The sequence below is a fragment of the Salmo salar genome, chromosome 10 (assembly GCF_965601325.2).
Source record: "Salmo salar chromosome 10, fSalSal1, whole genome shotgun sequence".
Classification (NCBI taxonomy): Eukaryota; Metazoa; Chordata; class Actinopteri; order Salmoniformes; family Salmonidae; genus Salmo; species Salmo salar.
This window is the reverse complement of record NC_138300.1, coordinates 79,637,783-79,709,871: the sequence shown is the minus strand read 5'-3', so window position 1 is coordinate 79,709,871 and position 72,089 is coordinate 79,637,783. Positions and strand designations below refer to the sequence as shown.

The 72,089-nt window shown below is 43.2% G+C and overlaps 2 protein-coding genes across 2 annotated transcripts; both read left to right on the top strand.

Annotated features, from left to right (window-relative positions):
* The first annotated feature begins 33,700 nt into the window (after positions 1 to 33,700).
* Positions 33,701 to 40,007, top strand: LOC106561029 (hyaluronidase-4-like). The gene is made up of 3 exons (XM_014124586.3): positions 33,701 to 34,847; positions 35,342 to 35,431; positions 39,148 to 40,007. Exons 1-3 carry the CDS (start codon positions 33,858 to 33,860, stop codon positions 39,604 to 39,606), a joined length of 1,539 nt encoding a protein of 512 aa, XP_013980061.1. The 5' UTR covers positions 33,701 to 33,857; the 3' UTR covers positions 39,607 to 40,007.
* A 408-nt stretch (positions 40,008 to 40,415) lies between these two features.
* LOC106561030 (hyaluronidase-5) lies at positions 40,416 to 54,336 on the top strand. Its single transcript, XM_014124587.3, has 4 exons — positions 40,416 to 40,514; positions 46,518 to 47,466; positions 47,697 to 47,786; positions 53,330 to 54,336. Exons 2-4 carry the CDS (start codon positions 46,528 to 46,530, stop codon positions 53,657 to 53,659), a joined length of 1,359 nt encoding a protein of 452 aa, XP_013980062.1. The 5' UTR covers positions 40,416 to 40,514; positions 46,518 to 46,527; the 3' UTR covers positions 53,660 to 54,336.
* Positions 54,337 to 72,089: the final 17,753 nt, after the last annotated feature.

Genomic DNA, 72,089 nt, shown 5'->3' with positions numbered 1-72,089 from the left:
CTAAAGGATAAAAAAAATAAAAAAGTAACCCAATAAAATAACTATAACGAGGCTATATACAGGGGGTACCAGTACCGAGTTAATTTGCGGGGGTACAGGTTAGTCGAGGTAATTTGTACATGAGATGTAAGAGCCTCCTCATGTTATCAGTTGAGGTGCTGTTCTCAATAAATCCTACTTGGTCACGATGTATGATATTAGGTAGTGCCTACTCGAAGCTTATCGCAAGGGTCTTAGTAAGAATCTTACAATTCACATTAAGGAAGCTGATAGCTATAGTATTCCCAGGTTCTGTAGTATCTCTATCCTTTTTAGGAATGATTGATATCAAAGCCTCATTAAAGATGTCCAGAAAGGAGCCATTTTTAAATGCCTCCTGGTAAACCACTGTTAATACAGGAAGGCCACCCAGACCAGGTGATTTCCTTGCTTTCATAGATACAATGGCTGCTCTAACCTCCTCTTCTGTAATAGTACAGTCCAGGTCCTCTACCTGGCTATCTGATAATCTAGGTAATTCTATACCACACAAAAAAGTATCCATATCTATGGGGCTCGCTGAACAGGAGGATGTATATAAATCTTCATAAAAACATTGAAACACACTTCATCTCTTTGGATGAGGTCACCATCTTATTGCCCTTCTTAATTGCTGGAATTACGTTAGAAGTGTTCTCCATTTTTAGTTGCCTTGCTAGTAGCCTGCCTGTCTTCTCACCTCCCTCATAAAAACTGGTTCTGAGTCTAAACAGTGCTTATTCTGCATTTTTGTTATACATTTCGTGCAACTGAAATTTCAATTTGCATGCAGTTTGAAATGTGCTGTCTGTGAAATGTCTCGCCAAATCCCTTTCCAAGACATATATCTGTTTCTACTTTTTGGACGCATGTGTTATTATTTTCCATCAAATATATGCTTTTGAGGTTTCCCAATCTGTGGAAATCTTTTCAGTTGAACCCCATTTGATCTAAAAAAGGATCTGAGATCATCTGCTGGTGATTGGCTAAATATCTCATCTTGTAATAGCATGGTGTTGAGCCTAAATCTACCCTTCCTCACATTATCAGAGTTTCTATCTACATATAACTCTACTATAGCATGATCTATGAGGGCAATGGGCCCAAACCTGCAATCAATCACATTATTCTCCCACTCTCTTATGACAGTGGGAGAAAAAAGTATATTCTCTATCATTAGGATGGATTAATCTCCATATGGCTGTTAGGCTCATACTGTATCTTCTGCTAGCATATGTATTGGAAGTATATCCTTTGGCATGGAGTTAACTGTAAATTGACTACTATCAATTATATTGTCCATCACTTGGTTAAAGTCTCCAGGAAGGACGATAATCCCCTCCATATTTCTCAGTGTAACGTGGAACTCATGAAAAAAATCAGGGTCCTCCTTGTTGGGAGCATATATGTTGCATAACACTACCTTAATCCCATTTATAAAAGCCTCAATGCAGATAATCCTGCCAAACTCATCAGAGTGTTGCTTCAACATTACAAAATGAAGTATTTTCCTTATCAGAATAATCACCCCATTTTGTTTGGAATTAATAAACTATGATAAACTTCTGCAACCCTGCCTCCTCTAAATTACACAATATCCGCCTGTTTTGATTTTAAATATGTCCAAATCTTTTTCCTCTTCACTTGGTTACCACAGCCATTTATGTTCCAATAGATTATTTTTACATAACCATTAGCCATATTTGCGCGGAGTAGTTATACCCTATGAGCGTGAAGTGTCCCATTTAACACACGTGACAACTCTAATGAACATCATTATATAACATTTCACAATATATGCTCCAGCTCTACAATAAAACAGTGTAATTAAACATAGAAAACCAATCCTAAAACAAAACAAAGCAACTAGGAACATAACGTTGCTTCTCAATGAGTCAATCATCACAGAACTGTCTTTGATGCTGCAGAAGACAACCTGCAGTCTCAACTCAAAATTCCTAATGGTCTGTGAGGCGCTTGGAAGGCTAAATTAGCAACACTCCCCAGAGTCCCGCAAACACATAGGCTACCTTCATTTGTATAGTAAACGGCATACAATTCAACTTGTATTTTACCTTGTCTCGTCTTCTTTAACTACCTTGTTCTAGCAAGAATCTCTCTACCTCCAGGTCCTTGAAAATAATTTACTTTCCCTTCCAAGTAAAGAGCAGGGTTGCTGGGAATGCCAGGGGCTGCCTGAAGTTCTTCTTGTGTAGTTGTTTTTCGCCATTGTAAACTTCTTCCTCTTCATTGCCAGTTCCTTGGACAGGTCCAGGAAAAAAGACAGCTGGCTCCCACTGAACGCCACCCTTTTCCAAGTACCTTGTCCCGGGCTGTAGAGCTTAGGAAGCAGCTGAGAACCATTCTCCGGGGCCCATTCTCGTCAGGCATGGTTAAACTGCGATGGGTTCGTTCAATTCCGAATTCGTGCCTGTCGTCAAATCCAAATCCTTCTGCGATGATTTTCTGCACACACAAGATTAGTCCACTGCCAGCCTCACTCCCTTCGTTCAGATTAACCAATCTCACCATATCTTTCCTACTTCTGTTCTCAAGTTCTTCGACACGATTCCACAATATATCCAGCTTTTCTCATGATTCACATTACCCTTCTCCAGACGGGAGATGGCATCTTCCAATGTCGAAATCCGTCCCTCTGCCCCATCCATCCTGTCTTGTATTGCATCAACTTTTTCCTTTAGCTCGGTAGATGTTGTTTTTATCGTGGAGACATCGGATGCAACATCCAACAAAATCGTGTTAATCTTTCCCATTTAGATTCTTCAGATTTACCGATTTCTCTGGGTTAATGTGTTTGTTTGCTAGTCGATGTGGCCTTCTGTGAATACCGCGTGTTAGGCTTGAAGAAGGTTTTATTGTCTATCAACATTCCAATAATGCCACTTTAGAGGGATGTTTCAAAATTTTAATTATTATTAAACTGTACTTCAAATGAAGATATTAAGACAAAAATGAAAGTGTATGCTGTTGAATTTCAGTATTTACATGCGGGTATTATGTGTTGCCATCTTTTTCGGTGGTCCCACGTGACTCCTGATTTTAACCTCTCTTGGGGAGGTGGGATGCTAGTCCCACCCACGGTTCACACTATTCAACAGCCAGTGAAAAATCAGAGCGCCAAATTCAAAACCACAATGTCATAATTCAAGTTCTCAAACATACGACTATTTTCCACCATTTTAAAGATACACGTCTCCTTAATGTAACCACATTGTCCGATTTCAAAAAGGCTTTACGGCGAAAGCATAAAGTTAGATTATGTTAGGACAGTTCCAACACAAGAAAAACCACACAGCCATTTTCCTAGCAAGGACAGGTGTCACAAAAACCAGAAAACCAGCTAAAATTATGCACTAACCTTAGACGATCTTCATCAGACGACACTCCTAGGACATCATGTTACACAATACATGCATTTTTTGTTCGATCAAGTTGATATTTATATCCAAAAACAGCATTTTACATTGGCGCGTGATGTTCAGAAAATATTTTGCCTCCAATACTGCCGGTGAATCAGCACAACAATTTACAAAAATACTCATCATAAACGTTGATAAAATATTAAACTGTTATTCAAAGAATTATAGATGAACATCTCCTTTATGCAACCGCTGTGACAGATTTCAAAAAAGCTTCACGGGGAAAGCACACTTTGCAATAATCTGAGTACTGCGCTCAGAAAAAGACATCAAGCAATACAGATACCCGCCATTTTGGAGTCATCCAAAATCATAAATAGCATTAGAAATATTCACTTACCTTTGATGATCTTCATCAGAAGGCACTTCCAGGAATCCCACGTCCACAATAAATTTTGTTTTGTTCGATAAAGTCCATAATTTATGTCCAAATACCTCCTTGTTGTTTGCGCGTTCAGTAAGCTACTCCAAGTGTAGGAAGCACGGCCAAAATGTCATGACGAAAAGTCAAAAAAAGTTATATTTACAACGTTCGTTCAAACATGTCAAACGTTGTATAGCATCAATCTTTAGGGCCTTTTTAACCTCTTACATCTAGATGTTCCGCTAGCGGAACACCTGCTCCAATATCCAATGATTGGCGTGGCGCGAAATACAAATTCCTCTAAAATCTGAAAACTTCAATTTTTCAAACATATGACTATTTTACAGCATTTTAAAGACAAGACTCTCGTTAATCTAACCACACTGTCCGATTTCAAAAAGGCTTTACAACGAAAGCAAAACATTAGATTATGTCAGCAGAGTACCAAGCCAGAAATAATCAGACACCCATTTTTCAAGCTAGCATATAATGTCACAAAAACCCAGAAGACAGCTAAATGCAGCACTAACCTTTGATGATCTTCATCAGATGACAACCATAGGACATTATGTTATACAATACATGCATGTTTTGTTCAATCAAGTTCATATTTATATCAAAAAACAGCTTTTTACATTAGCATGTGATGTTCAGAACTAGCATACCCCCCGCAATCTTCCGGCAAATTCACTAACAATTTACTAAATTACTCACAATAAACGTTCACAGAAAGCATAACAATTGTTTTAAGAATTATAGATACAGAACTCCTCTATGCACTCGATATCTCCGATTTTAAAATAGCTTTTTGGTGAAAGCACATTTTGCAATATTCTAAGTACATAGCCCAGGCATCACGGGCTAGCTATTTAGACACCCGGCAAGTTTAGCACTCACCAATATCAGGTTTACTATTATAAAAGTTTGATTACCTTTTGTTGTCTTCGTCAGAATGCACTCCCAGGACTGCTACTTCAATAACAAATGTTGGTTTGGTCCAAAATAATCCATCGTTATATCCGAATAGCGGCGTTTTGTTCGTGCGTCCCAGACACTATCTGAAATGGTAAATCAGGGTCGTGCGCATGGCGCAATTCGTGACAAAAAAAATCTAAATATTCCATTACCGTACTTCGAAGCATGTCAACCGCTGTTTAAAATCCATTTTTATGCCATTTTTCTCGTAAAAAAGCGATAATATTCCGACCGGGAATCTCCTTTTAGCTAAACAGAGGAAAGTAAACAAAGCTTTTGGTCGACGCGGGCACGAGCCTGAGTCTCACAGTACTGTAACCAGCCACTACCCAAACGCGCTACTTTTTTTCAGCCAGAGCCTGCAAAGCCACGATTCAGCTTTTTACCGCCTTCTGAGACCCTATGGCAGCCGTAGGAAGTGTCACGGGACAGCTAAGATCCTCACTCTTCAATAAACAGAGACAAGAAGAACGACACCTTGTCAGACAGGCCACTTCCTGCCTGAAACCTTGTCAGGTTTTTGCCTGCCAAATGAGTTCTGTTATACTCACAGACACCATTCAAACAGTTTTAGAAACTTTAGGGTGTTTTCTATCCATATGTAATAAGTATATGCATATTCTAGTTACTGGGTAGGAGTGGTAACCAGATTAAATCGGGTACGTTTTTTATCCAGCCGTGAAAATACTGCCCCCTAGCCATAACAGGTTAAGTATTGGACCAGTCATACGTGGTGTGATCATGGTTCATGACTTCTAATAATTTTACTCCTGAATGGAGGGTCCTATTTATTAGTGACATGTGTGTTAACCATTGGAAGAGTGCACTGGAGATTCCCCTCCACGTGTTGCACTCTGAGTGACTCCTATGTCGCTGTTGTCAATGGTAATTTGATTGGTTAAGTCTCTAACCTTCTTTCTGATTGTAGCTGGACTGACTGTTGATAGTATTGGTACTGGTACTCAAGGGGACCAGTTATCCTACCGATTATTCTGAAATATTATCTACTGGAACACATGATTGGAGCATTTTACTATTGATGCCATTAGTTTTGGAGGTGGACAAGTCCACTGGACTTCCTTTACGACCAGTGTGGTACACCTCAGTACTATCTTAGATGTCTTCTAAGATAATCCCCGTCTAGGGGCCTGTCTGCTCCTCACTGTTCTCATAGGAGAGTTTACAACTAGATTTGATTTATGCTCTGGCGGCCTCGTACGGTGTTGTCCGTAGTCTTGACCCCCCCACCGGCCTCGATGAGGCTCATCATGGGTCTGGGCTACTATTCCCCCCCTTTGTGCCTCGGGACCCCCCCACCAGCGGGTGGTGTTGGTGTCCGATGCGCAAATGAAAAGGTCAGACCCTATGTACGACTTGTCAGCGGCCGCGTTTTTATGAGAGTGGCTGTAACCTTTCAACCAAATCTCCTGGTGTTTGTGCTTCAAAACGCTCAGTGGCTGTCGAGGCATGTCAGTCACCACCGCGTCCGCGTGTGGCAACCTCTTCATTACCTGTGAACTGAGACGAGGATATCGGTCTGTGATATCGCAAAGTGTTTCACAAGTGGGAGTCATCGGGTCAGTTGCTGGACTGACGCCATTAGTGTCATTGTAAGGGGTGACAGTCCCCAACAAAGCGGAAGGTGTATCATCGGAAGCAGAGTATACTCTGCGCATCAATGTTTTTTTTGCTGGGACGGCCGCAGTGCTTGCGGAAGTGTCCAAAGGGAAAGAAAAGTTCATCTCAACTACCGTATTACATGACTGCAAGGAGGAGGGAAGTTGCTTATTCACAGAGACAGCTGGCTCGAAATCATGAAAAGAATGGTCAATCAGGTTGGCTGATGGAATGTGTCGAGATATCATACTATCTCCGTGGATCGGATTTTGTACCAAGAGGTTTCTAAACGTCTTTTTCTCAAGGGGTGCTTTCGACAGATACCCCTCGTGAAGGACTGCGTTGCAGCTAGCGTTAGGGGGAGACGATGTGGTCAGTGGAGAAGGCACTGTGGCCTGTGACCATACCTGGTTGGTTTTCCAATCCATCAATGGGAGTAACCGATCCATCAAGTCTGCTCCAAGTAGCAGGGTTACAGTTTCGAGGCTGGTAACATACACAGGGTGAACGAGCGATACGTCCTGGAAGTGTAGTTTCAGCATGACTCTCAATGTGAGAGGCGAGGTAGTCTGAGTGACCCCTCGAAGTTTAGTGTCGCATCGTTCCACTTTTAACCAACGTTTAGTTGGTTTCAAAGCCCTTTTGAGATCATCAAACAATGTTTGAGAGATGAGTGATATTGTCGCACCCGAATCAATTAGCGCATGACAAGCTAAGCAGTCCTCCAGGACTGTTTCCAGGTATGGCCGTTTAGATTCATGGTTAGTGGACATATTCCCCACAAAGTGGAGTGGTCGTTCGCAACGACGTGATGTGCCATGTCTGTTCAAGATGGAAGCAGATTGACTTTTCCGATTTTGAGTGGGCTTGGCTTTAACGAAGCGTTTGACCTTTTTCTTCGCAACTTTTGTATCAGAGTCTATGGACAGAGCCCGGGGGCTTGTTTCTTGATCAAGCGGGCCCTGGATAGGGTCTTGAATGAGAGCGGGAGACATTTGAACTTTAACGTCCATGCTATGGGTGTTAATTCCTGCGGACCTGGTGTCCGGTAATTCCCCGTCTAGTCCTTGTGACTTATCTTTTACCCTTTTCTCAAATTGTTCTCGCTTAAGTTCTTACCGTAGTGGGACTTCTGGAGAACATTGGTCTACGTTTTGATCGTCCTTCAACCCTTTGTTACCCTTGTGCTCTGACACTTTTTGTGGGTTGGTTGCAGGAACGTAGCGAACGGGTCGATTGTAGCGGTAGTCATGTTGATGGCTACTTACTTTACAGTTATTTCGACCGCGGAGGTTATTGGAATCATGGTTTCGTGGTAGAAACTGTTGTTGTGCGTCATCTCTCGACGCTCCAATACCTGATAATGCACCCTCTAACTGGAGTGAGTGCTCCTGGTTAAACTTCAAAACTGAGTGGTCAGGGCTCTTAGCGTTGTGAACTTTTGATGCCTCAAAAGCTGTGCTTGCAAGCTCTCTGAGTTGTAAGATAGGCAAGCCAATGTGGGCTGCAGGGCCCAAGTAGGTAATGAAGGTGGGATACATGTTCGACAGAAACATTTGTTTGAATGGTAACAGCTCTTCCATTCCTGTTTCTGTGAGTAGGCCAAAGTAAGCTGAACGAAGCCTATGATAGAAAGCTTGTGGGTGTTCGTTCCGAGCTTGTTTGACGGTGTTAGCCAGTGAGCTATCGTGTTTGCGAGTCGCAGAACCACTGAATTCTAATTTCAAAGCTGTGGCAAGTTTAGCATAGTCATTTAGCACGTGTTGCTGTTGTAGACGAATGAACCTCGTCACGTGTCTATTCGACGTTCGCTTCAACAGGTAAACCCTATCAGAACCCGTAGCGTTCGGGTAGCCACCCAACGCGTCCTCTATGTCAGCTAGGAACGTCTCAGTATCGTTTGGCTGACCTGGAACGGGATCAAAGGTGGGGAAATTCTTGACGAGTTTGTCAAGGTATTCCGCGCCAAGCGGGCGGAGAGGGTTGGCTTCATCCTGTGGAGAGATTGGGGCCGAAAGGCCAAGAGAAGAAGCCAAGCCTTGTTGTTGTTGGCCAAGAGGCGCCATATTACTCAGTGCCGAAGGGCCAAGAGGAGAAGACTGAGGGACACATGAGGGAGGCAAGGTCTGAAACCTATTGTCTTCACTCCTGTGAGTACAGGGCTCCGGTTGCTTGGATGGGAAGTCGCGCTGTAGAGCGTGACCATTCTGGATTTCCTCCAGATGGTACCTAAGGGTGGAATTCTGCTGCATTGCAGAGTCCACTTGAGCGCTTAGAGTACTGATTTTGGACACGTGAGTGTCACACCTGCTCCTTTCGGTCTCAAACTTATCTGTCATGGTTTGCAGATAGAGGTCTTGAGTACAGAGCGAGAGATTCAGTGATGAGATTTCCTCTGCTTGCTTAGAAATCAATATTTCCAACCTCATCACCTGAGTTCTCTCGTCATTCATTTGGTCAGCGACTTCAATAAGTTCTGCTGATTTATCATCCAACATTGTCATTGTGTTCATTAACTGATCGTCTTTGGTTTGCAGCGCTTTGAGGAGCACCGTGTTATTTTGAGTAACATTCAACAAAACAGCATGCATGTTGTCAAGTTGAGCGCTCCTGTTTGTAGATAACTCTTCAGATTTATCTAGTTTGGCGTGGACATCATCATATTTAGTTTTGGCTAAATCAAGTTGTTCCTGTAGCATATGATTTTGTTCCTGTAGAAAACGATTTTGTTGAAGAGCTTGTGCTTGTTCATCGTTGTACGTTTTTGCAATTACATTTAATTGTTCAGTTTTCGAACACAGTTCCATAGCTAGCAGAATTTTTCCCTTTTCTGCATTTGTCATTGGTTTCCCGGTTCTCTCCACCTGTCCCTGTATGTCTACCGTTACCTGCTCGTGCTTCAGCTGTGCACTGCGGTATTGGACAGCTGGCAATCTCGGATGGCAAGACATCAGAGCTAGACTGGAGAGAACCTTTACGAGGCCTGCGCCCGATGGTTGATTTTGGAAAACATTGTTGTCTGCTTTTCCACTAATGGCATAATTAGGGTTGTTATCGCTGCTGAGGTCAGAGATCAATCCATTTACGGGTGGAGGTTCACTAATTAGCGGGCGAGTGGGGACCACCCCCTCTGATAGCCTGCACATTATTAGAACATTTGAAAGGAAAAAAATGTTTTTCCTAATTTTCCAAAATTTTGGAATGTGGGGAGCTGCAAAGACGATTTTAATCTATTTATAGACGTTAATGAACCATCAGTACTGTACAGTACTGTGGAAGTTGGACGTGAATGAATTTACAAAAGCAAATTGAATTAATCAATGCCAATGATTAGTCCTACCTGGGTAGGCTATCTGGGTATTAAACTTGAATTACCTGAGAGGTTGCTTCATCCCGGTTAATATGCAAAGTTTAAGTTGTCTCATTTAATTGGAAGAACCTAGAAAGGTATGTTCGACAATTTAACTAAATAAATTGAATGAGACGATAATCCATACAATCTCCATTGATTGGATATCATAAGTGTAAACCGTAGTTCAAATGTTGGGACCCTTCACCACTAGGGTACGCTCCTCCCTGGGGCTGAAGCCACATGGGATTCACCCCCGTCAGTAGTGGGTTTGGTGAATGTGCTTTGCTAAAGCAGATTTTACTGAATAATCTATTTATGATATATCAAACCTGTATAGGCTATCTGGGAATTAACTTTGAATTACCTGAGAGGTTGCTTCATCAAGGTTAATATGCAAAGTTTAAGTTGTCTCATTTAATTGGAAGAACCTAGAAAGGTATGTTCGACAATTTAACTAAATAAATTGAATGAGACGATAATCCATACAATCTCCATTGATTGGATATCATAAGTGTAAACCGTAGTTCAAATGTTGGGACCCTTCACCACTAGGGTACGCTCCTCCCTGGGGCTGAGCGTCCGTAAAGGGGCTTTACTGACTGTGCCTTGCTAAAGCAGATTTGACTGATTAATCTATTTATGATATATCAAACCTGTGTAGGCTATCTGGGAATTAACTTTCAATTAACCTGAGAGCATTGCTTCATCTAAGTTAAGTTTGGAAAAAGTTAATCATGTCTCATTGTAGACGCCCAATCAATTTTGGATATTATTTGAAAGATCCACTTGAAAAGGTAAATCTGGCAATTTCACTTGTTAGTTAAATTGAATGAGATGCCATATCCAGTCAATTGCATACGGTCTGCCCACACTGTTTTAGTGCGGTAGGCAAATTATTCGGCTCGGTTTACCGGACAGTAAACTTCGAATTTCTAACCTTACTCTAGAAGTTAATATTGACCGACAGAAATAGTACCGTTTGGCCTAACGGACTAAATCTGGAATTTATTCCTCACTGCTATCGACATAAGACCGGAGCTACTCTAAATAGCTTCTCTCAATGGAAAATGCACAATCACTTTGTTTACATAGCAGGCTGTTTGTACAATTCTGTTTGCACAATTGATATATAGAATTTCACAGCAAAGTCCAATTCTATCTTAGATTCCTCGCACGGGGGCTCCATATGTCGTGTCTTTGGGTTACCATTAAACTGAAGATATGTTTATCAATTAGCTCCCTGTAATTATTATCACGCGATTAAACTGATTAATCGTTTAATTGTAATTAACTAGGAGATCGGGGCACCAAGGAGAATATTCTGATTACAAAGCTATAATTTTCCTAATATAACTTTCCTGTACTATAATATTATATTCTATTATAGTATAGGTCGATTATCTTCTAGTTTAAATGGTGTATTTACCTCTAGTCCAGCCTCATTCCAAAACGTCGTAAATTGTTGTATCTGCACGAACCCAGTCTTTACTAAAATCATCCATACATCAATTGTCTTAAAATCATTTATTTACTACACTAAGTAATTAACCTGTTGGGTCTAGGGGGCAGCATTTGCACGTCTGGATAAAAAAAATGTACCCGATTTAATCTGGTTACTAATCCTACCCAGTAACTAGAATATGCATATACTTATTATATATGGATAGAAAACACTCTAAAGTTTCCAAAACTGTTTGAATGGTGTCTGTGAGTATAACAGAACTCATTTGGCAGGCAAAACCCTGAGACATTTTCTGACAGGAAGTGGATACCTGATGTGTTGTATTGACTTTAAACCTATCCCATTGAAAAACACAGGGGTTTAGGAATATTTTGGCACTTCCTATTGCTTCCACTAGATGTCACCAGCCTTTACAAAGTGTTTTGAGTCTTCTGGAGGGAGATCTGACCGAACAAGAGCCATGGAACGGTGATGTCCCATTAGACACCTGGCGCGCTAGTTCATGTTGGGTACCCTCGTTCCAATACGTTATAAAAGAGTATGCATTCGTCCACCTTGAATATTATTCATGTTCTGGTTAAAAAAGGCCCTAATGATTTATGCTATACAACGTTTGACATGTTTGAACGAACGGAAATATATTTTTTCCCCTCGTTCATGACGAGAAGTCCGGCTGGCTTACATCATGTGCTAACGAGACGGAGATTTTTGGACATAAATGATGAGCTTTTTTGAACAAAACTACATTCGTTATGGACCTGTGATACCTGGAAGTGACATCTGATGAAGAGAATCAAAGGTAATGGATTATTTACATAGTATTTTCGATTTTAGATCTCCCCAACATGACGTCTAGTCTGTATCGCAACGCGTATTTTTCTGGGCGCAGTGCTCAGATTATTGCAAAGTGTGATTTCCCAGTAAGGTTATTTTTAAATCTGGCAAGTTGATTGCGTTCAAGAGATGTAAATCTATAATTCTTTAAATGACAATATAATATTTTACCAATGTTTTCTAATTTTAATTATTTAATTTCTGACGCTGACTTGACTGCCGGTTATTGGAGGGAAACGATTTCCTCAACATCAATGCCATAGTAAAACGCTGTTTTTGGATATAAATATGAACTTGATAGAACTAAAAATGCATGCATTGTCTAACATAATGTCCTAGGAGTGTCATCTGATGGAGATTGTAAAAGGTTAGTGCATCATTTTAGCTGGTTTTATGGTTTTGGTGACCCTGTCTTTGACTTGACAAAACATTACACACAACTCTTGTAAATGTACTGTCCTAACATACTCTAAATTTATGCTTTCGCCGTAAAACCTTTTTGAAATCGTAAAACGTGGTTAGATTAAGGAGATGTTTATCTTTCAAATGGTGTAACATAGTTGTATTTCTGAAAAATTTGAATTTTGACATTTATTTGGATTCAAATTTGCCGCTCTTGAAATGCACCTGCTGTTGATGGAGTGCACCACGGGTGGCACGCTAGCGTCCCACCTAGCCCCAAGAGGTTTTAACAGAAAAACATACAAACAGTAATTATCGTCACAAAGGATTGGTATCGGAATGTGCCCTACTGGCTAAACAGGCAGGTCGGCCTGTTGAACAATGGATCATAAAAGGTCGGCTGAGAAGTTACACAGGGTTCATTAATATTAACAATTGGCAATTGAAGGCTCACTCATTCGGGAACAATTGCAATCAATATATATTTACGCTCAGTGTGTCGTTCTGATTCTTGTTGGAGAGTAGTTCTGTTGGGGAGTTTTGTCCGCGTTCTCTCTCTCTCTCTCTCGGTTAGAATGGATCTTTCAGAGCGACATTCATTAATGTCGTCATAGAATGGTTGTTTCGTTGGTCTTCGCTTTCGATGATATAATTTACTTAGCTGCAGACTAATAATTAATATCAAAGACTTGTTCTTATTCTGTCGGTATCAATAGTCTAAAAGTTAACCACGTGGTATGGTTCACTTTCAGTAGAGGAATTAGATGGTAGAACCTATGTGGCCACGGAGTGTAGGCCTGGTCTGTAGAAATGTAAATCCGCGGGTGTTTTATAGTGCCCATAGAACAGCTTGTCAAATGACGCCTGGTCCTGTATGGGTCCCTGGGGGCGTGCCTATGACTGAGTTAGATTTGGTTACAGAAATACAATTCTATCACATTACATCAGTACATAGCATCTCAATGTCTTACAAAAGCTTTATCCTTATTAATACATTCCATACACCCATATGATGCAAGTCTTAAACTGAGTCTATTATATAAACAGTTTTATGGTAATATGGCTATATTGTCTCTTCTGAGTATCACAAAATGGTACCAAGCGGATCAGTTCGTAGCTGGATTCTTCACCAATCTTCCATACCTTCTCCAGAACACAAAATGTCGCTTGGCTCTCCAATTCTATGAGTTGGAAGAATTTCCTGTGTCTCTCTATGGGCCATGTGGCCAGAGACTCTCCTGGAATTTTAGAGTTTTTACGACCCTTTACACACAGGGTGGATTGTGTGCAAAAGGGAGGGGTCAACTGTCCTCCCTGTACCAAAAGAGGCCAACGTCATGACACCAGAGAGGTTAAGAATTATAGATACAGAACTCCTCTATGCACTCGATATGTCCGATTTTAAAATAGCTTTTTGGTGAAAGCACATTTTGCAATATTCTAAGTACATAGCCCAGCCATCACGGGCTAGCTATTTAGACACCCGGCAAGTTTAGCCTTCACCAAAATCAGATTTACTTTAAGAAAAATGGTATTACCTTTCCTGTTCTTCGTCAGAATGCACTCCTAGGACTTCTACTTCAATAACAAATGTTGGTTTGGTCCCAAATAATCCATTGTTATATCCAAATAGCGGCGTTTTGTTCGTGCGTTCTAGACACTATCCGAAATGGTAAATCAGGGTCGTGCGCATGGCGCATTTCGTGACAAAAAAATTGTAAATATTCCATTACCGTACTTCGAAGCATGTCAACCGCTGTTTAAAATCAATTTTTATGCAATTTATCTCGTAAAAAAGCGATAATATTCCGACCGGGAATCTGCTTTTCGGTAAATAGAGGGAAAAACAGAAAGACGGGGGCGGCCAGTGCACGCGCCTAAGCCCTTTGTCCTCTGATAGACCACTTAGCAAAAGCGCTCGTGTGTTTCAGCCAGGACTTTGAATTACGTCATTCATCTTTTTCCCGGGCTCTGAGCGCCCATGGAAGCCGTAGGAAGTGTCACGTAACAGCAGAGATCCTTTGTAATGGATAGAGATAATCAAGAAGGGGAAGAAATGGTCAGACAGGGTACTTCCTGTACAGAATCTTCTCAGGTTTTGGCCTGCCAAATGAGTTCTGTTATACTCACAGACACCATTCAAACAGTTTTAGAAACTTTAGAGTGTTTTCTATCTAAAGCTAATAATTATATGCATATTCTAGTTTCTGGGCAGGAGTAATAATCAGATTAAATCGGGTACGTTTTTTATCCAGCCGTGAAAATACTGCCCCCTAGCCATAACAGGTTAACTTAGAACTTCAATAATATTCTAACCGTACGATTTCAATGTCTTGAAAAATGTTTTGGAACACAGCTACCCCTCATGTGAATGCGCGCCAATGAACTCATGTGCTTTCCTGAGTCAACAACTTCCAACTTCCTTTGTTGGCTCTTTGTTCACCATAGACGCCTCAAACAACTTTCTAAAGACTGTTGACATCTAGTGGAAGCCTTAGGAAGTGCAAAATGAACCCCAAGTCACTGTGTGTTGGATAGGCAATCACTTGAAAAAACTACAGCCTCAGATCCTCCACTTCCTGGTTGGATTTTTTCTCAGGTTTTTGCCTGCCATATGAGTTCTGTTATACTCACAGACATCATTCAAACAGTTTTAGAAACTTCAGATGGTTTTCTATCCAAATCTACTAATAATATGCATATTCTAGTTCCTGGGCCCGAGTAGTAGGCTGTTTAATTTGGGTACGTTTTTCCGGCCGTGAAAATACTGCCCCCTACCCAAGAGAGAATTTAATCAATTTTAGAATAAGGCTGTAACGTAACAAAATGTGGAATACTTTCTGAATGCATTGTATTTTCCTTTATGTGCAATCAGTGAAAGCATTGCCATGTTTCTCTCTCAATACCACAAGTGAAGTTTAGTCTAGAGCTGTAGGTTGGTTATCTTTGAATGCAGCAGGTTATCCTCTAAGGACATATACATAAGGGTTACATACCAAATTTCACAGTCCAATGTCTATCGGTTCAGTTCTTATAGCCCTGGTGTGATATGGTGCCATCTAGTGGTGTACTGGGGCCAACATTGAATGCAGCAGCCAATCATTCTACAATTCATTAGAGTCTAATTAATGTATTCTATATACTATATCAGGAGTCAATTTGACTTATGGTTCATGAGAAGAAGTTTAACCTGTTGGGTCTAGGAGGCAGCATTTGCACGTCTGGATAAAAAAAATGTACCCGATTTAATCTGGTTACTAATCCTACCCAGTAACTAGAATATGCATATACTTATTATATATGGATAGAAAACACTCTAAAGTTTCCAAAACTGTTTGAATGGTGTCTGTGAGTATAACAGAACTCATTTGGCAGGCAAAACCCTGAGACATTTTCTGACAGGAAGTGGATACCTGATGTGTTGTATTGACTTTAAACCTATCCCATTGAAAAACACAGGGGTTTAGGAATATTTTGGCACTTCCTATTGCTTCCACTAGATGTCACCAGCCTTTACAAAGTGTTTTGAGTCTTCTGGAGGGAGATCTGACCGAACAAGAGCCATGGAACGATGATGGCCCATTAGACACCTTGCGCGCGAGTTCATCTTGGGTACCCTCGTTCCAATACGTTATAAAAGAGTATGCATTCGTCCACCTTGAATATTATTCATGTTCTGGTTAAAAAAGGCCCTAATGATTTATGCTATACAACGTTTGACATGTTTGAACGAACGGAAATATATTTTTTCCCCTCGTTCATGACGAGAAGTCCGGCTGGCTTACATCATGTGCTAACGAGACGGAGATTTTTGGACATAAATGATGAGCTTTTTTGAACAAAACTACATTCGTTATGGACCTGTGATACCTGGAAGTGACATCTGATGAAGAGAATCAAAGGTAATGGATTATTTACATAGTATTTTCGATTTTAGATCTCCCCAACATGACGTCTAGTCTGTATCGCAACGCGTATTTTTCTGGGCGCAGTGCTCAGATTATTGCAAAGTGTGATTTCCCAGTAAGGTTATTTTTAAATCTGGCAAGTTGATTGCGTTCAAGAGATGTAAATCTATAATTCTTTAAATGACAATATAATATTTTACCAATGTTTTCTAATTTTAATTATTTAATTTCTGACGCTGACTTGACTGCCGGTTATTGGAGGGAAACGATTTCCTCAACATCAATGCCATAGTAAAACGCTGTTTTTGGATATAAATATGAACTTGATAGAACTAAAAATGCATGCATTGTCTAACATAATGTCCTAGGAGTGTCATCTGATGGAGATTGTAAAAGGTTAGTGCATCATTTTAGCTGGTTTTATGGTTTTGGTGACCCTGTCTTTGACTTGACAAAACATTACACACAACTCTTGTAAATGTACTGTCCTAACATACTCTAAATTTATGCTTTCGCCGTAAAACCTTTTTGAAATCGTAAAACGTGGTTAGATTAAGGAGATGTTTATCTTTCAAATGGTGTAACATAGTTGTATTTTTGAAAAATTTGAATTTTGACATTTATTTGGATTCAAATTTGCCGCTCTTGAAATGCACCTGCTGTTGATGGAGTGCACCACGGGTGGCACGCTAGCGTCCCACCTAGCCCCAAGAGGTTAAGTATTTTTAGCTTTAGCATATGTGCTAACCTGCATCTGTATGTACAGTGCGGACATATTTCAATGCAGCAACTATTATTTCTAAAACCATTAAATACTGATGTAATGAGTCTGAATACAAAATCTGGAGTGAATCTGACATAGTGTGAATGTCACGGCTGTTATAAAGATTGGACCAAAATGCAGCGTCGTCGTTATTTATTTAAACGTGAAACAGAAATGCAGTAACAAAACACTGAAGGAAAAAACAAACCGTGACGCAGGAGGAACATACACACTCACAAAATATAATCACCCACCAAAACACAAGTGGGACAAACATCAACTTAAATATGGCCTCCAATTAGAGACAACGACAACTGGGGGCCTCTAATTGGAGGTCATGCCAAACAAAAACCAACCTAGAAATACAAAACTAGAAACTAAACATAGAAATACAAAAACGGACAAACACCCCCTGTCACGCCCTGACCTACTCTACCGTAGAACATAACAACTTACTATGGTCAGGACGTGACAGAGAAGATGATTGCAAAGGATTTTGAGCATGAGCTTTACATATGCAAAGAAGTAATTGTTAATAGTTTCCTTGTTTTTTGAGATATCAATACCAAGTTCAGTAGGGTTCATCTCAGGGACGTCCATGATAGTGATGACAAGTTTCATGTTGATAGGCCACTATGGAGTGGATTTACAGTGGTTTAAATTGACATACATTTTGGTAATGCCGAGACTGGTGAGAGATAAAAAAAATAATTTGCATAATCTGCCTACATTGCTACAAATATTAATTGTTAGTTATGGAAAATAAGAAAAACAGGATTTTTAAAATATATACATCTTTTTTAATGGTTATATACAATACAAATCGAGGTGAGGGCGATGGAAATGCATTCCGCGGTTGATCTGCTTCTGTTCTGTGGGTGGAACTGTGTGCTCTTTTCGAAGGATGGGTCCCGGTCTCTCCGGAGCCATGGGATCCGGGGAGTCAGGGGTGGTCTGCCTGGCATTGGGATGACAACCCAACTCGGGATGAGGAGCGGTTTTAGCGGGTGGAATAGTGGGGACCAATTGGAGGTTTACTTAGTTGCAATGCAAATATCATGGTACAGCTACATACACATACACACTTTTTTTTAGAATATACCTTTATTATTCCCTGCAAACCCCACCATCCCTCCCCCAATTGGAGTAAACTAATAAACAATAACCATTAGGCTTCTACCTTCAGTTTATACATACTATACACATTTTGCAGACAAAATCTATTTTACAGGAGTTATATTTTGTTTGTTTTTAGTCCTGGCCTTCCTCTATTTCTGATGTCCATCCAGTTTGATTTCTATTTGTAAGTGTGCTATTTTACAACATTTCTGAACCTATATGTCACAGATCCCCCCCGGTACTGATGCTCATTCTGTTCACCAGTTCCGGAGGTCTACGTCACCATCTTTCTAGGCTTCACTGAACTGGACTCATTATCATCAACCCCGGACTGTCTTGTCTGATTACACACACCTAGTTCCCATTTCCCCTGATTAGTACAGTGGGGGGAAAAACTATTTGATCCCCTGCTGATTTTGTACATTTGCCCACTGACAAAGAAAGGATCACTCTATAATTTTAATGGTAGGTTTATTTGACCAGTGAGAGACAGAAAAACAACAAAAATATCCAGAAAAACGCATGTCAGAAATGTTATAAATTGATTTGTATTTTAATGAAGGATATAAGTATTTGACCCCCTCTCAATTAGAAAGATTTCTGGCTCCCAGGTGTCTTTTATACAGGTAACGAGCTGAGATTAGGAGCACACTCTTAAAGGGAGTGCTCCTAACCGCAGCTTGTTACCTGTAAAAAAGACACCTGTCCACAGAAGCAATTAATCAATCAGATTCCAAACTCTCCACCATGGACAAAACCAAAGAGCTCTCCAAGGATGTCAGGGACAAGATTGTAGACCTACACAAGGCTGGAATGGGCTACAAGACCATCGCCAAGCAGCTTGGTGAGAAGGTGACAACATATGGTGTGATTATTCGCAAATGGAAGAAACACAAAAGAACTGTCAATATCCCTCGGCCTGGGGCTCCATGCAAGATCTCACCTTGTGGAGTTGCAATGATCATGAGAACGGTGAGGAATCAGCCCAGAACTACACGGGAGGATCTTGTCAATGATCTCAAGGCAGCTGGGACCATAGTCACCAAGAAAACAATTGGTAACACACTACGCCGTGAAGGACTGAAATCCTGCAGCGCCCGCAAGGTCCCCCTGCTCAAGAATACATATACATGCCCATCTGAAGTTTGCCAATGAACATCTGAATGACTCAGAGAACAACTGGTGAAAGTGTTGTGGTCAGATGAGATCAAAATTGAGCTCTTTGACATCAACTCAACTCGCTGTGTTTGGAGGAGGAGGAATGCTGCCTATGACCCCAAGGACACCATCTCCACCGTCAAACATGGAGGTGGAAACATTATGCTTTGGGGGTGTTTTTCCTGCTAAGGGGACAGGACAACTTCACCGCATCAAATGGACGATGGACGGGGCCATGTACCGTCAAATCTTGGGTGAGAACCTCCTTCCCTCAGCCAGGGCATTGAAAATGGGTCGTGGATGGGTATTCCAGCATGACAATGACCCAAAACACACAGCCAAGGCAACAAAGGAGTGGCTCAAGAAGAAGCACATTAAGGTCCTGGAGTGGCCTAGCCAGTCTCCAGACCTTAATCCCATAGAAAATCTGTGGAGGGAGCTGAAGGTTCGAGTTGCCAAACGTCAGCCTCGAAACCTTAATGACTTGGAGAAGATCTGCAAAGAGGAGTGGGACAAAATCCCTCCTGAGATGTGTGCAAACCTGGTGGCCAACTACAAGAAACTTCTGACCTCTGTGATTGCCAACAAGAGTTTTGCCACCAAGTACTAAGTCATGTTTTGCAGAGGGGTCAAATACTTATTTCCCTCATTAAAATGCAAATAATTTTATAACATTTTTGACATGCGTTTTTCTGGATTTTTTTGTTGTTATTCTGTCTCTCACTGTTCAAATAAACCTACTATTAACATTATAGACTGATCATTTCTTTGTAAGTGGGCAAATTTACAAAATCAGCAGGGGATCAAATAGTTTTTTTCCCCCACTGTATGTTATATATGTGCCCTCTGTTCCGTCTGTCTTTGTCGGTTATTGTTCCCATGTCCATTGGTGGTGTGAGTACCTATGTGTTTGTGCAGCTGTTATGCTGCGTGCTATATATAAAACTGGCCTTTTTAGACTAGTTGAGTATCTGGAGCATCAGAATTTGTGGGTTCGATTACAGGCTGAAAATGGCCAGAAACAAAGACTTTTTTCTGAAACTTGTCAGTCTGTTCTTGTTCTGAGAAATGAAGGCTATTCCATGTCAGATTGCCAGGAAACTGAAGATCTCGTACAACGTTGTGTACTACTCCCTTCACAGAACAGCGCAAACTAGCTCTAACAAGAATAGATAGTGGAGTGGGAGGCCCCGGTGCACAACTGAGCAAGAGGACAAGTACATTAGTGTCTAGTTTGGGAAACAGACGCCTCACAAGTCAATCAATCAAAATCAAAGTCCTCAACTGGTAGCTTCATTAAATAGCACCCGCAAAACACCAGTCTCAACAGTGAAGAGGCAATACCCTGGGATGCTGGCTTTCTAGGCAGAATTCCTCTGTCCAGTGTCTGTGTTCTTTTGCCATCTTAATCTTTTCTATTTATTGGCCAGTCTGATATATGCCTTTTCTTTGCAGCTCTGCCTAGATGGCCAGCATCCCGGAGTCGCCTCTTCACTGTTGACTTTGATACTGGTGTTTTGCGAGTACTATTTAATGAAGCTGCCAAAATTTGATTGGTACTGTATGTACAATCGAAATTGAAGTTGTAAATGACAATTATTGTTATTATATGCCTTATTCTTATAATATTTTGTAACATTTTCAATGTACTGTAACTTGCACTTTGTTTTTAGGTTTGAATGAGACGATGTATTCCCCTCAAAGTTATTTCAATAAAGTTATTGATATATTAATATTATATTACTTGTGTATGTCTTTCCTTATCATATGTAAGACTCATTGCCATTTTTTAATATATATTTTTTAACCTTTATGTAACTAGGCAAGTCAGTTAAGAACAAATTCTTATTGACAATGACAGCCTACCAAAAGGCCTCCTGTGAGGATGGGGGCTGGGACTAAAATTAAATAAATATATATAGCACAAAACACACATCACGACAAGAGAGACACACAACCCTACATAAAGAGAGACTTCAGACAACAACATAGCATGGAAGGAACACAGCACAACATGGTAGCACACAACATGGCAGCAGCACAACATGGTAGTAGCACAAAACATGGAAAAAACATTATTGGGCACAGACAACAAGGATGTGTACGCTTTGGGGACATTTAACAGAATGTGACTGGCAGAACGGGTGTTGTATGTGGAGGATGAGGGCTGCAGTAAATATCTCAGATAGGGGGACATTTCATGTTTTGGTGCAGATATGTGAACCTCTAATTATTGGACATTTTTGTCGGGGTTGATCCATTTTTCTTAAGGGAAATAAAATCCGAAATTTCTAAGTGGAAATTCCAAACTTTAGAAGACTTTTTAAACCTCAAATACACTACAAGTTTTAAATGTCCTGCATTACAGGAAGGTTCTTGTAACGTCTGCTTCCAACCCACACTCTCAAACACATAGATCCTCTGAACGCAGCTCACTCTCCAGATCCCAATCACCTGAATTCTGATCACCTGTTCACACACCTGTATGTCATTTACACACACAATTTAGTTCAGTTCTTTGCAACCCGTCATTGTGAGGTATTGTTTGTTTTGATACACATTCTAGTTGGAGCGCTGTTTATTTTCGTATAAGTCCTCCTGTGAATCGTAGTTTTTGGCCATCCTCTCTAATGATGCCTCTTTGCCTATTCCCTGCCTGTACTTTTGCCTATCAGATTTCCTATCATCAACCTCTTTCTTGATCTCCCGGACTACATTACTAGCCTTTCCCCTGCCTGTACTGTTACCCTTTTAGAGTCCCTGTACCTTCTGCCTGCCCCTGGACCCAGCTTCCTGCCTCCTCCTGTGGTCTTTTATTAGTAAAGATGCTGTCTCATGTAGAAGTTTTGAGTAGCATAAAAAATGTAAACTGGTATTTTGAATTGGCTTTGATTTGAATTAGACTTGATAGTCAGTCGGTGGACAGGAAGATCATGTTCAGCTCATGTGGAGCACCAGCTCTGACATAAGGCAAGACAGGTGGCCCTGGTATTTATACTCCTCCGGACACTCAAAAACCACCCTCTTGAATATTTGGAATATCATTCAAACAGGTTTATACAGATTCAATATCTGTGTTTTTAACTCCCAGGTGGATAAGCTTGTCAAGAGTTTACTCATAAATCAATGTTTCAGAATTATGTGTTTAAAGTAGACATGCATAATGCAACAGATGTCGATCTTAATTTGAGCCAGTTTGCTACAGCAGGAAAATAATTCTGCAGCAACAGGAAATTGTAATTATTTTGTGGATTATAATCAATGGACATTTCTTAGCGGTGATTCAAGTCTGAAATTTCTAAGTGGAAATTCCAATCTTCAAAAGGCTTACATACACTACAAGTTTTAAATTGCCTGTATTGTAGGAAAATTATCCTGCAACAGAGTGATCAAATTAAGATCCTACATCTGTAACGGTATGGTTACATTTACACATGATTGTGTACAAGTGCTTTTGAATTTGGAACAAGTCTTCAAATTATAAGATTTTAGCTAGCTTGATAAGCTTGCTAACATTGCTAATAATAAAATTAGCTAGCTTGCTTAACATGTATGATATGGTCAGACTAGCTACATTATCCATATGGATAAGGTTGTAATTGTCAAAAAAACGTAGTTGTTGTCATCTTTTCGTTGAAAAGGTAAAAGGTCAGTGGTGAAATGTCACAACTCGGAAACTCAGGTAACAACATTTTCTCAGAGTTTCCCACTTCTAATTCCAACTTGGAGGGCCATTCAAAAAAAACTTCCCACTGGGAACTAGAAGCTACTGATAACTCCGATAGCACGTGAACGCGGCAACACTCATTACTCCTACTCACGAAATGCATCCATTTAACTACAGCCATCAAATCTGATACTGCCTCCTATTGGCTTTCTGAATGCCTAGGCCTACAACCAGTTATCTGTCCTCATTGGATGTCAACATTATGTCATTGTCCCTCATTGGTTGCCTTAATTTACAAAGGATCACAACATACAAAGGTTTTCCTTATCTATTAACATGTAATAGCAGAACACTTACATTTTAATTATACTGTTTGTCTATCAACATGTAATAGCAGAACCCTTAAATTTTACTTCTACTGTACCTTTCACTGTAGAGGTTGTTCCACAACAAAGGTTTGCTAATTCTGCGACATGAAAGCACACTGGCTCACATGAGGGCCAGGAGACCCTCAAACAAACACACACACACCCACATACCCAGACACACACACAGACACACTCACACTCATTCCTATGTTAACCGGCTAATACTGATTGATGTGGATGATTGTAAGAAGTTCTAGAGAGGATCAGACTTACACATTCAGATCAGTCAATGGGATTTAAAGCTCTCTCTCCCTTCATCCTTCTCTCCTCCTCCACTCCACTCCTCCCTCCCTCCCAACTCTAATCGCTGTGTTGTGGTGTAAGATCAAGCTTGGTGGTGGTGGTTTCTACTCCGTCACAGGAAACTCTCTCTTTCACTCTCCTGCTCCCTCTCCCTCGCTCTCTTCCTTCACTGTATATAAGTGTGGTGGGTGGATTGTGTGTCAGACAGAGTAAAGGAATGCCAGAGTGTGGGACAGATGGAGAGGTGCACAATCCCTGTGCCTCGCCCTGAATTGGCTGATAGTGATGGTGGCCATACGGAATCTACAGGTGAGAGATCTTTCTGATTTGTCATATTCTGACATAGCCCTAACACACCAAAAAAACACGTAATAATAATAATAAAGGAAGAACAAATAGCAACTTTTTCAATGTTTTTGAACTCTAAGCTTTTACTAAACAGCTTTTCAACTTAGGTCAAAAGTTGTTGTAGTGGGACAACAGCAGCTTGACTTTTAGATAACGCAGGTGTTTTTTAAACCACTCTGCAGTGGCAGGAAGAGGTAGCCCTTAAGGATGCCATGGGAAAAGTTCTGTTTTTGGACCAGTCCAGGGGGTGCGTCTGACCTGGAAGGTTCACTCATACACTACTACAAACTACAAGTCTGTCACTGTGTCTTAGACAGCTCTCGTTCCTACAACATCTTTTAATGTCTGGCGTCTTTGTTCATGTTCATACTTAATGCAAAAAAAGGTGAGAGAGAGGTTGGCGAGACAAGCACTTTTAACAGTGGAAATCAATTGCCATTTCATTCAGGGTTGCAGATATTTTCATCTTCTCTTCACACATTAAACACAAAACAGTAACAATGCATCCTATGGGATTGAAAATAAGAGTATTAACAATGGTCTCTGAGGAGAGAGTTAGGTAACTAAATACCCGAGGGGATTTTGGCTCGTGGATATAGCGCTTCTCTGGGATAATAGTGACGAGGGATGAGTTATGCCCCCACACAAGCAGAGAGATGGGCCAGACACGCTGCAGGCCTGACCGATTGTGTTGACAATGTTTCAGCTGCTTCCTGTAGGGAACAGTTCACCGCGGGGTAAAGGTACTGGCACAACCTGAGGTGTTGCGTTAATCTCTGTGTCTGTCTGTCTGTCTGCCACTCTCTCTCATCATGTGCTCTGTCTTACAAATACATTTAGCTATCTCTCTCTCTCTCTCTCTCTCTCTCGCTCTCTCTTTCTCCCTCAGTCTCTCTGTCCTCCGCACCCTCATTAACTTTTTCTCTATTTGTCTTTGCTCTTGCTATCAATTTCTGTCTGTCTGTTACAATTTCATTTTATGTTTCCTTTCTCTGTCCTTGGGAAAACAAAATTGCTGTGGTCGGCGCATCAAATCACCAAAAGTACTGTCTTCATGGTTTCTCTTAGGTCACCCAGCTATTTTAGCCATCCAGCAGGGAACGATCCACCTCAATCCAAAAGAAGACAGTATATTAGCTCAGCATTTCTCAATCCCCCCCCCCCCCCCCCCCCTCTCAGTACCCCTGGTTATGCCGGGTGCTGCTCCAACCTATTTCAAAACTCGGCGTTTTAAATGAAGTGAAATGGAATAAACATCTCTAGTCACGATATCTCCTACAAATCACTTTAGGTTTACATTTCAGTTTACAGTGAGAGTTCGTGATCCAATAGATGTTCCAACACTCGTGCTTCCGTATATAAACATGTAGTAAGATATACAGAGATGATTAAACAATGACTGGGAATCGTAGATGACATATCAAAGATATGAAATCAGCTTGTTCCAGCTTGTTTCCGTCAGCTTTTTTTGTATGCAGAAAATGAAGCTCTTTCGGTCTCACACAAAGACAAGAGTATGGTAGAAAGCCAGCTTAGTGCATAACTGGACAAATGGTCTCTTCATTTGGGGGAAATGGAGTCAATATTATTTGGTTCTAAGATTAGGCTAGGTAGATGTGCCATGGAAACCATATGTTTGATGTACTTGATGCCATTCCACCATTAGATTAAGAGTTGTACTGGGCAGACCTAGTTTTTATATACGGTAATGGTAGAGCATAACAAACCGGCTGCGATAAAAACGGTTTCTGCCAGTCAAAGGTTCAAACACTCATGCAGGGCTTGGTTAATGATGTAAACCACCCTGCGCTAGTAAGTGACTTGCAAAGTGTGTATATTTGCCTATTTGCATATACAGTGGGGTCTGAAAGACATGCTAACCTCCCCTGTTATTTTAATGGTGAGAGGTTAGCATGGCATGGGGGTATGGTCTTTGACCCTCTGTAACTTTCTCACTCATAATTATTCATGATTCATTCAGGATTATCCATAAACAGGGTACTATAGCATCCACATCAATGTAGAAGTGTTTAGAAACATAATCTATTCTTGTAATAAAAGTGACTCCAAAATGACACAATACGTTATTTACCATGAATTTCTATTGGGCACAAAATAATCTGAAACACAACCAAAACAAACTGTAAATGCATCCAACAAGTTACACGCATGATGTAATCATTACACACTAGGAATATGGGAGCATATACTACACTTCTGACTACTTTGTTTGTAAGAATCAATAATTTGGACCCATACCTTTTTGAGAGAAAAACAAATATTACTTGTTAAACAAAATCTCTTTCTCTGAGTATTTGTATAAATCTAAAATAATATAATTTCCCCCATTTGTTTGACAACACAATATAGCTCAGTATTTCAATTATTTATTTTAAACAGTCATTATTGCTCATCTTTATCAAGGGAGTCAATAATTTCAGACCCCCCTATATATGTAAATACTTGGACATTGTTGCCCATGTCACTTGTTTTTGCCCTGCTGCCCTTGCCAACAAATGGGACCACAATGGAAACAAGTATTTTGACTTTACTGTGTTCAGATCCTCGACAGTAGTCGGTATATGTATCTTTTGCCGAGTGTAACATGTTTATGTATTTAAAAAAAATATATAAAAAAAATGTAGTTGGCTAGAAGAGATACGTATTAGTTTTAGAAGTTGTTTATGTTGGTCAGAAGGGTTCTATGTAAACCACAGTCATCAACAAACTCTTATCTTAATTGCTACCAGATAGGGATGTGGGTTCTGGGCAGTGAAGTTAAATCATTCAATTTGAAAGTCCATCAAACTTATATGCTCTTTCCGATACACAAAATCTGTGGTTGCTTCCCCTTGGAAAATGGCTTTTTATGATGTTATATCATACAAAAACATCTACAAAAGGCATTGAATTGCACTTATTCAAATATGATTAATTCTCTCACCAAAATGTCTAAACTGGTTGCACTTAGTGTCAATGTTAGTGTTAGTCAATATTTATGATCATTAACACAGATAATGTACAGTACATTTAAACTAATATTTATTATACCCATTCATTTTATTGTCTAAAACAAACTGTACTGAAAACAGTTTGTACTAACTGTTCGTAATATACAGTAAATTTAACCCATGGGGCTTGCTGAAAAGGAATAGACTGATTTCACAGGATGTGGTTCATCTCTCCCCCTCTTGGTTATACACTAGACATCAGAGCCTCAGAAAAAAGGGTATTTTAGCCAGGCATTTTCCACTCAATAACATAAACACCAAGGGACTCCTCTGTTGTCCTTCATCCCCCCTATTCCCCGCCATGCGTCACACACGCACACACTCACACAGTTCAACCTTCTGATTCTGGAACTTATAATGTTGAGATACATTGTTAGTTCCATAAGTGTGGTGTCGGTCTGAAGGAGTCTGTATGTCTGGAAGCATGTTCACAGGAGGCTGCTGAGTGGAGGATGGCTCATAATAATGGCTGGAATGGAGCAAATGGAATGGCATCAAACGCATGGAAACCATATGTTTGATGTATTTGATGTCATTCCACAAATTCTGCTCCAGCCATTACCACAAACCCGTCCTCCCCAATTAAGGTGCCACCAACCTCCTGTGATGTACACCCCCCCCCCCCCCCCCCCCAAACACACACACCACCAATCCCTGAGCAGACTGAATCAGGAGTCTACATTGATCCCCATCCCCCTGCAAGATTTCAAACATCATTCAGAGAAAGTGGTTTCCCTCATCAGCTGAAACGGAAAGCCCTTTTTAAGTACCAGACATTATATACTGCTGAATTCCAACTTTAGCAAAGGCTGTCTTTGAAACTTGAAAGCAGCTCTTTCTCACAAAATGTTTATCGCAAAATACGTGAAGAAAGTGAAACTACATGAAAGTAATTGCAAAGAAAAACAAATGACAGTGTAAAAAAGACACCATACATTAATGTCGATGGGGGCAAGTTAAATGTCAATGTAAATTAGGTGTACCCATACAAGGATCCGACCATCACCCAATCAACCCCTAGCCCAGGGATCGTCAACTAGATTCAGCCTAGATTCAGCCACAAGAAGCCCAAACAGATATAATATGATTAAAACATAACAATTTCAAACCTTGCTTACATTTGTATGATCACGCGTCTCTCTCATGTGAGGAAGTCCATTGGAGTTATTCAGCAGACACTCTTATCCAGAGAACTTACAGGAGCAATTAGGGTTAAGTACCTTGCTCAAGGGTACAGACAGATTTTTCCCCTAGTAGGCCTGGGGATTCAAACCAGCAACCTTTCAGCAGTTACTGGCCCAGCGCTCTTAACTGCTAGGCTCCCATCCAGATTTCCCAAATTAAAATCACTTGGAGCTGATTTCCTTGTGTTTTTACAGTTTTTTTATGTCCAACAATTAAAATTCAACAAAGAACTTTGGGGGCCAAATAAAACCACCTGCGGGCCGAAGGCCGCCAGTTGGGGAATCCTGCGCTAGCTCCCACAGAGAGGGGTGGAGGGAAGGACGTTTCTGTGGTTAAACACAAAGCACCTGTATGTGTCACTGTGACTTGTTGAAGTTTCATTATACCTTGAGCTCTGTAACAGTGGAAGTTAGACACCCAACCCAGCTAGCTGTAAAACTATATGAGGTAAAGGGGGAGATGACAGAAACACTGAACGTATGGTCTCAGAGTATAACAGACATTTAGGATGAGACTTCAGAAGAGGACTTTTTTTAAACAGTATCTTCAAATCACAATGTTATCCTTATGATTATCAAATAAGGAAAGTTGAGATCTTAGTTGTTAGAAGTGGAAGAATTAACAACCACATATATATCTATCACAGGAATAATTGATAAGATGTACTGTACATTATCAAGACAATGTGAATCCGCCTTTATCCCTCTTCAAAGGATGTGGAGAAACGATTTAGGTACGGAATTTGATGAGGTATGGCTTAAGATCTGTAATAAGATACGATACCCATTTACTTGTTTGAATATTAAGGAATCTAACTAGAAATTCATTTTCAAGTTTTACTTTTGTAAGTATGTTTCCAGACACCTCACCAAATTGCCTGAAATGTAAGACCAAAAAAGGAACTATTTTGCACGGATTTTGGCAATGCAATATGCTAATTATTTTCTGGTGGTTTATTCATACATATGCAGATAATTTTTTATATAAAATTGGTATAATCTGCAAGTCTTTTCCTCCTTAATCAAATGCCAAATATTAAGCTTGACTCAGACAAGACAAGGTTGCTGATAACTATTTCATACTTTGCAAAGAAATGTATTCTTATGTGTTGGAACAACACAAACCCACCCAATTTGCAATTGTGGTTAAAACAAGTTGCAGATTTTTTAGCATTAGAAAAATATACAATGAATTTACAAAATCGTGGTCCCACATTCCTGAAAGTATGGTCTCCTCTACTGTCCTTTATTTGTGTCACGCCCTGGTCATAGAGAGGGTTATATTCTCTATTTTGGTTAGGCCAGGGTGTGACTAGGGTGGGCATTCTATGTCCATTTTTCTTTGTTTTGGGCCTGGTATGGCTCTCAATCAGGGACAGCTGTACATCGTTGTCGCTGATTGGGAGCCATACTTAGGCAGCCTGTTTTCCTTTGGGGTTTTGTGGGTAGTTGTTTCTGTTGTGTGGTTTGCACCTGACAGAACTGTTGGCGGTCGTTTGTGTCTTAAGTTCAAGTGTTTCGTATTATTAAACCAAGACCATAGTAAGAGGGTTGGGGGGGCATTCAGCAGGTGACATTAGTACTAACTGTGGCTTGGGCGTTGACTTATCCATCTATAAGCGGGAGGATAGAAATTGTACACCGTAACACATTGTTTTACTTGACTTATGAAGCATGATATGAAGTTATCATGTAATGTTACAATTAATTCCATGAACTCTCTATTTTGCCTTTTTAACATACTGTATGTGTTACTGGTACTTTATTGTGTGCTTGAGACTGACTCAAATAGGTAAATCAGCAGGTACAATGTTGGGAGCAGTTGTTGTTAAACACCAGTAGAAAACTCCAAAAAGTTATCTGATGACAATGAGCGATGAAGCTTTAGGAAGAGGCGTTTGGCAGCTGGGCAGGCATGATTATGGCTGTGGGCATCCCTCTGTCCAGGGAACAGATAGATGTGGTGAGGACATGAGCAGTCTGCCCAGCCCATGGTTTAGTCAGATCCCTGGGTGTCAACTGACATCCTGCCGATGACCTCGGACCTGTAGGCGTCTTGGCAACATGCAAGCCAACATTCTGATTTATTTATGGTGACTACACTAGGAATTCTGTATTTCCAGTTTGTGTATTAAACATGTATATTGCGAATATATGAAATAGAAACAGAAACTCTCACTTAAATCACTCATATTGCTTACTGACTTAACAAATCAAATTGTATTAATACCGCCGAATTCTACAGGTGTAGACCTTACAGTGAAATGCTTACTTACGAGCCCCTAACCAACAATGCAGTTTAAAAAAATACAGATAAGAATAAAAAATAAAAGTAACATGTAATTAAAGAGCAGCAGTAAAATAACAATAGTGAGACTATATACAGGGGGGTACAGGTACAGAGTCAATGTGCGGGGGCACCGGTTAGTTGAGGTAATATGTACATGTAGGCAGAGTTATTAAAGTGACTATGCATAGATGATAACAACAGAGAGTGGCAGTGGTGTAAAAGAGGGGGAGGGAAGGGTGGGGGGCAATGCAAATCGTCTTGGTAGCCATTTGATTACATGTTCAGGAGTCTTATGGCTTGGGTGTAGAAGCTGTTTAGAAGCCTCTTGGACCTAGACTTGGCGCTCCGGTACCGCTTACCATGCGGTAGCAGAGAGAACAGTCTATGACTAGGGTGGCTGGAGTCTTTGACAATTTTTAGGGCCTTCCTCTGACACACCCTGGTATAGAGGTCCTGGATGGCAGGAAGCTTGGCCCCAGTGATGTACTGGGCAGTTCCCACTACCCTCTGTAGTGCCTTGCGGTCGAAGGCCGAGCAGTTGCCATACCAAGCAGTGTTGCAACCAGTCAGGATGCTCTCGATTGTGCAGCTGTATAAGCTTTTGAGGATCTGAGGACTCATGCCAAATCTTTTCAGTATCCTGAGGGGGAATAGGTTTTGTCGTGCCCTCTTCTCGACTGTCTTGGCATGCTTGGACAATGTTAGTTTGTTGGTGACGTGGACACCAAGGAACTTGAAGTTCTCAACCTACTCAACTGCAGCCCCATCAATGAGATTTGGGGCATGCTCGGTCCTCTTTTTCTTGTAGTCCACAATCATCTCCTTTGTCTTGATCACATTAAGAGAAAGGTTGTTGTCCTGGAACCACACGGCCAGGCCTCTGACCTCCTCCCTATATGCTGTCTCGTTGTTGTCGGTGATCAGGCCTACCACTGTTGTGTCATCGGCAAACTTAATGATGGTGTTGGAGTCGTGCCTGGCCGTGCAGTCATGAGTGAACAGGGGGTACAGGAGGGGACTGAGCACGCACCCCTGACGGGCCCATGTGATGAGGATCAGCATGGCAGATGTGTTGTTACCTACCCTTACCACCTTGGGGCGGCCCGTCAGGAAGTCCAGGATCCAGTTGCAGAGGGAGGTGTTTAGTCCCAGTGTCCTTGGCTTATTGATGATCTTTGAGGGCACTATGGTGTTGAACGCTGAGCTGTAGTCAATGAATAGCATTCTCACATAGGTGTTCCTTTTGTTCAGGTGGGAAAGGGCAGTGCAGAATGCAGTAGAGATTGCATCAGCTGTGGATCTGTTGGGGTGGTATGCAAATTGGAGTGTTTCTAGGGTTTCTGGGATAATGGAGTTGATGTGAGCCATGACCAGCCTTTCAAAGCACTTCATGGCTACAGAAGTGAGTGCTACGGGTCGTTAGTCATTTAGGCAGGTTACCGTAGTGTTCTTGGGCACAGGCACTGTGGGGGTCTGCTTGAAACATGTTGGCATTACAGACTCAGACAGGGAGAGGTTGAAAATGTCAGTTAAGACACATGCCAGTTTGTCAGCACATGCACGCAGTACACGTCCCGGTAATCCGTCTGGCCCTGCGGCATTATGAATGTTGACCTGTTTAAAGGTGTTACTCACATCGGCTGGTAGGCTCGTGTCACTGGACAGCTCTCGGCTGTGCCTCCCTTTGTAGCCTGGTTTGCAAGCCCTGCCACATCTGACGAGCGTCAGAGCCGGTGTAGTACGATTCGATCTTAGTCCTGTATTGCCGCTTTGCCTGTTTGATGGTTCGTCGGATTTCTTATAAGCTTCCGGGTTAGAGTCCCGCTCCTTGAAAGCGGCAGCTCTAGCCTTTAGCTCAATGCAGATGTTGACTGAATCCATGGCTTCTGGTTGGTGTATGTTTGTACGGTCATTGTGGGGACGATGTCTTTGACGCACTTATTGATGAAGCCAATGACTGATATGGTATACTCAATGTGGTATCCCGGGAACATATTCCAATCTGTGCTAGCAAACAGTCCTGTAGTTTAGCATCTGCTTCATCTGACCACTTTTTTATCGACCAAGTCACTGGTGCTTCCTGCTTTAATTTTTGCTTGTAAGCAGGAATCAGGAGGATAGAATTATGGTCAGATTTGCTAAATGGAGGACGAGGGAGAGCTTTGTACGCGTCTCTGTGTGTGGAGTAAAAGTGGTGCAGAGTTTTTTTCCCTGTGGTGACACAATTTAACATGCTGATAGACATTTGGTAAAATGGATTTAAGTTTCCCTGCGTTAGAGTTTTCTTCTTTGCTTATGGGGGAATACAGCTCATTCAATGCTGTCTTAGTGCCAGCCTCTGTCTGTGGTGGTACGTAAAGCAGCTATGAAAAATACAGATGAAAACTCTCTAGGTAGATAGTGTGTCTTACCAGTTTCCTCTGTTCTATCCTGTCGGTACAGCGTATAACCAGCCAGCTGTATGTTGATAGTGTTGTCGTTCAGCCATGACTCCGTGAAGCATAAGATATTACAATTTTGAATGTCCCGTTGGTAGTTTAATCTCCCGCGTATGTCATCGATTTTATTCTCCAAAGATTGCACGTTTGCTAGCAGAATGGAAGGAAGTGGGGTTTATTCAATTGCCTACGAGTTCTCAGAAGGCAGCCCACCCTCTGGCCCCATTTTCTCTGCCTCCTCTTTGCGCAAATGATGGGGATCTGGGCCTGTTCCCGAGAAAGCAGTATATCAATCGCATCGGGCTCGTCTGACTCGTTAAAGGAAAAAAAGGATTCTGCCAGTCCGTGGTGAGTAATCGCAGTCCTGATGTCCAGAAGTTATTTTCGGTCATAAGAGACGGTAGCGGCAACATTATATACAAAATAAGAACAAAAAACACATAAAACGTCAGCCTTCTTCTCCAGGCGCCATTTTAATTGAACAGCTAACTTTAAGCACAGGTGCAAACTCTTCGCGTCTGTGGAAACATCCTGCACTGTCATAAAGGCTATATTGTAATCTGATTAACATTGTTGTACAATATCGAATATTCTTTAAGCCGATTAACATTATTGTGAAACACTATGATCAAACGACTCCTAATCTATGATCTGTGATGTCCTCGCTCTTCCTTTCTCACTCACTGCCTCTCTCTCTTTCTCTCTTCCTCACCCTCCCTCTCTTCGTCAGCCCTCTATATCATTCACTCCCTCTCTCCCTCCCTCTTTTCTTCTTCTGTCTGAATCATTCACTATCTTACTCTCTCTCTTCTTCCTTTTTCTCTCCAAGATGATTGATGGCCCCTCCAGTTGAACCAAGCCCTTGGATGATCATGTTGCCCATCAGCGGTGGCCACCATCACCACGTCGTGCCTGTGGCTTGTGCCCTCACCTGCTCCTGGCTCCTGCTACTTTTTCATGCCGTCTTCGGCCAGAAGCCCGCCAAGCTGCCCCTGGTGGGCCGCAAGCCCTTCATTGCTGCCTGGAATGCACCGCTGGACCTGTGCACTGTCAAGTACAATGTCCAGGTCAACTTGGAGCACCTCTTCCACCTCAGCGGCAGCCCGCGGGCCATCCGCACTGGGCAGAATGTCACCATTTTCTATGCCAATCGGCTGGGCCTCTACCCTTTTTACACGGACCTTGGCGTCCCCATCAATGGAGGCCTCCCCCAGAACTGCAGCCTGGAGGCCCACCTCCTCAAGACGTACAAGGACATCAACCATTTTATCCCCTCTGAGGACTTCGCTGGACTGGCAGTCATCGACTGGGAGTATTGGCGGCCTCAGTGGAACCGCAACTGGCACAAGAAGGACATCTACCGATGCAAGTCCCGGGAGATGATCGCACAGGCCGATGTCAACGTGACTCCATCACAAATTGAGGTGCTGGCGCGAAAACGCTTTGAAAGGAGTGCCCAGGCATTCATGCAGAGGACAGTCCAGCTAGGGACACGCCTTCGCCCCAATGGACTCTGGGGCTTCTACCTCTACCCGGACTGCCACAACTACAACCTGCATGAGCACAACTACACAGGCTCCTGCCCCCTGCTAGAGAGCCTGCGTAACGACGAGTTGCTCTGGTTGTGGAATAGCAGCACAGCATTGTTCCCCTCAGTGGCTATCAGGAAAAGTCAAACAGACAGTGTCAGCAACCTCCATTTCTCCCAGTTCAGGGTGCTGGAGTCTCTGAGGATAGCTGGGCTTACCTCGCACGACTTTGAGCTGCCCACATTTGTGTACACACGCCTAGGGTACAGGGATGAGGCTATGGCCTTCCTCACCACGGTAAGACTGCTACACTTAGTAACCCAAAGGTCTAAAATCAAGTGACCAGTTGGTTATCAATCTGGTCCTGGAGAGCTACAGGATGTGTAGGTTTTTTATCCAGACCATAATTAACACACCTGATTCATCAAGGCCACCAGGTGTGTTGCTGTTGGGCTAGAACAAAACATTGCACTTCATGATACATGATCCAAATAGGGTTGTAATTCACTGATCTATATTCCACACTATAAAACCTGGGTAATCCTTTATATACAGGATCAGTTATGACATAATTTATTTCTTAATGATTTCTTAAAATTATCTTGCCATTCTCTGTCTCTCTCAGCAGTCAACACTACTTAGTGAACTGTCTAGTCAGTTGAGTGCAGGGAATCCTCCCTCTCTTAAGGAGACATTAGCACCATCTTGTGGCTGTATAAAGAAGTTCAAAATGTGGTGTAATGTAGAATATGGTGTAATATCCTGTGTGCGTGTCTTTGTGTGTATTGCAGACAGACTTGATCCACACCATTGGTGAGAGTGCTGCTTTGGGGGCTGCTGGTTTTGTGATCTGGGGAGACCTCAACCTCACTTCATCCAAAGTGAGTCTCATTATATATCTTTACTGTATATGATCTATTACATAATAAGACACCAGCTGGAATGTTGTTTTAACCAATCAGCATCCCGGATTAGACCCATCCTTTGTATAATGTATAATTAGTGTTACAGTTTGACTATCAAAGTGTTACACAAGCTAGAATAGGGTAGAGCTAAAGACACTGGCGATAAGGCAATTAACAGCTCTGACAAAGGAAAATCCTTAATTAAACTATGAAAATAAAGTGCTCCCTAGGGGCAGCATCTGCTGTACATCAATTTCATTTTGTTTTGACTTATTTTTGCTGTCAACACTTCCAAGGCCTGTGTACATCTGCCATTCAAAATGAGGCTGTCACGTCCTGACCAGTATAAGTGTTAGTTGTTATTGTAGTTTGGTCAGGACGTGGCAGAGGGTATTTCTTTTATGTGGTTCGGGGTGGTGGTTTATTTAGTAGGGCGTTTGATTTATTATTTCCGGGTTTTGGTTTATGTTCTATGTTTTGTACTTCTATGTTCTTTCTGGGTTGGTGTATTTCTATGTGTAGGTTAATGGGGGTTGGACTCTCAATTGGAGGCAGGTGCTTTCTCGTTGCCTCTGATTGAGAGTCCTATATATGGGTAATTGTTTGGTTTAGTGTTTGTGGGAGATTGTTTCTTGTTTTGCGTGTGTGAGCGAGCCTGACAAGACTGTTTTGTTGTTTGTGAGTTCTTCTTTTGTTATTTTGGTGTTCACGTTGTTTGAAAATAAATACAAGATGAGCATCCACATTCCTGCTGCGTTTTGGTCCTCCATTCCCGACGACAACCGTTACAGAATCTCCCACCACAAATGGACCAAGCAGCGGAGTAAGGAGCAAGGGGAATTCGATATGGACTGGTGGGAGAAATGGACCTGGGAGGAAATTCTGGACGGGGCTGGACCTTGGCACCAGGCTGGGGAATACCGTCGCCCACGGGAGGAAATCGAGGCAGCCAAGGCGGAAAGGCGGCGGTACGAGGCCTTGTACGCGCTGAGGGAGAAGCACGAGAGGCACCCCCAATAAAAAAAAATTGGGGGGGGCACACGGGTAGTTTGGCTGGGCCAAGGATGAGCCATAAGCCAGCTACCCGTGTTTATATGGAGGACCGTATGGAGTGGAGGGCGCCGTGTTTTGCTGAAGTGCGCACAATCTCGCCCATACGCACGCAGTCCAGTGCGACTTATTCCAGCCCCTCGCAGATGCCGTGCTAGAGTGGGCATCCAGCCTGGTAGGAGGATGCCTGCGCAGCGCGTCTGGTCACCGGTGCGCCTCCTAGGACCAGGCTACCCTACGCCCGCTCTATGCACGGCAACCATCAGGCCCCTGCACATCCCAGTTCGCCCTGCACTAGCACCCCGCTCGTACAGGGCTACTAGTTCCATCCATCCAGCCAGGACGGGTTGTGCACGAGGTGAGATCAAGACCGCCTGTGTGCCTCCATGGCCCGGTGTTTCCAGTTCCTGTCTCTCGTGCGGACCCGGAAGTGCGAAACCCCAGTCTGGCACGTCCAGTACCAGCACCACGCACCAGGCTTCCAGTGCGTCAGCCCAGTCCGACTCGTCCTGTTCCCGCTCCCCGCACTAGCCCGGAGGTGCGTGTTCCAAGGCTGATACCTCCAGTACCAGCACCACGCATCAGGCTTCCAGTGCGTCAACCCAGTCCAACTCGGCCTGTTCCCGCTCCCCGCACTAGCCCTGAGGTGCGTGTCCCCAGACTGGCACATCCAGTACCAGTACCACGCATCAGGCTTCCAGTGCTTCAGCCCAGCCTCGAGAGTTTGGCAACAGTGTGCAGTCCAGAGTATCCGGCAACGGTGTGCAGTCCAGAGTATCCGGCAACGGTGTGCAGTCCAGAGTATCCGGCAACGGTGTGCAGTCCAGAGTATCCGGCAACGGTGTCTAGTCCGGAACCGAGGGAGACTGCCTGCGACCCGGAACCGAGGGAGTCTGCCTGCGACCCGGAACCGAGGGAGTCTGCCTGCGACCCGGAACCGAGAGGGTCTGCCTGCGACCCGGAACCGAGGGGATCTGCCTGCGACCCGGGACCGAGGGGATCTGCCTGCGACCCGGGACCGAGGGAATCTACCTGCGACCCGGGACCGAGGGAATCTACCTGCGACCCGGGACCGAGGGAATCTGCCTGTGACCCGGAACCGAAGGGGTCTGCCTGCGACCCGGAACCGGGTGAGTTTGCCTGTGACCCGGAACCGGGTGAGTCTGCCTGTGACCCGGAACCGGGTGAGTCTGCCTATGACCCGGAACCGGGTGAGTCTGCCTATGACCCGCAACCGGGTGAGTCTGCCTATGACCCGGAACCGGGTGAGTCCATCAGCGACCCAGAACCGGGTGAGTCTGCCTATGACCCGGAACCGGGTGAGTCTGCCTATGACCCATAACCGGGTGAGTCCATCAGCGACCCAGAACTGGGTGAGTCTGCCTATGACCCGGAACCGGTGAGTCCATCAGCGACCCAGAACCGGGTGAGTCTGCCTATGACCCGGAACCAAAGGAGTCTATCAGCAACCCGGAACTAAGTAAGTCAGTTGACGATCCGGAACTAAAAATGATTAACTATGCATTTAATGAGTCTGCCTACAGTGTGGAAAGGGAGAGGTCTGCCTACGATCCGGAACAAGGGGAGTCTGCCTACGGCCCGAAACTAATCAAGTCTGTCTGCATTCTGGAGGACAGTAGGCCGGAGCCAGAACCACCTCCTGTATAGGTGGGTTGGGGAGGGGGGGTGTGGCACAAGTGCCATCGGTGACGGCAGCAAGCCTCCCTTCCCTCCCTTTAGTTTAGGGGGATTTTTTTGTTGTTATTTATTTTTATTTTTTTATTATGAGGTGCATCCGGGGTCTGCACCTTTGGGGGGGGGGGGGGGGGGGTACTGTCACATCCTGACCAGTATAAGGGTTAGTTGTTATTGTAGTTTGGTCAGGACGTGGCAGAGGGTATTTGTTTTATGTGGTTCGGGGTGGTGGTTTATTTAGTAGGGCGTTTGATTTATTATTTCCGGGTTTTGGTTTATGTTTTGTACTTCTATGTTCTTTCTGGGTTGGTGTATTTCTATGTGTAGGTTAATGGGGGGTTGGACTCTCAATTGGAGGCAGGTGCTTTCTCGTTTCCTCTGATTGAGAGTCCTATATATGGGTAATTGTTTGGTTTAGTGTTTGTGGGAGATTGTTTCTTGTTTTGCGTGTGTGAGCGAGCCTGACAAGACTGTTTTGTTGTTTGAGTTCTTCTTTTGTTATTTTGGTGTTCACTTTGTTTGAAAATAAATACAAGATGAGCATCCACATTCCTGCTGCGTTTTAGTCCTCCATTCCCGACGACAACCGTTACAGAGGCTTTGAGAAGAAAGGTCATGCATTCCTAAGTGTATTACAAACATTCTTCTCTTGAAATTTGAGTTGATGTAGAAAGTATTAAAAAAATCTGGACAAAACTACATACTAATGCTATAAATATAAAGAGGGAGAAAATAGTTAGTTGGCAATAGTTGACAAATCACAGAGAATAGTTATGACAGTAGGGTAGTGCTCGCTAAAGTATATATGTCAATGGATTATCATGAATTGCACAATGCCCTCAATCATTTGACTTTCTCTTAGTTAAACAAAAATACTTACTTTCTTTCTTTCTTGCTCCCATTCCTTCTCTTTCTCTCCCCCCTCTTTCTCTCTCACCCGTCTTCAGCACAACTGCACAAAGGTGAAGTCCTTCCTCAACCACCGCCTGGGTCAGTACATCACCAATGTGACACGGGCCGCAGAGGTCTGCAGTGACTTCCTGTGCCAGAGCAACGGCCGCTGTGTCCGCAGGGACCTCCACGCCCCATACTACCTCCATCTGAGCGGAGACAGCTACCACATTCAGCCCTCGGGGGACGGGGACTTTGAGGTCATAGGCAGGCACTCGCTGCATGAGCTCCAACTACTGGCCAAGAGGTTCCACTGTCACTGCTACGAGGGACACGCCGGGGAGAAGTGTGATAGCCTGAACAAGGTGGTGGCGGAAGAGGAGGGGGGAGAGGTGGAGGAGGGGGGAGAGGCGGAGGAGGGGGAGGAGGAGCAGAGGGAAAGTGCCGCTCCACAAACTGGGAACAGCTTTAGCTCGGTGGTGTTGCTCCTTCTATTGAATTTCTCCTTTGTGTGACTGTGGTATGATAATAGCACTTTAGGTGTCTTGTGTTGTTTGGGGTAGGGGAGACAGAGCTTGAAGTCACTTCCATGGGAACTGCTATTACGTAATGCTGTGCCGTCTTCCTACAGGGGTCCTGTATTATAGTGGGTAACGCTTTACATGAAGGGTACCTACATAATGACTACATAACACATTCATAACGCATACATACTTCATTTGTAAAGTCTGATTATATTAACAATGAGACCAATATAAACTCTGAGCGATTCTTTTGTCATTTTGCCTTTAGGCATGCGTTGCTCACTTTGCCAGCAACAGCATTTATTTGCTGAAAGTGAGGTAACTTCCTAACTTGTCACCTCACCACTATTGGTACCATTGTAAGCACTGACAATGAAAAGATATCTAGGAGTCTTGCTCCAGTCTCCCCTAATACTGTGCAGTTTCATATAGCAATAAGCTTGATACTTACACAACTCAAATGTGTTTATTTTTTAATGGTAAGCTTATCATTGAATGATAATTACTCTCAATAGATGATCTAATTTGACTATTAAAGGAACAATAAAAAGTTGAAAAATTCCTAGACATTGCGCAATTTGAAAAAGCCTTTTTGAAATTGGTGTATTTGTATCGAACATGTTAGGAACCACATCACATTTGGGCCATATGACCTTCAACATGGAGCACTGTGTAATAGGTGACATAAAATAATGTTGTGCAACATCAGTGCTATGGATGTTGACAGTTGTTTCTTTCCCACACCGTTTTGCAAACATTGGTGTTCAAGCAAAGTTATATTTAGACTGAACATCTCATTGATTCACAGTTCAAAAAGAATCCCAAACCTTACTTATCACTCTGACATTGAAGCTTGAAGTGCAGATAGAAAGTGGGTAACCAGCAATTGAAGAGACAAGGTATTTAATCTCATCAACCTTTGCTTTTCCTCCTTAGTACTTTGTCAATACTAATTAGGACACTTAGGAGCTATTTGTTTTGCAACACCAAAGTGAGTGTCTTCTAACCAGGTTACTCTTGAAATGTGTGAAACGGTGTAAAATGATTTATGTACAATTTTCAAACTAAACTGGAATGTAAACCATTAAATGTCACAGGTTACATATGGACTGTATATTATTTGAATGGAAAGAACAGAAATGTTTCAAATCTTTCCAGTTTTGTTCATGTTGTTTACCCATGCATGATGGCACTGTACAATGTACTTTCTAAGGGTTAGTCTTATAACTGATGTATCAGCAATATAAGGCATATTTCTTTGTGGATGCTTTACTTTTTGTTGATGTGTAATGTGTATGGATAGGTGGTTCATGTACAGTTGAAGTTGGAAGTTTATATACACCTTAGCCAAATACATTTAAACTCAGTTTTTCACAATTCCTGACATTTAATCCTAGGAAAAATTCCCTGTTTTAGGTCAGTTAGGATCACCACTGTATTTTAAGAATGTGAAATGTCAGAATAATAGTAGAGAGAATTATTTATTTCAGCTTTTATTTCTGTCATCACATTCCCAGTTGGTCAGACGTTTACATACACTCAATTAGTATTTGGTAGCATTGCCTTTAAATTGCTTAACTGGGGTCAAACTTTTCGGGTAGCCTTCCACAAGCTTCCCACAATAAGTTGGGTGAATTTTGGCCCATTCCTCCTGACAGAGCTGGTGTAACTGAGTCAGGTTTGTAGGCCTCTTTGCTCGCACACACTTTTTCAGTTCTGCCCATGCATTTTCTATAGGATTGAAATAAGGGCTTTGTGATGGCCACTCCAATACCTTGACTTTGTTGTCCTTATGCCATTTTGCCACAACTTTGGAAGTATGCTTGGGGTCATTGTCCATTGGAAGATCCATTTGCAACCAAGCTTTAACTTCCTGACTGATGTCTTGAGATGTTGCTTCAATATATAGACAATTTCCCTCCCTCATGATGCCATCTATTTTGTGAAGTGCACCAGTCCCTCTTGCAGCAAAGCACCTCCACAACATGATGCTGCCACCCCCGTGCTTCACGGTTGGGATAGTGTTCGCCGGCTTGCAAGCCTGCCACTTTTTACTCCAAACATAATGGTGGTCATAATGGCCAGACATTTCTCCAAAAACTACAATCTTTGTCCCCATGTGCAGTTGCAAACCGTAGTCTGGCTTTTTTTATGGTGGTTTTGGAGCAGTGGCTTGCTGAGTGGCCTTTCAGGTTATGTCGATATAGGACTCGTTTTACTGTGGATATAGATACTTTTGTACCTGTTTCCTCCAGCATCCTCACAAGGTCCTTTGCTGTTGTTCTGTGATTGATTTGCACTTTTCGCACCAAAGTACGTTCATCACTAGGAGACAGAACGCGTCTCCTTCCTGAGCAGTATGACGGCTTTGTGGTCCCATTGTCACGGTTGTCGTCTGGAATGGAGGACCAAAACGCAGCAGGAATGTGGATGCTCATCTTGATTTATTTTTAAATAAAGTGAACACCAAAATAACAAACCACGAAGAACTAACGATCAACACAACAGTCTTGTCAGGCTTACATACGCAAAACAAGAAACAAGAAAAACAACGAATGACAGTTTCGCAGGCTATACTTCGCAGTGCAAAAAACAACTACCCACCATACAAAACAAACATCCCTCTGCCACGTCCTAACCAAAATACTAAACCACTACTCCCTCTGCTGGTCAGGACGTGACAGTACCCCCCCATAAAGGCGCAGACCCCGGAATGCACCTTAAAAAAGAAAACACAAAAATCCCCAATACCCCAACAAAACCAAAAAGCAATACCCCCTAAACAATAAGGGAGGGAAGGGAGGGTGGCTGCCGTCAATGACGGCACTGTGCTACACCCTCCCTCCCCAACCCACCTATCCTGGAAGTGGCTCTGGTTCCGGCCTCCTGCCCTCCAGGTTATAGGCAGACTCATTGGGGTCCGGGTCGTAGAGAGACTCCCTTGATTCCGGGTCGCAGGCGGACCCCCTTGGTTTCGGGTCGCAGGCGGACCCCTTCGGTTCAGGGTCGCAGGCGGACCCCTTCGGTTCCGGGTCGCAGGCGGGCCACTCTGGCTGATCTGGGCAGACGGGCCACTCTGGCTGATCTGGGCAGACGGGCCACTCTGGCTGATCCGGGCAGACGGCCACTCTGGCTGATCCGGGCAGACGGGCCACTCTGGCTGATCCGGGAAGACGGGCCACTCTGGCTGATCCGGGCAGACGGGCCACTCTGGCTGATCCGGGCAGACGGCCTCTCTGGCTGATCCGGGCAGACGGCCTCTCTGGCTGATCCGGGAAGACGGGCCACTCGGGCTGATCTGGGCAGACGGGCCACTCTGGCAGATCCGGGCAGACGGGCCACTCTGGCAGCTCCGGGCAGACGGGCCAATCTGGCTGATCCGGGCAAACGGGCCACTCTGGCAGCTCCTGACTAGCGGGCGGCTCTGGCGACTCCTGACTGGCGGGCGGCTCTGGCGACTCCTGACTGGCGGGCGGCTCTGGCAACTCCTGACTGGCGGGCGGCTCTGGCGATTCCTGACTGGCGGGCGGCTCTGGCGACTCCTGACTGGTGGGCGGCTCTGGCGACTCCTGACTGGCGGGCGGCTCTGGCGGGCGGCTCAGGCTAGTGCGTGTAGCGGGAAACACTGGACCGTAGAGGCGCACTGGTGGTCTCGAGCGCAGGGTTGGCATCACCCCTTCAGGCTGGATGCCCACTCTCCCCTGGCACATGCGGGGCGCTGGTACTGCGCGTACCGGCCTGAAAATACCAGGCCTCACCATAGCACCTACCCCAAAGCACGGGACCTGTCCAGTCTGTTTCTGTCCAAAAAGGGTACGGGGAGCTGGCCTGGATCTCCAATCTCACCCCACCAAACAGCCCTTGTGCCCCCCCAAAAAAAATTATTCGGGCTGCCTCTCGGGCTCCCTTACCCGCCGTGTTCCCCAGTCCTCGCCAGAATTCCTCCGCTGCTTGGTCCTGGTATGGTGGGTATTTCTGTCACGGTTGTCGTCTGGAATGGAGGACCAAAACGCAGCAGGAATGTGGATGCTCATCTTGATTTATTTTAAAATAAAGTGAACACCAAAATAACAAACCACGAAGAACTAATGATCAACACAACAGTCTTGTCAGGCTTACATACGCAAAACAAGAAACAAGAAAAACAACGAATGACCGTTTCACAGGCTATACTTCGCAGTGCAAAAAACAACTACCCAGCATACAAAACAAACATCCCTCTGCCACGTCCTAACCAAAATACTAAACCACTACTCCCTCTGCTGGTCAGGACGTGACACCCATGGTGTTTATACTTGCGTACTATTGTTTGTACAGGTGAACATGGTACCTTCAGGCGTTTGGAAATTGCTCCCAAGGATGAACCAGACTTGTGGAGGTCTACAATTTTTTTTCTGAGGTCTTGGCTGATTTCTTTTGATTTTCCCATGATGTCAAGCAAAGAGACACTGAGTTTGAAGGTAGGCCTTGAGATACATCCACAGGTACACCTCCAATTGACTCAAATGATGTCAATTAGACTATCAGAAGCTTCTGAAGCCATGGTGACATTTTCTGGAATTTTCTAAGATGTTTAAAGGCACAATCAACTTAGTGTATGTAAACTTCTGACCCACGGGAATTGTGATACAGTGAGTTATAAGTGAAATAATCTGTCTGTAAACAATTGTTGGAAAAATGATTTTAAAAAAAATGATGATTTAATCTCAGAATTACATCAGTCTTGATTGGCAGGCAATGGAGCTGCCTCATACAGTATATTTGGGCATCAGGTAGCCTAGTGGTTAGCGCATTGGGCCAGTAACCGAAAGGTTGCTGGATTGAATCCCTGAGCTGACAAGGTAAAAATCTGTCGTTCTGCCCCTGAACAAGGCAGTTAACCCACTGTTCCCCGGTAGGCCATCATTGTAAATAAGAATTTGTTCTTAACTGAATTGCCTTGTTAAATAAGGGTTCAATTAAATATATATATAAATAAAGTGTATCAAGTGAAGTGATTGATGGTGGCTCACAGTAACTTACTCATCTTAGCCATGTTGTGATTTTTTTGTTCAAAGATTCCAAGATAGTAAAACAAATACACAAAAACTTTGCAACATGTGAAAAGTGTTGCTTGAATGTAAATGGACTGCAAAAAAATGTATACAAATGGTACCCTTTATTTTAAGGGACACATATTAGAAACTAATTTGTAATTTTTTGTAAATTCCGAATAAGTTCGTTATTATATCTTATTAGACATTTATTAGGCCTTTATTAAGTGTTTTCTTTATCGAGCATTATAAGTAATGTGTAACTGGCCAATCCTTACCCCTAGAGTTTATTGATGTACCGGTGTGCCAATAAAGTACCATAATAAAAAAAATCCCCATAAAAATCTGTTAGTTTAAGCTAGAGAGATATCTGTTGCATGAGCTGCGTCTCAATCCATCGCATCCGCCTATGGTGGCCTTTCGCAACTGTGGTGGAAGGTGGCCGAGATACAGCGGTGTTTGTCATCCCGAAAATATATCTTCTCACAAAAACGTCTGTAGAGTCCGAATGGTTTATGACTTCTCTATTGAAAGATGAGACTCATGAACACGATGGTGCCTCCGTTTTGCTCAATGACCCCCACCAGCCCCACAGGACTCGTCTGAAGTCTGTACCGTTGATGTGCCATCTTCTGTTTGTAGCGCCTGAAGCATTTTTTACTCTTAAAGTGTCCCTGAAAGTGACCCCTAACACTTGGATTCTATTGCATGATTATTTGGCCACATTCTCTCTCTTACACACACAGAATGTAACAGTGTATTAGGCTGTTAACTGCAGACAAACACTGATATCCTCCGCACACTCCAAAGGTCAGGTGCCTTGAAGGGCATCTGTGTTTTCCTGAGTACAGAAAAGAGATAGGAGACCAGATAACAGTAAAAGCAATAGTTTCACAGAAATATACAGGACCTGTTGTACTGGTTGACATAAGCGTGGTAGCTGCTTGATCATAGCACTTAACTGTTCTCTCACCCCAAAGCCTGCAACCTGATTCGGAGCCTGACGTGCCCGCAACTTGCTCCCATCCAGAGGACAAGAAAATGAAAATGATATTATTAATATGCCTATTTTTTATCTATCAGGTCATGTAAAATTTTTGATTTGCAGAAAGTGACAGTATAAGCGCTTAGGGTATATTGTCCAATCAGGCCGGCTTTGGAATTTAGGCCTATAATACTAGGTTTTATTCTACCAACTTTCATTTCATATGTCAAGAATTCTGTCAAGACCTGAGGTTTGTCAAAAGGTTGTGCAATAGCTTTACAATAACAGGTGATATATCATCTCCTGTTATTTTCAGATACCAGAGACAAGTATAGCCAGATTGAAATTCTGCAAATATGAACCGTTGTATGTCCTTGCTCTGCCTCTCTCTAATCGGTCTATTAAATAGTCAATAACAGTCATTCTTGGAACCACGGAAAAAGCTCTTGAATGATAAATCATAATGTACAACAAACAGGAACATGTTTAATGAGCACTTGACACAAGATGACATCAAATGGAATAGATTAACCCAAAGGTATAAAAATAGGATTTCTCTACTGTGTCAGTGTATTACGCACAGGTAAGGACTAGTAGGCTGTCTTTTGGTTGTTTGGTAATATCCATAATATTAGTCTGTCATCTGACTTTGTAACAGTTGAACATTGTCATCAACAGCTTGTGTACTGAAAGTTCTAATAACTGATACCACTGGCTCTATCACCTTTTCTCTCTGCTATGGCTATCACTGGCTGTAAGATTTAAAGATATCTGAAAAGACACGTAGTAAGGTACCTCACTGTAGCTATACAGAGATAGTTGGGAAGTCATATTCCTCCACTGCCAGTTGCCACATACATGCATTTATATATTTTTTTTCACAGAGGAGTCACGATGGACCAGTTCTCCCAGATGAAAAGGGGCGCTCCACAGCTACTCCCCACCCTTGCCCTCTCCGTTCTGGCGTGTCTTAGTTTTGTCTCCCCCCTACCTACAACGGAGCCCCCACTGTTTGACGGTCATCCTTTTGTGGGTATTTGGAATACCCCGACCCCTGCATGCAAGAGGCTGCAGATCCCACTGGACACCTGGTCCTTCAAAGCAGTGACCACGCCTGCTGCTGTTCCTGGTCAGTTCCTCACCCTGTTCTACGTCGACCGCCTGGGCCTGTACCCTCACGTTGACCCCAACAACCATCGCCAGTTCAATGGTGGCATCCCCCAAAAGGGCAACCTGACGGCCCACCTGATTAAGGCCTACGGTGACATCAATCATTACATCCCCTCTGAAACAACCCCGGGTCTGGCCGTCATTGACTGGGAAGACTGGCGCCCCCTGTGGGACAGAAACTGGGGGTCCAAGGATATTTACCGTCAACTGTCGATCGCCTATGCTCGACAGAAGGACCCCTCTTTGTCCCCATCACAAGCAACCACTGAGGCTAAGAAGCAGTTTCAGACTGCAGCCCGCAACTACATGGAGGGAACCATGATGCTAGGTATCAGCCAGCGGCCCAGCCAGCAATGGGGGTTCTATCTGTTCCCCGATTGCTACAACTATGGCTGGGAGAAGCCAGGCTACACTGGGCAATGCTCCGACAAGACCAAGAGCCAGAACGACGAGCTTTTGTGGCTTTGGGAGTCCAGCACGGCTCTATATCCTTCAGTCTACCTGCCTGCATCGCTGAACAACAGCGCCAACGTGGCGCTTTTCGTCCGAAACCGGGTTCAGGAGGCAGTGAGGGTGGCAGCTCTGACCAAACGCCCCTACACTGTGCCCATCTATGTGTACTCACGCCCACTCTACAGTGACCTAAATAAGTTTCTCAGTATGGTGAGGGCATTAGATGTCAATTACTTAATAGTTCAATATTGAGTGCTACACAATTTCAATAGACTTATGTTATCTTTACCTTTGTGCTATTAAAACGTGTGCTCACTAAATGCTGATAACTCACAAGAACATTTTCAAGACATGCAGTGCACACACTATTACAAATGTATTTTTTACTTCAGCTGAGTTTCATGCAGGAGTTTGTCATACTGTATGTCTGTCATTCCCAGGAGGATCTGATCAGAAGTATTGGAGAAAGTGCAGCATTGGGGGCCTCCGGGTCAGTGCTCTGGGGGGCCAGTGCCGACTATACTGACAAGGTAATCTCACATACACCCCTCCACATTTCTTATTTTATGTCCCATGATAAAATATCAAGTACACTTATTTAATTTGTACTATGTTTTGTTTAAATGTCATTGAATACTTCAATGTAAAAAGCTTTTTTGAGTGGTGGTGCAGTACCCTTATGGAGAAATCACATGATTTCACGTGACATATACCAGTTTATGTTTTTGGAACACTTCATATGTGATGATCTTGGCATGGCGACAGGTAGGCTAGTGGTTGGAGCAGGGCTCGCCAACCTTGTTCCTGGAGAGCTACCCTCCTGTAGGGTTCCTCTTCAACCCCAGTTATAACTAACCTGATTCAGTTTATCAACCAGCTAATTATTATAATCAGTTGCGCTAGATTAGGGTTGGAGAGAAAACCTACAGGATGGTAGCTCTCAAGGAACAGGGTTGAAGAGCCCTGGGTTAGAATGTTGGGCCAGCAACCGAAAGGCTGCTGGTTCAAATACCTGAGCCGACAAGGTGAAAAATCTGTTGATGTGCCCTTGAGCAAAGCGCTGACCCTGTAAACCAACACTTTTTTTTCCCACCTTTGAAATCATGTGAAACTATACAGTATGTTTTTGGAATGTTTCACATTTGATGATATTACACATGATTTTACAGGTGATGTCCTGCAAACAAAAATTAGTCTTTATGATACACACAGTGCTTTTAAATTACAATATATATTTGACTATATTGTGTATGCTTATTTATACAGTAATTATTATTCAACATGTCCTTATGTGGGATTTGATTGCACAACCTTTTGGTTCACAGCATTCCGATCTTCCTGCTATGCCACCATGTGGTGCAGTACCCATACGGAGAAATCACATGATTTCACGTGACATATACCAGTACTGACACATGTGTCAGTAACTGATTTCACCTGTATTCTTACACTTTGGACTACAAAGTAAATCTTTGCTAAAAATACACTGAAGAAAAACAATTTTATTTATCATAGTGATTCAGGAGTAACATTAAAACGGAATAATATGCCCCACCAACATTGATAACTATACAGAAATCCCTCAGACTTGCTGAAATAAGTAAATGAAATCAATGATGAGGGAATAGACAGAATAACTGATAACTAAAATAACTGTGCAGATGGCACACTTTTACTAAGTGCGGAGATGTTTCAGGATTATTTCCAGCAACATCGCAAACTGTTTTAGAGACTGACGAACAGGGTCTGGTAGTGCTCCAGTTCTCCATGTCAGAATAAGCAACAAAGGACTTGGAAAGCATATCAAATCTTATGGAAATGTCACTACGGTTATTGTGAGTAACCTAATTTATCTTCCTTTAACTCCACCTTCTAGTGAGTTTATACAAACTGTCATCTCCTACCATTCTGATAGATTGGAGACTGTCAGAAAAAATGGTTGTAATGTTAATCATTTGGATGTTATTCCATGTGTCACCTCGAGGCAGATGCCCCGTTGAATATGCTTTTAAATGTTAGAGCAATCACTAGTAAAACCTTTCTCATGAATGACATCATTACTAAGCGCAAAGTTGATTGCATGTTTCTCACTGAAACATGGCTGTCATCAGACTCTAGTGCCGCTCTTATTGAAGCCTACCCCCTGGACTACAGCTTTTGATACTCTATCAGAAAAGGGAAAAAGGGTGGGTGGACAGCCTCTACTTTTAATAATGCTCTCAGCTGTAAGAATATTTTGTTTGGCGACTTTGGGTCTTTTGAGCATCATGCTATACTGTTTAAATGTTAGCCACCAGTGTTGGCCATTACCCTGTATAGGCCACCAAAGCACTGAACCAACTTTCTATACTGATTTATCTGAGCTATTGTCTATTGTCCCTGAGAACTATGATAAAATCATTGTGTTGGACGATTTGAATATTAATGTTGACAAAGAGACTAACTCCAAGGTCTTTGAATTTATGAATATTTTGAGCTCTATGGACTTTATCCAACATGTTACTAGGCCCACCCATAACTGCAGCCATACTCTGGGCCTGGTTATTACCAAGGGGCTTTCTACTGGGCCCACCCATAACCGCAGCCATACTCTGGACCTGGTTATTACCAAGGGGCTTTCTATTGACATATCCTCTATTGTTGATGTTGATTTACCTGGTCACCACTGTGTATTTTGTATTACCTTGTTTCCCATAGCACAGGGTTACACTGAACCCATTATTAAGAAACGCTATCTTACCTCTGACGTTGCTACAGATTTAATTGAGTGCATGAACAATACTCCACTACCTCTTCTGCCTTCCTCTTGTAATGATTTAGTTGATCATTTTAATAGCACATTAAGGGTAACCATTGATGCCATAGCTCCAGTAAAGCTGAAAAAGTCCACATCCAAATGGAGAGCCTCTTGGATGAGTGAGGAAACTAAATCAATTCAAGAGAAATTGCAGAAAGGCAGAGCGTAAGGGGAGAAAGTCAAAGTTGCAGGTCCATTATGATATTCTGAGAGAGCATCTTGGCATATATAACAAGGCCATTAGAAATGCCAGACAGGCTCATTTTTCTAACTTGATCACTATTAATCAGAATAATTTAAAGATGCTCTTCTTGACCATTGATGGCCTGATAAATCCTACCCCCTCAAACCTAAGTGAACTTTCCTCCACATCTATATGTGATGAGTTTGCGGCATATTTCAGAGATAAGATAACCAACATTAGGTTGGGTATCAGTCAAGCAAGACCTGATGAGAAGTTTTATGATATGTGCCCTAGCCTACCACGCAAAGGCACTATGGATTTATTTTCCCTGTTTTACTCAGACATGCTCAGGAAAGTGATATCACAACTTAAGCCTTCTACCTGCCTTCTCGATCATATCCCCACCACCTTCTTCAAAATAGTTTTTAATTGCAAGGTATTGTTAATCACTCCCTATTCACAGGCACTTTCCAAACCGCACTAAAAACTGTTATGGTGAAACCCCTTCTGAAGAAAAGTAATCTAGATTATTCAGCTTTTAGCAATTTTCGGCCAATCTCCAGCCTTTCATTCTTTAGCAGAATTATGGAGAAATTTGTTTTCAAACAGCAAAATATATTTTTTTATGCACCAACAATCAAATAACCCAGAAAGGTGCTAAAAATAGGCGATTATAACATATGTAGCCAAAGAAACAAGGTTCATGAAACAAGGTTCATAACTTGCTTGTAACAGATGACATTCATATTCGGACTATCTCGGAAACTTAGATAATGCCTTTGATGATACAGTGGTAGCAATACATAGTTTAAACATCTATCATCTATAACCCTGATGTCCTAGCCTTGTCTGAATCCTGGCTTAGGAAGGCCACCAAAAATTCTGAAATTTCCATCCCCAACTACAGCATTTTCCATCAAGATAAAACTGCCAAAGGGGGCAGAGTTGCAATCCACTGCAGAGATAGCCTGCAGAGTTCTGTCTTACTATCCAGGTCTGTGCCCAAATAGTCGAGCTTTTCTTTTAAAAATCCACCTTTCCAGAAACAAGTCTCTCACTGTTTCCGCTTGTTATAGACCCCCCTCAGCCCCCAGCTGTGCCCTGGACACCATATGTGAATTGATTGCCCCCTCCCATCTATTTTCAGAGTTCGTACTGTGAGGTGACCTAAACTGGGATATGCTTAACACCCCGGCCATCCTACAATCTAAACTAGATGCCCTCAATCTCACACAAATTATCAAAGAACCTACCAGGTACAACCATAAATCCGTAACCATGGGCACCTTCATAGATATCCTGACTAACTTGCCCTCCAAATACACCTCTGCTGTCTTCAACCAGGATCTCAGCGATCACTGCCTCATTGCCTGCGTCCGTAATGTGTCCGCGGTCAAATGACCACCACTCATCACTGTCAAACGCTCCCTAAAATACTTCAGCGAGCAGGCCTTTCTAATCGACCTGGCCCGGGTTCTGACAACCTGGATGGAAAATTACTGAGGATAATAGCGGACAATATTGCCACTCCTATTTGCCATATCTTCAAATTAAGCCTACTAGAAAGTGTGTGCCTTCAGGCCTGGAGGGAAACAAAAGTCATTCCGCTACCTAAGAATTGTAAAGCCCCCTTTACTGGCTCAAATAGCCGACCAATCAACCTGTTACCAACCCTTAGTAAACTTTTTGAAAAAATTGTGTTTGACCAGATACAATGCTGTTTTACAGTAAAGAAATTGACAACAGACTTTCAGCACACTTATAGGGAAGGACATTCAACAAGCACTTAGCCAATCATCAGTCATTTGTGTGAGATACATTGATGATACAAAGATTGCAGGGGGTTGTTTTGTTAGACTTCAGTGCGGCTTTTGACATTATCGATCATAGTCTACTACTAGAAAAAATGATGTATTATGGCTTTTCACCCCCTGGTATTTTGATGATAAAGAGTTACCTGTCTAACAGAACACATAGGGTGTTCTTTAATGGAAGCCTCTCCAACATAATCCAGGTAGGCTCAGGAATTACCCAGGGCAGCTGTTTAGGCCCCTTACATTTTTCATTCTTTACTAATGACATGCCACTGGTTTTGGGTAAAGCCAGTGTGTCTATGTATGCAGATGACTCAACAGCATACACATCAGCTACTATAGCGACTGAAATGACTACAACACTTAACAAAGAGCTGCAGTTCGTTTCAGAATGGGTGGCAAGGAATAAGGTAGTCCTAAATATTTCAAAAATGAAAAGCATTGTATTTGAGCCAAGTCATACACTAAAGCCTAAATCTCAACTAAATCGTGTAATGAATAACGTGGAAATTGAGCAACTTGAGGTTACTAAACTGCTTGTAGTAACCCTGGATTGTAAACGGTCATGGTCAAAATATATTGATACAACAGTAGCTAAGATGGGGAGAAGTCTGTCCATAGTAAAGTGCGGTCCTGCATTCTTAATAACAACACTATCAACAAGGCACGTCTTACAGGCCTTAGTTTTGTCGCACCTGGACTACTATTCAGTAATGTGGTCAGATGCCGCAAAGAGGGACTTAGGAAAATTACAATTGGCACAGAACAGGGCAGCGCGGCTGGTCCTTAAAAGTACACGGGGAGCTAATATTAATGATATGCATGTCAATCTCTCATGGCTCAAAGTGGAAGATAAATTGACTTCATCACTACTTGTTGAAAAGTGAAATTCATGTGTTTTTTTTCCGGAAGGAAATGCTGACCAATGATGGCACGCTGTTTCATTTGCTATTTAGGTAAAAAACTGAAAGTAAATAATGTTTATGCTTATCATATCACCTTTCACATGTTGTCAGGTGGCACAACACTTGGATATGACATGTCCATTTGTGGCCACCTTCTTTTTATCCTCTATATAATTCATCCAACATTCCGTCCCAAGAGCAAGTTCATTAATAACTCACACACACACACGTTAATAACTTGAACACACACACGCGCACACACGCACACGCACACACATTGCCGATATGTTTATTCTTCATGTCCTATAAAGATTTGTTGCATGATGCACAAATGTTCCAGTTTCACGCGCCACCCCCCTCTCTCTCCTTTCAGGCTTCATGTGAAGCATTATCCACATACCTGACATCCACCCTCAACCCATACGTTGCTAACGTGACCGCTGCCGCCAAACTCTGTAGTGACGTCCTTTGCCAGGGCAATGGCCGCTGTGTCAGAAAGGACTACAACTCCAATGACTACCTGCACCTGAACCCAGACAACTTCCGCCTCCTAAAGTCCCAGCGAAAGTACGTGGCCATCGGAATACCCTCCTCTGCTGACCTACTCACCTTAGCAGACAAGTTCACCTGCCAGTGCTACACAGGCAGTAGCTGCTCACCCCAGATATCACATCCCATGACCCCAATGGTTATTCAAGTTTAGCCTCCCTGGGGGTTCACTCTTAGAAAATCTCACGAATCTGACAAATGCATTCACAGTAAGGGTACGTGTATATGATTGAAGCAAATAATCAAGGTTCTCATTTTTCGATTAACAGTATTTTTTTTGAGAATCCTGCACTATAGGACTGAATCACTAAAGTAAGAAATTACATATTTATGTCAAAATAAAATTCTAAAATATTTTACATTGTTGTATTATTTGATATACTTTGGACAGTATGCAGAGCCTGTAACATTTAACCCAATAACCCCAATGTTTTTAGGGGCTTTGAGTAATGGTACTGGGATGATTATATTAAAGAAATACTGTGTTAACATATTTGGTTAATATATAATGAAATGACTGGCTAAGTATCTACAATTACTCAGCAGTAAATTTCCAACTTATGCTGACCAAGCATATAGAAGGAAAAATACTAGGAACAAATCATTCCTTCCTACTGTGCATAAACAGGTTGAATTAACATTGATTCCATGTCATTTTAACCAAAACAGTCAATGTGATGACATTGAATCAATGTGGAAAAGATTGGATTTGAAAAAAATCATCAACGCAAGGGAATTTCATATTTTTTTGTAATGACATGGTGACATTTTATGTTGATTTCACATTGAATTCCAATTAGTTGACAAATGAAAAATAAATGTTGAACTGACGTCTGTGCCCAGTGAGTTGCGTGTCATGCCACATAGCAAGGATATTTGGTGGTGTTCTTATACACTTGTTTTCTCATATCACCTTCCAGGCACAGAGACACTCATTTTAAGCCTGTTTACATCAGTTACTCTCAAAAAAAGATACCCCTGAAGGAGTCAGAAAACAGCGCATAAATCAAACATAAATAAGTCTTCTCTGTGGTGACAAGTTTCCACAAGAGCTTGCTATGCTACGCTTAAAGCTATTGCAGAACTTATTTAGAGATGCACTATTCACACTCCCAGATGAAGGTTTGTAGTGAGGGGTTAATGATTTTGAGCAGGAAAAGGGGACCTACAGAGTGTGGTGGGTGGCAAGGAATTTGTGTGAAAATCCCTGGAACAGGTGAGCTTACATTCATGTTGTAACCTTTTATCCTTTGTTCTACCCATTTGACAACTTTGTTTAGTCTCACTTTCTCTCATGATATTGTTTGAAGTGTGTTTGAAGTTGCTAGTGTTTCGTCTCGGGCAGGGTTAGGGAGTAATCTGATTACCCCCCAAAAACTGGACCTGTAAACAGTTACGTTACCAGCTAAAATATTGTAATTTCACAAAAAAAATTCTGTCACAAACCCACGTGTGTGCAGACTATGCGCAGACCAGCTGTTTGCAGTGTTTACGGACATATTCAATCTCTCCCTATCCAAGTCTGCTGTCCCCACATGCTTCAAGATGTCCATAATTGTTCCTGTACCCAAAAAAGCGCTCCATAGGACTCACTCCATAGGACTCACTTTTGTCATCATAAAGTGTTTTGAGAAGCTAGTTAAGGATCACCGCCACCTTACTTGACCCACTGCAATTCACGGATGATGCAATTGCGCTATCCAATCTGGACAAGAGGAATACCTTTGTAAGAATGCTGGGTCTAAACCCTTCCTGGGCAACTTGGTCCTGGACTTTCTGACGGGCCACCCCCAGGTGGTGAAGGTAGGCAACAACACCTCCACTACGCTGATCCTCAACACAGGGGTCTCACAAGAGTGCGTGCTCAGCCCCCTCCTTACTCCCTGTTTACCCACGAGTTCGTGGCCACACGCCTCCAACTCAATCATCAAGTTTGTGGATGACACAACAGACTGATTACCAACAATGACGAGGTGAGGGCCCTGGTGGAATGGTGCCAGGAAAATAACCTCTCCCTCAACATCAACAAAACGAAGGAGCTGATCGTGCAGAGGGAGCACGCAGAGCAGAGGGAGCACACCCCATCAATATCGAGAAGGTGAAAAGCTTCAAGTTCCTCGGCGTACACGTCACTGACAATCTGAAATGGTCCACCCACACAGACAGTATGGTGAAGAAGGCGCAACAGCAATACCGCCTCTTCAACCTCAGGAAACTGAAGAAATTCATCTTGGCCCCTAAGATTCTCACAAACTTTTACGGATCCACCATTGAGAGCATCTTGTCGGGATGTATCACCGCCTGGTACGGCAAATGCACCGTCTGCAACCGTAGGGCCCTCCAGAGGGTGGTGTGGTCAGCCCAGTGCATCACCGGGAGCACACTGCCTGCCCTTCAGGACATCTACTGGGCGGCAGGTAGTCTAGTGGTTAGAGCATTGGGCCAGTAACCAAAAGGCTGCTAGATTGAATCCCTGAGGTGACAAGGTAAAAATCTGTCACTCTGCCCCTGAACAAGGCAGTTAACCCACTGTTCCTAGGCCATCATTGTAAATAAGAATTTGTTCTTAACTGACTTGCCTAGCTAAATAAAGGTTAAAGAAAAAAATTACAGAAGGCGAGGTCAGTACAGGTGCATCTCACGGCGGTCAGACGTTACAGCCTTTTTCACCTTATCAATCTACGTACTGTGAGCGGAACAAGAAATTTGGTGTTCCTCTAAAGCGGAAAGGTGGAATAAACGAGTCAGGAGTAGGTTTTCTTAATTGAACAAAGTTCTCTATTGAGCGATTTCTTTCAATTCAAACACTCTCAACACAATCAATGATAATCTCCCAAGGAAAACATAAATCTTCTTCTTTACATGAAAAAGGAACGAGTATCTTTAAACTATAATATAAATATATAACATAAGTATCTATCACCGTCTTAATGGTTCGTTCGTGGATAGCTCCCCTCTCGTGTTGGCCATCCCCCAGAGGTAGTTTGTCTTCTTCTTTCACCTTCCGAAAGGTACGTCTTCTCCTTTGGAGGAGCAAACACTCTTTCTTTCTTTTCCCCCCTCACTGCTGGTTCCCTCCTCTCTAGGGGAAAGAGAATAGGTCATTAGTACCGTCAGCTGTGCTTAATTGCCTCTGATCCCCTTGACTCACATGCCTGGCTGGGCTACTATCCGTGAGCCCAGCCTGCCCTCCGGTGGTCCTTCCACATACCTCCCCCCTCAGGACCGGACTGGAGGGCTGGGCGCCAGACACGCCGTCTTGGCCCCATATCTGAGGCGTCTACCTGCACAATGAACTCTTGGGAGAAGTCAGAAGCCTGCAGGACGGGATCAGAGCACAGGCTATCTTTTAGCAACTGAAAGGCGTCTTCCGTCTTGTCCTTCCACGCTACACGGTTTGGCAGGTTTTTCTTGATGAGGTTTGGGAGGGGGTTGGCAATGGTTGCATATCCAGCGATGAAACGGCGATTATATCCCGTTATCCCTAAGAAGGCCGAACGTCCGGCTTTGTCTGAGGTCGAGGCCAGTCCCGAATTGCCCTGGTCTTCTCTGCCTGTGGGCGTATTTTCCTGTTCCCCACGGTGTATCCCATTCCGCTTCGGACAGACCCAGGCAGCATTTTTTTGGATTGGCAGTCAACCCTGTAGCTTCCAGGCTCATGAGCACTGCCCGTAGTCGCAGGAGGTGACTATCCCAGTCCTCTTTGTGGATGACGACATCGTCTATGTACGCTGCTGCGTACATAGACTTGGCCTTTCCTAAGCGGTCCAAGAGTTCATCCACACCGGGCATGGGATACGCGTCGAATGTAGAGATGGCGTTCACCCTCCTAAAGTAGTTGCAGTCTCATACTACCATCGGGTTTGGGGACCAGGACTATGGGACTGGACCACTCATTCGTAGATGGCTTGCACTTCCGGTTTGGAGCGAGCAGTCGCACCACGCTTCGCTCCACAGGTAATATTACACTTCGCTACATTACAACGGCTTGATTTGTTTGATCTGAGCAATTCTTCTTAGCTAGCTACATAGCCGTCTTTGTATCAAAGATAATTGTGTAGTTTAGAGTAACTGAGTAATTATCGAGGCTAGCTATCTTCGTCCTCCTAACGTAGTCAACACTGCTAGCTGCTAGCTAGCTAGTCATCACTGTTAGCTAGCCAACTTCTACCGACTAGCAGCACCGCAGAAACTATTACATTACAACGCAACGACTTGATTAGTGTGGTGTTAGTGTTAGTTAGCCAGCTACATAGTTGTCTTTGCTGTCTCTGTATCTAAGATAATTGTGTAGTTTGAGTTTGAGTATTATCGAGGTGTGCTAGCCAGCCGCGACGCGGCGCCAGACTTACTCAACACACCTAGTCATCATTAACCCACTGCCAGCTAGCCAACCGTTACCGACTAGCAGCGCTGTAGTTACTAATACTTTACAACGGAACGATTTGACTAGTGCAGTGTTACCTAGCTAGCTACCTAGTTGTCTTTGTCATAGCTTGATAATTGTTAATTGATAATTGTTAGCTAGCCAGCCATCGAGGTTAGCTAGCCAGCTATTTCCGTCCCCCGCGACGCCATTTTTCCTAACCTAGCCAACTATTACCGACGAGCAGCATTGTTGAAACTCAATACACTACAAGGAACGTCTTGATTAGTGTTATGTTAGCTAGCTAGCTACAAAGTTGCTTTGTATCATGACAAGGTGTAGTACTGAAACTACCGAGGTTACCTAGCCAGCTACACGTTCAAAGTCAACAACGCAGCCACTGTTAGCTAGCCTACTCCACCAGCCAGCAGTACTGTATCATTTTAGTCAATAACATTTTTGCAATGTAAGCTTAACTTCCTGAACATTCGAGACGTGTAGTCCACTTGTCACTCCAATCTCATTTGCATTAGCGTAGCCTCTTCTGTAGCTTGTCTACTATGTGTCTGCCTATCCCTGTTCTCTCTCCTCTGCACAGGCCATACAAACGCTCCACACCGCGTGGCCGCTGCCACTCTAACCTGGTGGTCCCAGCGCGCACGACCCACGTGGAGTTCCAGGTCTCCGGCAGCCTCTGGAACTGCCGGTCTGCGGCCAACAAGGCTGAGTTCATCTCAGCCTATGCTACCCTCCAGTCCCTAGACTTCCTGGCGCTGACGGAAACATGGATCACCACAGATAACACTGCTACTCCTACTGCTCTCTCCTCGTCTGACTACGTGTTCTCGCATACCCCTAGAGCATCGAGCCAGCGGGGTGGTGGCACTGGAATCCTCATCTCTCCCAAGTGGACATTCTCTCTTTCTCCCCTGACCCATCTGTCTATCTCCTCATTTGAATTCCATGCTGTCACAGTTACCAGCCCTTTCAAGCTTAACATCCTTATCATTTATCGCCCTCCAGGTTCCCTTGGAGAGTTCATCAATGAGCTTGACGCCTTGATAAGTTCCTTTCCTGAGGATGGCTCACCTCTCACAGTTCTGGGTGACTTTAACCTCCCCACGTCTACCTTCGACTCATTCCTCTCTGCCTCCTTTTTTCCACTCCTCTCCTCTTTCGACCTCACCCTCTCACCCTCCCCCCCTACTCACAAGGCAGGCAATACGCTTGACCTCATCTTTACTAGATGCTGTTCTTCCACTAATCTCATTGCAACTCCCCTCCAAGTCTCCGACCACTACCTTGTATCCTTTTCCCTCTCGCTCTCATCCAACACTTCTCACTCTCCCCCTACTCGGATGGTATTGCGCCGTCCCAACCTTCGCTCTCTCTCTCCCGCTACTCTCTCCTCTTCCATCCTATCATCTCTTCCCTCTGCTCAAACCTTCTCCAACCTATCTCCTGATTCTGCCTCCTCAACCCTCCTCTCCTCCCTCTCTGCATCCTTTGATTTCCTCTGTCCCCTATCCTCCAGGCCGGCTCGGTCCTCCCCTCCTGCTCCGTGGCTCGACGACTCACTGCGAGCTCACAGAACAGGGCTCCGGGCAGCCGAGCGGAAATGGAGGAAAACTCGCCTCCCTGCGGACCTGGCATCCTTTCACTCCCTCCTCTCTACATTTTCCTCTTCTGTCTCTGCTGCTAAAGCCACTTTCTACCACTCTAAACTCCAAGCATCTGCCTCTAACCCTAGGAAGCTCTTTGCTACCTTCTCCTCCCTCCTGAATCCTCCTCCCCCTCCCCCCCCCCTCCTCCCTCTCTGCGGATGACTTCGTCAACCATTTTGAAAAGAAGGTTGACGACATCCGATCCTCGTTTGCTAAGTCAAACGACACTGCTGGTCCTGCTCACACTGCCCTACCCTGTGCTTTGACCTCTTTCTCCCCTCTCTCTCCAGATGAAATCTCGCGTCTTGTGACGGCCGGCCGCCCAACAACCTGCCCACTTGACCCTATCCCCTCCTCTCTTCTCCAGACCATTTCCGGAGACCTTCTCCCCTTCCTCACCTCGCTCATCAACTCATCCTTGACCGCTGGCTACGTCCCTTCCGTCTTCAAGAGAGCGAGAGTTGCACCCCTTCTGAAAAAACCTACACTCGATCCATCCGATGTCAACAACTACAGACCAGTATCCCTTCTTTCCTTTCTCTCCAAAACTCTTGAACGCGCCGTCCTTGGCCAGCTCTCTTGCTATCTCTCTCAGAATGACCTTCTTGATCCTAATCAGTCAGGTTTCAAGACTGGGCATTCAACTGAGACTGCTCTTCTCTGTGTCACGGAGGCTCTCCGCACTGCTAAAGCTAACTCTCTCTCCTCTGCTCTCATCCTTCTAGACCTATCTGCTGTCTTTGATACCGTGAACCATCAGATCCTCCTCTCCACCCTCTCCGAGCTGGGCATCTCCGGCGCCGCCCACGCTTGGATTGCGTCCTACCTGACAGGTCGCTCCTACCAGGTGGCGTGGCGAGAATCTGTCTCCGCACCACGTGCTCTCACCACTGGTGTCCCCCAGGGCTCTGTTCTTGGCCCACTCCTATTCTCGCTATACACCAAGTCACTTGGCTGTGTCATATCCTCACATGGTCTCTCATATCATTGCTATGCAGATGACACACAATTAATCTTCTCCTTTCCCCCTTCTGACAACCAGGTGGCGAATCGCATCTCTGCATGTCTGGCAGACATATCAGTGTGGATGACGGATCACCACCTCAAGCTGAACCTCGGCAAGACGGAGCTGCTCTTCCTCCCGGGGAAGGACTGCCCGTTCCATGATCTCGCCATCACGGTTGACAACTCCCTTGTTTTTCAAACATACAACTATTTTACACCCTTTGAAAGATAAACATCTCCTTAATCTAACCACGTTTTACGATTTCAAAAATGTTTTACGGCGAAAGCATAAATTTAGAGTATGTTAGGACAGTACATTTACAAGAGTCGTGTGTAATGTTTTGTCAATTCAAAGACAGGGTCACCAAAACCATAAAACCAGCTAAAATGATGCACTAACCTTTTACAATCTCCATCAGATGACACTCCTAGGACATTATGTTAGACAATGCATGCATTTTTAGTTCTATCAAGTTCATATTTATATCCAAAAACAGCGTTTTACTATGGCATTGATGTTGAGGAAATCGTTTCCCTCCAATAACCGGCAGTCAAGTCAGCGTCACAAATTAAATCATTAAAATTAGAAAACATTGGTAAAATATTATATTGTCATTTAAAGAATTATAGATTTACATCTCTTGAACGCAATCAACTTGCCAGATTTAAAAATAACCTTACTGGGAAATCACACTTTGCAATAATCTGAGCACTGCGCCCAGAAAAATACGCGTTGCGATACAGACTAGACGTCATGTTGGGGAGATCTAAAATCGAAAATACTATGTAAATAATCCATTACCTTTGATTCTCTTCATCAGATGTCACTTCCAGGTATCACAGGTCCATAACGAATGTAGTTTTGTTCAAAAAAGCTCATCATTTATGTCCAAAAATCTCCGTCTTGTTAGCACATGATCTAAGCCAGCCGGACTTCTCGTCATGAACGAGGGGAAAAAATATATTTACGTTCGTTCAAACATGTCAAACGTTGTATAGCATAAATCATTAGGGCCTTTTTTAACCAGAACATGAATAATATTCAAGGTGGACGAATGCATACTCTTTTATAACGTATTGGAACGAGGGTACCCAACATGAACTCGCGCGCCAGGTGTCTAATGGGACATCATCGTTCCATGGCTCTTGTTCGGTCAGATCTCCCTCCAGAAGACTCAAAACACTTTGTAAAGGCTGGTGACATCTAGTGGAAGCAATAGGAAGTGCCAAAATATTCCTCAGCCCCTGTGTTTTTCAATGGGATAGGTTTAAAGGTAATACAACACATCAGGTATCCACTTCCTGTCAGAAAATGTCTCAGGGTTTTGCCTGCCAAATGAGTTCTGTTATACTCACAGACACCATTCAAACAGTTTTAGAAACTTTAGAGTGTTTTCTATCCATATATAATAAGTATATGCATATTCTAGTTACTGGGTAGGATTAGTAACCAGATTAAATCGGGTACATTTTTTTTATCCAGACGTGCAAATGCTGCCCCCTAGCCCTAACAGGTTAAGTGTGGGAGAAGCATGTCCCAGTTTTTCCCATCTCTGGACACCACTCTTCTCAACATGCTTTTAATAGTTTTGTTCAGGCGTTCGCACGAACTGTCTGTCTGAGGGTGGAATATGCTTGTGCGTATCTGTTGAACCTGGTATAACCGACACAAGTCCTTCATCAACCAGGACATGAACAATTCCTTGGCGATTCCTTTTGACGACATGTTACGAAGGGGTATGGCCTCTGGGAACTGGTAGCGTAATCTACGACAACTAGGATGTACTCGTGTCCTCTGGCGGATTTCGGGAGGGGTCCCACGAAGTCCATAGCTATGCGTTCAAAGGGGGTTTCTATAATGGGGAGAGGAATCAAAGGGTTACACAGGTGTGGCCGTGGAGCTGTATGTTGACATTGATCACACGTCCTACAATACCTGGCCACATCCCGGGTGACACGGGGCCAATAGAACCTCTGCATGATTCTGTCGATAGTTTTGTCCCGTGTCAGGTGTCCTCCTAGGACGTAGGAATGTGCTAGCTGTAGGACAGTATCCTTGTATGGTCTAGGCACCATTAGGAATTCCTGTTTTTCCCCCCTTCGTTGCACAACCAAATATAAGAGACCCCGCCTGATAGCATAGTAGGGAAGAGAGGGCTCACCTGATCAGTCAACGTTTCTCCTGTCGATCACCTTCACCTTCCTCATGGCATCCCATAGGTCTGGGTCTCTATGCTGAGAGGTGCCGAACTGTCCCTTTAATTCTTGGGGCAGGTCGACCTCGGTAGAGGTGTGTGGTGGTTGTTCCCCATCCCAGCTAGGGGTGCCCGAGGAGAATCCCTTCCATGTTCCCTCCTCGGATGGGGCTTCAAATATATCCCTTAGTCCCTGGTTGCTCCTTCCTTCCTGCGTCATGTATAACCCTTCGCATGTGTCTTCATCGGTGGTTTCCTGGAATAGCTGTTGGAGACGTTGGGTCGCTATTTCTTCCTCTGCTCCAGAGGACGAGGCCGAGGCTACGTTTCCTTGTAGGGCTACTACCTCGGGCTTGGATTATTTTTTTTTCTTCAGCTTTTCTGTCCCCCTTCGGTGGCCCGGCTCTTGGCGTGTGATAGAGAGACCTGATCCCCTTTTTCCCGTGCGTAACGGCATCTGCCAAAGCTCCTTATATAGGGGCCAGTCTCTCCCGATCAATAATGGCACCTTCAGCTGGGGTACTTTCCCTGCCCTGACTATACACCTTCCTTTCGGGTTGAGAATGGACAGACTTACGGTGGGGTAATAGTGGGTGTCTCCGTGGATACAGGACACGGCTACTTTGTCTGGTTGCAGTGTTGCTGAGGTCACCATCAGCTCCTCCACTAACGTTACCATACTTGCAGAGTTGAGAATTGCTACCACATCTTGTCCTGCTTTTCGAACCAGAATCTCTGGGGCTGGGGCTATTTCTGCTAACCAACAGGGGTGATCCTCTCCTCTCGGACCGGGATGCGTGGGGATGGGCAGCGATGACTCAGTGACCATGGACTCGTCCTTTCTGGGACGTTGTGGGGCATAATGGTCTGGAGACTGGCATTTATAGCACCAACCCTGTTGTGTGGGTGATGACTTCTCCCACATCCGGAGCCTGTTTGGACGTTTCGGTGGCGGACGCGCCGGGGTTAGTCGGGGTACGGGATTTGCAGAATCCTTCTGTTCCTCCTTGTCCCCTTTTATCAACTCCCCTGTAGATCGGTATGTTTCCACAGCCTGGGCTATATCGTCGGCTGACAACGGGTTTGCTTGCCCCACAACCCTTTTTAAGTCCCTGGGTAATTCCCTCAAAATCTTGTCCACTACGAGGGTCTCTACGACATGTCCTACTCCCTTTCCGGGTTCCAGCCACTGTTTCATTAGTTGTATTAGTGCGAAGATCTGGGATGGATGGAACTTTACGGCTCTATCTCGGGCGGTCAGCTGGTACTGGGACAGGATCTCGGTTTTTAGTCGCCCATAGTCAGCAGCTTTGCGGGGGTCCAGGTCATAGTAGGCTTCCTGGGCAATCCCAGTCAAAAGAGGGGCTAACGCACTCGTCCATTCTGTGAGAGGTCACTCTTCCAAGGTGGCCGTCCACTCTTCCAAGGTGGCCGTCCACTCTTCCAAGGTGGCCGTCCTTTTGAACGTCATGATAAAGGCCTCTATATCATCCTCCTTGGAGAGACGAGGTAAGATGGCGTGAGCAGCCGCTCTTGGCTTCACTCTAGGTTCTTCTCGCCGGCTCAGCTGTTGTTGCATTTCTATGGTTGTCTGCTGTGCCGTGATCAACTGTTGTAGTAGAGGGTTATCCATCTTTCTTGAATGGTTCCTCTGTGTCTACTGGTAGAATTTGTTTCCCTCACTTATCCTTGTGTCACTCGTCCACCTAATGCCCGCATTCTCCACCAATATGAGCGGACCAAGTAATTTGGTGTTACTCTAAAGTGGAAAGATGGAATAAACGAGTCAGGAGTAGGTTTTCTTAATTGAACAAAGTTCTCTATTGAGGGATTTCTTTCAATTCAAACACTCCAACACAATCAATGATGATCTCCCAAGGAAAACATAAATCTTCTTCTTTAACCTCTTGGGGCTAGGTGGGACGCTAGCGTGCCACCCGTGGTGCACTCCATCAACAGCAGGTGCATTTCAAGAGCGGCAAATTTGAATCCAAATAAATGTCAAAATTCAAATTTTTCAAAAATACAACTATGTTACACCATTTGAAAGATAAACATCTCCTTAATCTAACCACGTTTTACGATTTCAAAAAGGTTTTACGGCGAAAGCATAAATTTAGAGTATGTTAGGACAGTACATTTACAAGAGTTGTGTGTAATGTTTTGTCAAGTCAAAGACAGGGTCACCAAAACCATAAAACCAGCTAAAATGATACACTAACCTTTTACAATCTCCATCAGATGACACTCCTAGGACATTATGTTAGACAATGCATGCATTTTTAGTTCTATCAAGTTGATATTTATATCCAAAAACAGCGTTTTACTATGGCATTGATGTTGAGGAAATCGTTTCCCTCCAATAACCGGCAGTCAAGTCAGCGTCACAAATTAAATAATTAAAATTAGAAAACATTGGTAAAATATTATATTGTCATTTAAAGAATTATAGATTTACATCTTTTGAACGCAATCAACTTGCCAGATTTAAAAATAACCTTACTGGGAAATCACACTTTGCAATAATCTGAGCACTGCGCCCAGAAAAATACGCGTTGCGATACAGACTAGACGTCATGTTGGGGAGATCTAAAATCGAAAATACTATGTAAATAATCCATTACCTTTGATTCTCTTCATCAGATGTCACTTCCAGGTATCACAGGTCCATAACGAATGTAGTTTTGTTCAAAAAAGCTCATCATTTATGTCCAAAAATCTCCGTCTCGTTAGCACATGATGTAAGCCAGCCGGACTTCTCGTCATGAACGAGGGGAAAAAATATATTTCCGTTCGTTCAAACATGTCAAACGTTGTATAGCATAAATCATTAGGGCCTTTTTTAACCAGAACATGAATAATATTCAAGGTGGACGAATGCATAGTCTTTTATAACGTATTGGAACGAGGGTACCCAACATGAAGTAGCGCGCCAGGTGTCTAATGGGACATCACCGTTCCATGGCTCTTGTTCGGTCAGATCTCCCTCCAGAAGACTCAAAACACTTTGTAAAGGCTGGTGACATCTAGTGGAAGCAATAGGAAGTGCCAAAATATTCCTAAACCCCTGTGTTTTTCAATGGGATAGGTTTAAAGTCAATACAACACATCAGGTATCCACTTCCTGTCAGAAAATGTCTCAGGGTTTTGCCTGCCAAATGAGTTCTGTTATACTCACAGACACCATTCAAACAGTTTTGGAAACTTTAGAGTGTTTTCTATCCATATATAATAAGTATATGCATATTCTAGTTACTGGGTAGGATTAGTAACCAGATTAAATCGGGTACATTTTTTTTATCCAGACGTGCAAATGCTGCCCCCTAGACCCAACAGGTTAAACAAAAAAGGAACACAAGACGAGTATCTTTAAACTATAACATAAATCATGGATTTGTCACCGTCTTAACCTCTTACATCTAGACGTTCCGCTAGCGGAACACCTGCTCCAATATCCAATGATGGGCGTGGCGCGAAATACAAACTCCTCTAAAATACAAAAACTTCAATTTTTCAAACATATGACTATTTCACAGCATTTTAAAGATAAGACTCTCCTTTATCTAACCACACTGTCCGATTTCAAAAAGGCTTTACAACGAAAGCAAAACATTAGATTATGTCAGCAGAGTACCAAGCCAGAAATAATCAGACACCCATTTTTCAAGCTAGCATATAATGTCACAAAAACCCAGAAGACAGCTAAATGCAACACTAACCTTTGATGATCTTCATCAGATGACAACCCTAGGACATTATGTTATACAATACATGCATGTTTTGTTCAATCAAGTTCATATTTATATCAAAAACCAGCTTTTTTTACATTAGCATGTGACGTTCAGAACTAGCATACCCCCAGCAAACTTCCGGGGAATTCGCTAACATTTTACTAAATTACTCACGATAAACGTTCACAAAAAGCATAACAATTATTTTAAGAATTATAGATACAGACCTCCTCTATGCACTCGATATGTCCGATTTTTAAAATAGCTTTTTGGTGAAAGCACATTTTGCAATATTCTAAGTACATAGCCCAGGCATCACGGGCTAGCTATTTAGACACCCGGCAAGTTTAGCACTCACCAATATCAGCTTTACTATTATAAAAGTTTCATTACCTTTTGTTGTCTTCGTCAGAATGCACTCCCAGGACTGCTACTTCAATAACAAATGTTGGTTTGGTCCAAAATAATCCATCGTTATATCCGAATAGCGGCGTTTTGTTCGTGCGTCCCAGACACTATCTGAAATGGTAAATCAGGGTCGCGCGCATGGCGCAATTCGTGACAAAAAAATCTAAATATTCCATTACCGTACTTCGAAGCATGTCAACCGCTGTTTAAAATCAATTTTTATGCCATTTTTCTCGTAAAAAAGTGCTAATATTCCGACCGGGAATCTCCTTTTAGCTAAACTGAGGAAAGTAAACAAAGCTTTCGGTCGACGCGGGCACGAGCCTGAGTCTCACAGTACTGTAACCAGCCACTACCCAAACGCGCTACTTTTTTTCAGCCAGAGCCTGCAAAGCCACGATTCAGCTTTTTAACGCCTTCTGAGACCCTATGGCAGCCGTAGGAAGTGTCACGGGACAGCTAAGATCCTCACTCTTCAATAAACAGAGACAAGAAGAACGACACCTTGTCAGACAGGCCACATCCTGCCTGAAACCTTGTCAGGTTTTTGCCTGCCAAATGAGTTCTGTTATACTCACAGACACCATTCAAACAGTTTTAGAAACTTTGGAGTGTTTTCTATCCATATGTAATAAGTATATGCATATTCTAGTTACTGGGTAGGAGTGGTAACCAGATTAAATCGGGTATGTTTTTTATCCAGCCGTGAAAATACTGCCCCCTAGCCATAACAGGTTAATTGCCTCTGATCCCCTTGACTCACATGCCTGGCTGGGCTACTATCCGTGAGCCCAGCCTGCCCTCTGGTGGTCCTTCCACAGTACACACAATACCCCATAATGACAAAGCCAAAAAAGGTTTTTAGAATGTTTTGCTAATTTATTAAAAATAAAAAACAGAAATACCTTATTTACATAAATGTTCAGACCTATTGCTAAGAGACTCGAAATTGAGCTCAGGTGCATCCTGTTTCCATTGATCATCCTTGAGATGTTTCTACAACTTGATTGGAGTCAACCTGTGGTAAATTCAATTGATTGGACATGATTTGGAAAGAAAAATATCAAATCCTAATTTTTTTGTCAAATGCGCCGAAAACAACAGGTGTAAACCTTACAGTGAAATGGTTACTTACAAGCCCTTAACCAACAATGCAGTTTTAAGAAAAATAACTGTTAAAGAAATTACTTACTAAAACAAACTGAAGTAAAAAAAGAAAGAAGGAAAATAGCAAATAATTAAAGAGCAACAATAAAATAACAGTAGCAAGGCTATCAAATCAAATCAAATTTATTTATATAGCCCTTCGTACATCAGCTGATATCTCAAAGTGCTGTACAGAAACCCAGCCTAAAACCCCAAACAGCAAGCAATGCATGTGAAAGAAGCACAGTGGCTAGGAAAAACTCCCTAGGAAAAACTCCCTAGAAAGGCCAAAAACCTAGGAAGAAACCTAGAGAGGAACCAGGCTATGAGGGGTGGCCAGTCCTCTTCTGGCTGTGCCGGGTGGATATTATAACAGAACATGGTCAAGATGTTAAAATGTTCATAAATGACCAGCATGGTCAAATAATAATAATCATAGTAGTTGTCGAGGGTGCAACAAGCACGTCCGGTGAACAGGTCAGGGTTCCATAGCCGCAGGCAGAACAGTTGAAACTGGAGCAGCAGCACGGCCAGGTGGACTGGGGACAGCAAGGAGTCATCATACCAGGTAGTCCTGAGGCATGGTCCTAGGGCTCAGGTCCTCCGAGAGAAAGACAGAAAGAGAGAAAGAGAGAATTAGAGAGAGCATACTTAAATTCACACAGGACACCGGATAAGACAAGAGAAATACTCCTGATGTAACAGACTGACCCTAGCCCCGGACACTATATACAGGTGGTACCGGTACAGAGTCAATGTGCGGGGGCACAGGTTAGTCGAGGTAATTGAGGTAATATGTACATGTAGGTAGAGGTAAAGTGACTATGCATAGGTAGGAATTGTCCATAGTGCTCTGAGACAGGATTGTTTCGAGGCTTAGAACTGGCGAAGGGAACTAAAAAATGTCTGCAGCATTGAAGGTCCAAAAGAACACAGTGGCCTCCATCATTCTTAAATGGAAGAAGTTTGGAACCACCAAGACTTGTCCAAGAGCTGGCCGGCCTGGCCAAACTGAACAATCGGGGGAGAAGGGCCTTGGTCAGGGAGGTGACCAAGAACCTGATGGTCACTCTTGCAGAGCTCCAGATTTCCTCTGTGGATAAGGGAGAACCTTCCAGAAGGACAACCATCTCTGCAGCACTCCACCACTCAGGCCTTTATGGTAAAGTTGCCAGACGGAAGCCACTCCTCAGTAAAAGGCACGTGACAGCCTGCTTGGAGTTTTCCAAAAGGCACTTAAAGGACTCAGACCATGAGAAACAATATTCTCTGGTCTGATGAAACCAAGGTTAAACTCTTTGGTCTGAATGCCAAGCCTCACATCTGCAAGAAACCTGGCACCATCCCTACGGTGAAGCATGTTCCCGAGTGGGCTCCCGAGTGGAGCAGCGGTCTAAGGCACTGCATCTCTAGTGCTAGAGGCGTCACTACAGACACAATGGTTCAAATCCACGCTCTATCACTACTAGCTGTGATTGGGCGTCCCATAGAGCAGCGCACAATTGTCCCGGTTTGGCCGGTGTAGGCCGTCATTGTAAATAATAATTTGTTCTTAACCTGTTAGGGCTAGGGGGCAGTATTGACACGGCCGGATAAAAAACGTACCCGATTTAATCTGGTTACTACTCCTGCCCAGTAACTAGAATATGCATATAATTATTGGCTTTGGATAGAAAACACCCTAACGTTTCTAAAACTGTTTGAATGGTGTCTGTGAGTATAACAGAACTCATATGGCAGGCCAAAACCTGAGAAGATTCCATGCAGGAAGTGGCCTGTCTGACAAGTTGTGTTTTATCTTGGCTCTTTTTATTGAAGACTGAGGATCTTTGCAATAACGTGACACTTCCTACGGCTCCCATAGGCTCTCAGAGCTCGGGAAAAAGCTGAACGATATCGAGATAGCCTCTGGCTGAAACACATTATCGCTTTTGTTAAGTGGCCGATCAGAGTACTATGGGCTTAGGCGCGTGCCCGAGTCGACCGAATGCTTTATTTTCTTTCGTCTGTTTACCTAAACGCAGATTCCCGGTCGGAATATTATCGCTTTTTTATGAGAAAAATGGCATAAAAATTTATTTTAAACAGCGGTTGACATGCTTCGAAGTACGGTAATGGAATATTTAGAATTTTTTTGTCACGAATTGCGCCATGCTCGTCATCCTTATTTACCCTTTCGGATAGTGTCTTGAACGCACGAACAAAACGCCGCTGTTTGGATATAACTATGGATTATTTTGAACCAAACCAACATTTGTTATTGAAGTAGAAGTCCTGGGAGTGCATTCTGACAAAGACAGCAAAGGTAATAACATTTTTCTTATAGTAAATCTGACTTTGGTGAGTGCTAAACTTGCTGGCTGTCTAAATAGCTAGCCCTGTGATGCCGGGCTATCTACTGAGAATATTGCAAAATGTGCTTTCACCGAAAAGCTATTTTAAAATCGGACATATCGAGTGCATAGAGGAGTTCTGTATCTATAATTCTTAAAATAATTGTTATGTTTTTTGTGAACGTTTATCGTGAGTAATTTAGTAAATTCACCGGCAGTGTTCGAGGTTTTTGAATAACGCGCCACGGGATTACACTGGCTGTTATGTAGGTGGGACGATTTGGTGCCACCTACCCTAGAGAGGTTAACTGACTTAGCTAGTTAAATAAAGGTTAAAATACAAAAATGGTGGTGGCAGCATCATGCTGTGGGGATTTTTTCAGCGACTGAGAGAATAGTTGGGATCGAGGGAAAGATGAACGGGGCAAAGTACAGGGATCCTTGATGATAACCTGCTCCAGAACGCTCAAGACCTTAGACTGGGGCGAAGGTTCACCTTCCAACAGGACAATGTCCACACAGCCAAGACAACGCAGGAGTGGCTTCGGGACAAGTCTCTGAATGTTATTGAGTGGCCCAGCCAGACTTGAACCCGATCGAACATCTCTGGAAAGACCTGAAAATAGCTGTACAGCGACGCTCCCCATCCAACCTGACAGAGCTTGAGAGGATCTGCAGAGAAGAATGGGAGAAACTCCCCAAATAAAGGTGTGCCAAGCTTGTAGCGTCATACCCAAAAACACTCAAGACTGTAATCGCTGCCAAAGCTGCTTCAAGGAAGATCAAAGGGACTGAATACTTATGTAAATGTAATATTTTAGCTTTTTTTTATATACGTAGTGTACATTTGCAAAAATTTCTAAAAACCTGTTTTTGCTTTGTCATTGTGTAGATGCGGGGGAAAAAAAACGATTTAATACATTTTAGAATAAGGCTGTAACGTAACAAAATGTGGAAAAATTCAAGGGGTCTGAATACTTTCCCGAATGCACTATCTACAGGTATTCTGTATTCTAATGAACTCCATCCTATTCAGCTATTGCTGTATACACTGTATACTACTCTATCACTTATTCTTCAGATATACCACATATTCTATCCACATACTGTCCATAATGTCAATACATCCAATCACATACACAAATCTGTATATACATACAGTACCAGTCAAAGGTTTGGACACACCTACTCGTTCAAGGGTTTTTCTTTATTGTTACTATTTTCTACATTGTAGAATAATAGCGAAAACATCAAAACTATGAAATAACACATATGGAATCATGTAGTAACCTTAAAAAGTGTTAAACAAATCAAAATATATTTTAGATTTTAGATTCTTCAAAGTAGCCACGCTTTGCCTTGATGACAGTTTTGCACACTCTTGGATGAAACAGACTTCTTACTTGGATTCAGAACTGAACTAAGCATTGACTTTTCTTTTTTAAAGGCTAGAGGCTGGCTGTCTTTTTTAAGCAAAAAAAAAATGTGTTTCAGAGCCTTACATTTGAGTTGGTTTGATTTTGTATGCCATCTGTTTTATTATTGACAAATTTTCCTTTCATGACAGTGTGCTTACCGACAATTAGAACTACCAATGCAAAAGCACCTTTTTCCCCACTCCTATTGCTCCTTGTGGAACAGCTTGTTGGGTTGTGGCCATAGACATATAATCCATAGAAGGTTTTGGGTACACTAGCAATGGCTGCCAGTCTTGACTTGAATGGAAACTGCCATCT

What these genes read in the sequence shown, in the direction of transcription:
- LOC106561029 (XM_014124586.3), top strand. Translation starts at nt 33,858, where the DNA reads ATGGCCCCTCCAGTTGAACCAAGCCCTTGGATGATCATGTTGCCCATC. An exon ending in CTATGGCCTTCCTCACCACG is followed by an intron (nt 34,848 to 35,341) that starts GTAAGACTGCTA and finishes TGTGTATTGCAG; the next exon opens with ACAGACTTGATCCACACCAT. An exon ending in TCAACCTCACTTCATCCAAA is followed by an intron (nt 35,432 to 39,147) that starts GTGAGTCTCATT and finishes ACCCGTCTTCAG; the next exon opens with CACAACTGCACAAAGGTGAA.
- LOC106561030 (XM_014124587.3), top strand. Translation starts at nt 46,528, where the DNA reads ATGGACCAGTTCTCCCAGATGAAAAGGGGCGCTCCACAGCTACTCCCC. An exon ending in TAAATAAGTTTCTCAGTATG is followed by an intron (nt 47,467 to 47,696) that starts GTGAGGGCATTA and finishes TGTCATTCCCAG; the next exon opens with GAGGATCTGATCAGAAGTAT. An exon ending in GTGCCGACTATACTGACAAG is followed by an intron (nt 47,787 to 53,329) that starts GTAATCTCACAT and finishes CTCTCCTTTCAG; the next exon opens with GCTTCATGTGAAGCATTATC.